The sequence below is a fragment of the Diadema antillarum genome, unplaced genomic scaffold (assembly GCF_040938485.1).
Source record: "Diadema antillarum isolate AM-2024a unplaced genomic scaffold, OU_Dant_1.0 seq00000382_RagTag, whole genome shotgun sequence".
In the NCBI taxonomy this organism is placed as follows: Eukaryota; Metazoa; Echinodermata; class Echinoidea; order Diadematoida; family Diadematidae; genus Diadema; species Diadema antillarum.
Window position 1 is genome coordinate 3,123,699 of NW_027271380.1, and position 72,089 is coordinate 3,195,787.

Sequence of the window (72,089 nt, forward strand, 5' to 3'; positions counted from 1 at the left end):
CACATGCACAAGCATACACACCCTCAAAATTACTTTTCCACAAGGTGCCCCCCCCCCCAATGTCTCGACCCACGGTACGCCACTGTACATATATAAATGTACAGTGGCGTACCGTGTGTGTGTGTGTGTGTGTGTGTGTGTGTATGTGTATATTGAGTAATATAATTATGTATGGTCTATCGTGAGCCCCCTCCAATGTTTGCCCCCCCCCCCCCCCCCATCCAAAACTGCTTCCGGCGCGCCTGCTGCGAAGGACTATGATCATAACTTATAAAAACTGTTCATTTTACTATATGTATACATACGGGCAGAGCGAGCGAACCACTTTCACTTTGCCATTCATCTGAAATGTATTCATTTAAAGCTTAAAGGCATAATTTACCATTTGCAGATGAAACAAAAACCCAGCATTAGTGCTTTAAAATAGTTCTTAAATGTGACTTAGGGATAGAAAGAACCACTGTAAAAATTTGAATCCCTATATTCGATGTTAAGTATAGTTAAATACACAAAATGTGAACAATATCTATCATAGGGATGCTTCCAGACTAAACCGTATACAGTGATGGTTTATTGAGAAAAACGCTGATATCTCCTTATATTTTAGGCTTTATTGTGAAAATTTTATTCGGTAGGATGTTTTGTGATACAACGGATCTACAAATATGCATTAAATGTTATATCTTGAACATTTTTAAAATCACTGCTCCCAAAGGTAAACTGGACCTTTAAACGTGATCGCAATGTTCGAGCAATAAAAATTATTCTTATATTGCTAAAAAGCATAGAAGAAAGGGAAAATGTAAGGTTTACTAAAGTTATATTTCAGGGGGGCACACTCAAGGACGCGAGGCTACCATCTATACACTAAATCTACTCATAAGTAAATATTAGTGTTTAAATATCATAATGTATATTAATAATGTATTATGATTTTCAGGTATGAAATTGACAACTTTTGGACGAGAGAAGTGCCTTAATCGTTCATTTTGGTCTTGAAACAATTGATTAATTATTTGTTGCAGGGGGCACTTGTGGGGGGGGCAAGGCAAAAACTCGTTTTGCCCCCATCCCCCCCCCCCCCCCCCCCCCCCCCGCTTCGGCACCCTTGTCTTGGCGTTTCCTTGACAGTTGCCTGTTTTCAGTAACTTAGGCGTGCGGTACATACACTCCGACTACACAGCGATAGCACTGCACTACTACACAGCAACTGTGCACCTGAGTGTGTCTTCACCATCTCTAGCTAGCTACTTATTGACCGATTCTGTGACGCGCTATGTGTATTTTTGGCATGGGTGCAGCCATAGTGGGTGTATCAGCCGACCCCCCCTCCGCACTCCCCCACCCCTCTCCCTACATTAGCACGCGCGCAGAATGAAAAACTGCTTTAGCCAATAGGCATCTCGTACTGAGTGCGCGAATGCTTGCTAGTGCGCGAACCTTTGTTTCAAGTGCGTGATAAACATGTTGCCCGCGGGTGGGGGAGAGCAGGGGGGGGGGGGGTCGGCTGATACACCCACTATGGCTGCGCCCTGTGCCGTAAAATGTCTGCTGCCCTCAACGAACCCGAATCGGTCAATACTAGTACTCCGTGGGCAAGTCAAGCGGGAGGAGCGATCGCGATCGCGATGAGATGCTCCTGAAACGTACTAGTAGTTGTGTGTGGGTACGGTGTACGTGTGATTAGAGAGAGCGCTCGCTGCGCTTTATCAGGCAAAAGCATATTCGCACGAGTATATCGCGCAATTCGCAAATCGCGGAGTTGAATGCAGCTGTTTTGGATACGATCTGGAGGAGAGCCAGAGCATCTCCGCAGTTTTCGTTTCGGACTCGAAGTCGGACGCAAATTTCGTGAAATATGCTGATTGTCAACATCCCCTGAATTTATGACGAAATGTAACATTACAAGGATAAAATGACAGAGAAAGCAATAACCCTCTCGTAAATACGCCAGTGGCAAGAAGATCAAGAAATCACTGCATCGGATCAGAGACGTCCGTGGACCGTGAATGAGTTGATCCCCGGCAAGTGTTGAAGTTCGCACAAGCGGAACGTTGTCGTTGAAACGTCGGACAGTGCAGTTGTAAGTTTACCGTGTCAGTAGTTCTTGAACATGTGAATGGAAGCCTTGGAAGGTTGCAATTGTCCTTGAAATTACGCTTCATTGCCCTTTAATATCACGAGGTACAGTAGTTGCTCTCTTCGTATGTGAAGTTATTCTCGATATCCTGAGGCAGTGATCAGTATGTATGCAGTACATTGTACTAATACTACTAATCTGCTGACGTCTACCGTGGTCTACCGTAGAAAACATTTAATAATATTACTATTATTAGTAAATATTAATAAATGACTGTGGGGTTGTCTATTGTTCATTCAATTCAATTCAATGATCATCAATTCGTGTAAAAACAGTAACAATTCAGTAATGATAAACAGGAGGTGACAACTCAGTAAGCACAGCTTGAAGTGAGGGCACCTTTACATTTTGAAAACGTAGTTGAATCTGATTGAAACATCTAATGTTAAAAATACATTAATATACATTTACAAGACGAAGTACAGATACACAAGAGACTATTCATCACAAAGCTAAGGATGCAGGAGGAAAACAGATAGGAAGAAGGAAAAAGAGAAAAGAAAAGAGAAGAAAAAATAAAAAAGAATAACATGGGAGAGGTAAAGAGAACCCCAAAATATACAATAGTTAATACTAAAACAAACCAAGGCAACATTGTAGTTTGTACATACATGTACTTACATATATGCATTTTAGTGAATCAAGAGAAATTTAGCAGACAACCCCACAGTGAAAAACTGCTAACACACATTAACACGTGTTAACAGGAACACAATCAGTCTAACATATTAACAGTGTTCAAGTAGACATATCGTCTACTGCAGTGAAAATGTTAACTTATCTCGAATACCTAACCTGTACTGTAAAAGTGGATATTTTCGCGCGACTAATTTTTCGCGCTCGGCTGGATAAGGAGAGTATCGCATGTTTTTTAATTCCGCGGTATCAAGACATCAACTACCAAGTACAGGAACATATGGCAAGCAGAAATATTCACGTGCTTTTATTTTCGCGCTAGTTTCTGATTGCGCGAAATGCGCGAAAATTTCAACACCACAAAAATTTCCACTTTTACAGTAACTTTACAGAATTACCAAAGCCTAAAAAGGAACTGTAGGTAATATAGGCCTAATCATGTTGTAATGCAAGTATGCATATTGAGTTTAACAGTTAGATCTACTTCTCTGTTGATTCATGTCGGGATTCAACATCACTTTTATTTGACCAAATATGTGCCAGGATAGTCTAAAGACCATTATGATTTTTCAGCTACATTATTAAATGTGTCTTTCTTCAGAATAGACTCGTCTACCTGGATATCGATATGTTCACACACACACACACACAAAAAAATGAAGAATAAACCCAAGATTCTGCCAGTGACATCATCTGTTCATATCAGTCATTGTAAAAAGATTTAATTACCCCCGCCAAGGGAGGAGGTCCGATGTTTTCATTACTGCTGGTTTGTTTGTTTATCCATGTGCAAAATAACTAAAATAGTTGTGAATGGATTTGGGTGCAAAACTCACAGGAAAAGTTGAGAATGACACAAAGAACAGATGATTAAATTTAGGTAGTGATCCGTGAATTTTTATGGATTTTATGAAGGATTTAAATGATATTTTGGCAGGTAGGCTGGGTCAATGAACTTGGGAGATCAAGCAGTGCATTTTTGAGGTTTGCATTATGTAATTATACGTGCACTACAGTGCATGCTCTAGTTTCTGCTGGGGCGAGGCGCGCCGCACAGCTGAAAGTTGATGACATAACAAAAGGCTTCTAATTGGGAAACGGGCGACTTTCAGCATGCATATGTATGGGTGGAAATCACTGTTCTCATTTTGGGAACAAGATCAGTGGTGGGAAGGAGCTGCTTGGCAGTGGTCTTCGCTCTCAGAGTACTTCTCTACTACTTGTAACATGTTTAGCAGAAGACATTGAGTTTCATGCTGCGAAAAAGAGTGTTGGCTCCAATTCGCAAAAGTTTCATATCGCGAATGTTTCTTGTTTACGGTAGTCAGATTGTCTTCGGAGACTCAATAAGAATAGATGCCTGGTCTAGTACAAGTAGAAGGTGCTTTCCAATATCACTTGTTCATCATATGGATAGTATTTTATGTTGGCAATGATTTGCAAATGATGCCATTGGAGAATCGTGGGTTGGATTTGTGTGTGTGTGTGTGTGTGTATCAAAGTAATTTGAAGAAAAAATATGATTAGGCGCACCTGGTAAACTAGGGACGGCGAGCGACGCGGTGCGACGCTTCTGCAAATTTCTTTCAATTTCCGACGTCAAAGGACACCCAGCGACGGTTAGCGACGGCGTACAATCACTAGTTTAGACTGCGTGTCGGCGGGCGCCGCCGAGCGTCGGCAAGCGTCGGCTAACTCCCAAGTGTACTTGTAAAAGACGAGCCCTCACAAATGGACCGTTGCATGTACGAAAAGGAGCTTACCTGGTGGCCGTCTCGCTGCGTCCGCAAAATAAGCTCCTTCCCTCTACCCTCCCGATGCGTCCCGATGCGTCTCGAGGCGTCCCTCGTTGAATGGCGACTATTGTTTCGTAATGAATAGAAAGCTAAAGTGCTATAGTACTAGTGCTAGGCGGAGAAGCCATCGCCGCATCGGCAATCCAGGATTTGGGGCCACGCACTGTTTTGACATGAAAATTACACTTACTGATACATGTGCAAATGTATTTTAGGTTACAGAAATGAATTGTGACATGATTCAACACCTATGTTGCAATATGTATTGCACATGATGGCCACATGTATGATTGGGGTATTATGAAACAGCACAAGTCAACATGCATTACACTGTGTACATAGTTCCTTGAATTATGACAGTCCAGTGATTTCACTATCAATGTTGATTGCAACTGTCATCTAATTGTAGATATTAGGCATCTTCTAATAAACATAAAGACAGGAGCCTGAAACTTTTCTGTTAAATCCATAAAGTCAGAATGGGTAGTTTGACTCACAAGCAATCAAGAGAAGGTCCCCAATTTATTCTTCTTGATATTAATCAAATTGTTATTTGACAAAGTGTACAGTGATTATAGTGAGTTGTCTTATAAATATATATGCAAACACTGGATCTAAAACATCTGGCAAAATGCTAAGCATCTATACAGCGACAGGGCAGTTTATAGGCCTCAGTCAAATCATCAGTAAAGTCTACAATGTGAACATTGGACCTCAAAGAACTCCATCCAGTAGTTGTATCGACTAAAATTTAGGAGATTTTATTGAATTTACTCTGAAAGGCCAAATGGCAACAATAGCAACAATTTTAGTTTCTTGTCCAAATAAAAAAGAAGAAGAGAGGATTAGGGCACTGTTTTGTTTTTGTTTTTTGTTTTGTTTTGTTTTTGTTTTTTGCCTTTTCCCAACACTGTGGATTTGATAATGCCTGATCCAGTGCACAATACTATTCAGCTAGTCAATTTTCCATAACTTTTTTAGAGCAGTACAGTATGTACAACATGTAGGCTGTGCATGTGCGAGCTTCAATGAAGGCCCAGGAAAAAGCAAAAATCCATCGAAATTTGTCTTTTTGTTGTTTACAAAAAAAAATAAAGAATTTGATGCAACAACAAAGGAAGGTAATGGACAAGAAACTATTTATTTATTTTTTTTCGTCTGTTTTTATGCTTAAGTGGGTCTTCATGAAATTCCTCTCCTGGGTATAGCTTCTAACAAAACACCATTTGCCAAAAACAACCACAACCACAACAACAACAATGATAATAATAAAAAAAAACAATGATGATATATAATGATAATAATAATAATGATAATAATAATAACAATACGTGTATTGTCGTGGTACCGCGTCGAGTCAAACTAACGGCCCGTTCGAATTTTTCAGAGCCCGCTCTGCTCTGGTACGAAACCATTATTGCATGATTACTAAGACATGAGAGCACTTTGGGGCGAGTAATTCTCACAGTGTTAGTTATATGAAGGGTACTTTAACCTGAAACACAAACTAAGACAAGGAAACTCAGGGAAACTTTTGAGGTACCAAAACTTTATATTATCTTTAAGTACGGGATGTTTTACTTACTACTACAATGTAGTATACAGGCTGTAATTCACAAGGAAATTGAGGTCTACTGAACCCTGTGTCGAGTCAACTACATATAAACAGAAAGTATTGAGGGCATAATGAAGCAGGGGCAGATTCAGGAATTCCATAAAGAGGGGGCGTCTTTACAAAATCCACGCGCCCCCTTTTTTTTCTTTTGTTTTGGCAAAAAATAAAGGGGGGCGTGTGCCCGGTGTGATCCCCACTGGATCCGCCACTGTGAAGAAGGAATTATCAACAATAATCAGGTTTATAGCCAGTTACACCCATGAGGTGGTGGATATCCACATACTGTATCTATGGCAACGATTGTCTCCTGTTGAGTGCTGAGTGCTTCACACCGCTTTAATAAATATGTTAGAAACTCAGAGCCTGCAAAGTGGAAAGGAGAGTGAAGCAGCATGGTTCACACTTTCATTTTTTCATGAGCATTTTACAGAGCCACCAATGTGTGTGTGTTTTTCTTTTTCACCATGTTTGGTGTTTTTTCTTCATCATTCCTAAAAGAAAATATGTGGATTTGAAATGGAAAGAGTACTGTAAAAGTGGATATTTTCGCGCGACTGATTTTTTTTTGCTCTTGGCAGTGTAAGAAAAGTTTTGTATGTTTTTAATTTTGCGAAATCAAGACATCAACTACTGGAACATATGGCAAGCAAACATATTTGTGTGCTTTTATATTTACTTCTAATATATATGATGCATCATGCGATACCCCGGGCTACCGTGGTACCCCGGGGTACCACGTTGTGTAGCGCCACCTCACGCAGAGACTCCAACTCTCCCGCTTTCGACGGGAGATCTGCCGAAAGCCAATTTTTGCAGAATCTCCCGTTCTCCAGCTTGAGATTTAATTTCTCCTGCTTGAAATGATTTTTTACTTAATTTCATTGCATGATGAAAAATAAGCCTTAGATAGCGCGAGAGAGCATCTAGAGCCCAAGACCGCAAGGAACTGTGTGTGCGTCTACAGTCATTCCCATGCCACTGCATGTGATACTATGCATGCGTGGTATGCTGTGCTGGCAATATAGTGTGTGCTTCAGTGCAGTGCAGTGCAGTGGCTAGCGCGCGCTAGCTCCAGCACCAAAATAATTCCCACTTTTTGGCACCCAGGGTACAACCTTTGAAAAAAGAAAAATAATTCAACAAAATGGCTGATTTTTATTTGGTACTCCGGGATACCATTTATGTCATCATATAGCTTCTGGTTTTGCGAAATGCGTGAAAATTTCCACTTTTACAATATATTTCTCTCATTGATTGTACTGTAGGGCCTACTATTTTCACATTTCAAAAAATACTTTTATAAATGGTTAGTTGTACCTTCACAGTATTTTTAAAAATGCATATCAGATAGTGCGTGCGTGTGTGTGTGTGTGACAATAGTAATTATTGACAGGTGCTCCTCAGTAGGAAATTCAGCAATACTGATGTACAGACATTTGATAGAATGGGAGGGCATGCCGGCCAATGTGTACAATACTGTGCTCATTTCAGCAGATCAAACCTCTTGGTGATGTTATATTTTCATGTTGCTATATAAATGCTTTATATCACAGAATGCCATTTCACTCATTGAATGTTCACTTTGAGCAGATGATTTATGAAATTAATCTACAAAAATGACCTAACCCTATGAAATTGAATGTTTTGATCAGACCAAGGTGATACACTTTTTTTGTTCGTGGGCTGCAGTTGTGGATATCGCCAGACATCTACGTACATTATATCCCTCAGTATGTTTGATACTTTTGTATAAGTGTGTCAGTGCAAAAGTGTGTAATGCTACAAAGTGTAGTACATTCCAATTCATGGCAAGATTGTTCATATCCTTCATGTCACACGTGACTGTACTTATGTACAGTAGCTCTTCACTATCTGTTACATCGAAAACCTGTCCTTCAGGGGCTTTACACTAAATGCTCCTTTCTTCTTGAAATAATAGGCCCAATGGAAACAGTCTGTGAGTCTTTTGAGACGTCATGCCCATGTTGAATATTGAAAACCGAGTAATATGGTTCTATTGTGAAATCATGTGAAGTTCTGGAGGAACCCCAAATTCTGGCAAGGGTTACAGTTGCTGAGTAGAGGGCACTTCCCTTGGGAGTTTCCACTCCACCACTTTTCTTTCCCTCCTCCACCATCCCCCCCCCCCCCACCCACATCAAGCATAGAGGGAGTGCCTGGGATCCAGGTGTTATGATTTAATGCATTTCATTATGTACAGAATTATTGCCTACAATGTGGCGATTTTGACCTCTGGTCTGCAGCAATGAGATGTGAGCACTGAAGAGTAGATAAAGCATCCCCCTCTCCCTCCCAAAGAAAGTATTATGAAAAGGTTAGAATTTTATCTAGACAGAATATAAAGTCATGCCACTCTTCCTACTTGTGTTTGTTTGTGTGTGTGTGTGTGTGTGTGTGTGTGTGTATGTGAGTGTGTGTATGTGTGTGTATAACTGCATGTGTGTGATTAAACAAACTACGTACAATGAAGCCATATGCTGCAGTTCTATGCCTGTTGACACAATGAGGAATAGTACCTGGTGAGTGCTAGGTCTTTAAAAGAGATGGATTCTTGTCAATCTCCTTGTTTTCATTATTTACGTCTCATCAGTCCTTTACAAACCCCACTTCCATTTAATACCTATTGATCTTTGTTTGTGCCTTTTTTCTGTGTTCCATCACTACACTGAAGCCCAGGCTCAAAAATACCGTCTTGTTCAAGAAGAAATTCAAGCAGTTGCTTTGGCCTTTATGAGAAAAAAAAAATACGTAGGGCCTACAGACTGTATGAGTGCTGTAAGTTCTTGTTTACATCGTGATATAATGTCAAGGTCCAGTCTGTCAAAATATGTTGTATAGATCTGAAACATTCTATTCACATGGCCATGATCCAAGAAATTTCCAAGTTTCATTTGTCCTCAATGCCAGTGATTTATAGATTTCTTTTTTTTTTTATTGTCAGAAGCAAAGTTCTTCTTTTAGTTTGCATCAGTGTCTGTGTGTTTTGTGCTTTCTACTATTCAATACCAATATCCTGAAAATTTTGCACTTTATAATATCTTTTTTAGACTGTACAGGCAGTCATTTTCTTCTTACATTTAATAGTCAGATTCATAATAACAATTAAAGAAGTGTGTGCTATTTTTCTCTGTGACTTTGATAGGCAATACTGCACTGCCATCATTGAAGCCAAGGTCATGTGAAGGTTTTATAATAAATATAGTTCTATAAATGTACAGGTCTTGTAAGTGAAATGCAAATTATCTTATATCCTTTTTTTCTGTTGCTATAGTTCCAAAGTTGTTTTTGTTTGTTTTGTTTTGTTACCCAAAGCAGACTTTTCTTTTATGGGAAAAACTTCCTCGAAAAGGGAAGGCTCATTATTTCACTGACTGAAATGACATGGAAGAGTAATGATAAAATAATATTGGACCCAAAAATAACCTTTTGAATGTCAAGGCCTACTGTACAATGTAATGTCATACAGGGTAGCCATCTGTGTCAAAGGGTGCCTCTGGTGTTCTTTATACACAGAAGCATACTCTCTGATATATAGTATGTACATGTACATCACAGAGAGTTCAGCACGACTTGCTGACTACCCACTTATGGCTGATACCCTTGTGAAGGTCTGTGGATGTCAGATTCATCAAGGTTTGTGACGCACGAAGCCAATTAAACTTTAATTCTCTAAAACAGAATCTTTTGAATTATTTCCCAGATACGTACAAATCTGTGTGTACTTTAGCAATAATGTATGGCTATTCTAGTGTACAGGTTGCTACATTGTACATTGTACATGTATATAATGTATATTTTTACAATCAGTATTTGATTGTTACACAAACAGAGTAAGTCAGACCTCGAAGCGCTAATGAGGCTTAGGCAATATTTTATTTATTTATTCATTTTTTGTGACGGTGTGTGTGGGAGGGGGACGGATGTGGGTGTGCTCTGTGCTTAGTACGGGTCAATGTGAGGCAGTGACACAGTTACTCAGGTTGCAGCCCTCATTTTCATGTGGATGCAAATTATTATGCTATGGGGGATATGTTCCTGGCATATTGGGATTATTATCATTTTGAGAATTATGACATCACTCAGTGTGTGGTCTTAATCTCAGATATGACGTGATATGCTCTGTACCTGTACATTTTATTGAGAGGGACTGGGAGATGTACTTACTGTACAAAATCCAAGAAAACGAGAGGTATGTACATGTACGTACATGTAGTAAAAGTATGCATGTATACATAGCACCACAATTACCGGTACATCAATTTAGTTTGAGATTAGATTGATTCATTGGTACATTGAATGTCAAGAAATGTAATGAAAATGAGGTTCGTTGGGTGCAAGATTATCTACTGGAGATGTAAACATAATCCTTACATGGTTGTCATTTCTGGACTCTTCAGACTCCTGTCTTGCTGCATAGTCTTAGCACCAGGCACATACCGAACAAAGTCACATGATCTTGTCTCTCAGAAGCATTGATTCAGTTTATGAACGCTACTAGGGCAAGTAATCAGGAGATTTTCTGCCTTATACAGTTGTAATTCAAAACACACATCACAACAACAGTGCGTGAATACAAGGGCAAAGGTCATCCTTTCGGCAGATTTCACACCTCGTATGCACAGTTTGGTCAACGAATTATCACGATCAGCAGTTAGGGGGCTATTTACAGTGTATGTTTGTGTGAACAGGGGCAAAATTTCTAGGTACCGTATTTAGATTGTTCTAACTGTGTAAACAGCACTAATCTTGTCACTTCTGATGTACATGTACGTACATTGTACGGGGTATCGGTACACACAGATCTTTCATCCCAAAGTAATTGTTGTTGATATTGAGGTGCTGTGACTGCTGCAAACTAGCAGCCTTTGATTCATGTTGCTACTCTGTCATCCAAACCAGATGGACAGAGTGTAGCTGTGATGGGTTACATGTACAGCTCGAAAGTGCATTTTCAGCTTACTGGGAGCAGATGAATCACTTTGTTACTAGGAAGGGTACTGTGTGCACTTCCATGGTGCATTGTTGAGGAATTGTTGTGACTCTGGATTAAAAAGGGAATTCCATCCTTGTATTATGCTGCTTTGTAGGAAAACTGAAATATCAAAGAAGTCATTCTGTAGAGATTTGGGCTGGGTTGAGTATGACAGGACTTCTGTCGAAAGGTGTTTATGCCAGCAGTTGGTGTAAAATTCCAAACCTGAGCGATTAACAACTCATAGTGGTACTGGTACTCATGTCGTCTGTCTTTTTGTAAAGTTTTAGCTGGAGAATCTTGGGAATGAGCTACTGTTGTTGATTTATTACTTTGCACTCTAGTAAAGAGAGTTATAGGAGATGAAGTAATAATATCACCTCAGTTGTACATTATGTTTGAATGGTTAATCACTCTGACAAGGAATTGTGTGTAGTATCTTGTAGTATCTTGTAGTATCAAAAATATTAAGCAAAATTCATAATGTCTGCTGATATGCATTTCTAATTCTTGGTGTTGTCTACACTGCAGAGAATACCGGGTATTCTTTATAGAGTAAATTTTGACACTACAATACGTGTAGTAGATGATATGTTTGCACAAAGCACACTGTACTGTTAATACACCATTTCAAGAGCACTTCCAGAGCATTGATGACCGACCATTCATGCAGTTTGGATTTTCAGGAGTGCTCCTTGAGTGCTTTAAATACTCTGTGTGAATGGGGCATTGGTCCAATCAGGGCCCAGTTTGAACTATAGCTTTTATGCCATTTGATCGTGAGAGCATTCGTAGGAGGATATCACATGGCCATAGTCAGATCATACTCAAAGCATTGCTACACTTGATGTATAGCCAGTGTCTCAGTGTAAGAGCACATACAGTAGATCTATAGCAAAGATCATCATCACCGAAACATCATTTGCTTTAGACTACATTGTACAGTCAAGCAAGAACTCTCTATGTAAATCGTGTGAATTGTGGGCATGTGGCTGAGCATGATTCATTCATTCCTGCCATGTTCATGTCAGCTCACAGGTTACACCGAGTATAAACAGTCGAATGCCACAGCCTGTAACACAAAGCCACACAGATCATGAGAAGGAACTGACAGTGAGTTATAAATGGTGCATACTATAACTTCATCTTTATTCCACCCAGTTTTTAGCTCACCTGAGCCGAAGGCTCAAGTGAGCTATTGCGATCCCTCTTCGTCCGGCGTCCGTCGTCCGTTGTCCGTCGTGCGTCGTCCGTAGTGGTAAACTTTTACATTTTCATCTTCTTCTTGAGAACCCCTTGACCGATTTTCACCAAACTTGGCAGGTAGCATCCCTAGGGGGATATGATCTCACTTTGTTCAAGTGGGCACCATACTCCACCTGGGGGGCCCCCAGAGGGGCCCAAACCCCCCCAAAATTAAGGAATCTTAAAAAAATCTTCTTCTCTAGAGCCAGAAGTGATAGAGCTTAGTTAATACTATGAATTAGTACATTGATGACTGTAGTTTCAGATTTGTTCATGGCGAAATCAGGGGTGCCCCCCTTGGGACCCAGGGGAGGGGGTGGGGAGGGGTCCTAATGGGGCCCAAATTGTACATTTTCATCTTTTTCTTGAAAATGTCATTATGAATTTTCACCAAAGTTGGCAGGTAACATCCCTAGGGGGAAAGAATCTCATTCCCATCAAATGGGCACCATGCTCCACCTGGGGGCCCCAGGGGGCCTAAACTTGGACCGAAATTGTAAATTTTCATCTTTTTCTTGAAAACCCTATCACCAATTTTCACCAAACTTGGCAGGTAGCATCCCTAGGGGGATAGAATCTCAATTCCGTCAAATGGGCACCATGCCCCACCTGGGGGCCCCAGGGGTCCCACCCCCTCCTGTAAGGAATCTTTACAGATTTTCTCTAGAACTTGAAGTGATTGAACTAAGTTAATACAATGAGTCAGTATATTGATGACTGCTGTTTCAAGTTTGTTCATGGGAGAATCAGGGGTGCCCCCCCCCCCCCCCCCACATCATTTGGACCCAAGGAAGTGGGATGGGATGAGGGGGGGGGGGGGAGATGTCCAAATGCAGGCCTAAATTTTCATCTTCTTGCTGAAAACAACGTGATGGATTTTCACCAAATTTGTCAAGTAGCATTCCCATAGGGATAAGATCTCATAGTGTTTGAATGGACACCATGCTTTCCTTGGGGGCCCCAGGGGTCCAAACCTCCTAAATTAATGAATATTGAATAATATTTTTCTCTAGTTCTAATAAAAAATGATATGGCCTTAAGTCTTTTTTCCCAAGCTGCATAATCCAATATTCTATACAAGTTTCCAATGTTCTCGGGTAAGAGTCTACAAGAATGCATGGAAGGTGAACTTGCGATACTCAGGTGAGCCCGTGACCCCCGGGTCTCTTGTTAGTGTTGAGGTGAGCATCGTGCAGATCACAGTCATATCAAATTGTAGCTTTTCAGTGCCATTTTCATTGCTGTATTGAGACACTTTGGTTTGACCAGGGAGGTGATCCCTGGTTTGACGGGGGTTTATACAGATGGGGATATTGCTGAAGGTTTAGATGATTTTGAAATACAAATTTAAAGTCCTAGCTGATCATGTCAATTGAAGTCACTTCAGCAATTTTCTTTGTGATATCTGGTGTTACATTGTATATTAATGAAATTTTTCAACAACTTTTCTTATAGCATTTCTTGTAAAACATTTCAGTCAAATTTGAGATTTCACTGATCCTGTATGTTTACATAATATTATGATAGGAAGTAAAACCTATAGCTTTAAATGCTCCATTACTCTCATTCAAAACAATCCTTATTTGATCTGCAGTTAAAGATTGCATTTTGGTCAAAAGTGCTATTTTCTTTTGTTCATTTTAATTCCTCTCTCCTTTTTATTTCAATCAACGGGAGTCAGTTTTTGGTGCCTTTAGTTGAGACTTGAAAACAACATAGTTGTTAGTGACTATTCAGAAGGCCTTGGTAAAGTTATGCAAGGGTCAGAGTAGTGCAGGTGTTAATGAGGTCATTAGTGGGCTGTTTTGGTGAATGATTAATGAAGGTGACTGCCTGTCGCCATGACGATTTCCAGAGTCATTCTGTCTGCAGCTGAACCAATGTTGTAAAATATAATGCCTTCTTGGAATTGTTTGAGGTTGAATTGAGTACCTGCCAATGGTTGCAATATTTCCTTCAAAATACTTTGCATTGTGTAGAAGCTTGTAAGTGTCGTCCCCTGCCTTGTTGCTCTTTTCGGATCCAAAAAGGTGAGGGGACGAGATTCGAGATTTGTCTTTGTGATCTCTTGGATACAGGAAGGTACTTGATGAGATCTCATCTTCCCACCTACATTTGTATTTGGGGGCCAAGAAGTTGAAAAAGCGAGCTGGGAGGTCTTGTCTTCTTGCCTTCTCGTACCCGAGAAGTTTTGATGACAAGGTCTCAAATCTCACCCTTGGGCCCAAAAAGTGGATTAGACAAGATCTGGGGACAAGATGTGAGATATGTCATCTTCTCGCCTCTTCGCCTTCTTGGAACCAAGACGTCTAGAAGATGAGACTTCACAACTTGCCTTCTGATCATCTCAAATCCAAGAAGTTGAAAAGACAAGATCTTGGTTCTCACCTGATCGCCTTCTGAGGTTGAGATGACAAAATCTCATCAAAAATGCTCGCCATCTTTCCTTCTCGTACCTGAGAAAACATTCCTGGATCTGCCCCGTTACAATCCCTGTACATAGAATGTATCAATTTTGTGTAAACACGTCATAAGTATTTATTCTGGTCAGTTGGTCTGCATTCAGAATTTCAAAATTTCACGCTTTGTGATGGGCAGCCAGTGTAATTGCTTCAGTAAAGGATTATTACAGCTGTAGGTAACCTACTCTTTACTCTAAGCACCAGACGAGCCACTCGACTTGGACTTTTTGGAGTCTTTTCACGTTGTTGACATTGGTATTTGCCAGCAGAGAATTTCCATGGTGATCGAGCCTACTAAGAACAAGAGAGCACACTGGATGGTTTTATGCATCCTCAGTTAGATACTTTCTAATATTTCTCTGGTGGAGGTTGCTACATACAGTGTATGTGGCACACTCTACTGACAAGATCTGACATTGACATTGAGTATCTGATCAAAATGATCACCTAGGTTTGCTACAATATGTGATATATTTACAGTGGGTTCCCAATCTGAAAGCTCATACATATATCTCCAGTCGGGCACACGATGTAGTCTTCTCCTAGACGACAGAACAATGCTTTCAGTTTTGTCCTCATTTAATAGCTTCAACATGTCACTCTTCAGCTAGTGCCTTTATAACTCATGGATAAATGTCCCTAGTTTAATTTGGGCTTTCATGATTTCAGTTTTTCTTCAAAACTATGATTTTGTAGTACTTCAGCACTAATCATACATAAATCCAAAAGGCTTTCCAAGCCCACAATGTGGTAAGAGATTTTCCCTTTTTGATAATAGTGGATTTTATAATAACAGTTTCTTTGTAATTGCTTTACATTGATATAGCTGATTCAGGGTGCATGCACTGGTCGGGGAGGAAGGCCTCGGGCCTTGGAGATTAAGTGTGCCTTTTCCTCCCCTGGCAACCAGCAGCATGCACACCTAGAATGACCACATTCTTTATTTCATGGAATGTATTACCGTTATGACTTCCTGTTTGTATTGTATGTTGAAATGCTAAATGAATAATAATAATGAAATGATAATTACATTCCCAGGACCCTGCCAGTGTAATGACAGAAACCACTTTCTTCCATTGATCTCTAATTTCACAAATTGCATGGTGTCGAACAATGGCGCCATAGTCATTTGATATCACCATGGAAACTAAGCAGGAAGCTCAACAGTGTTATCGAAAGGAAGGAGATCGGTTGGTGGGGATGGGGATGAAAATTATATGACAGTCTCTTGAAAAGCGCTGTTTAGAGAGTGCAAGTCACTGGTTCTTCATGTGCATCCTGCGTACCTGATTATTGCATCTCTGATTAGACTTTGTGTTTAACTGTTTTGTTTTGGTTTATGCCCGCAAAGTTCAATGGAGCTCTGTGCCTTTTTGTCGGTTTGTCTGTCTGTCTGTCTGTCTATCTCTGTGTGAGTGAGTGGTTTTTGCCAATGCATGAATATTATGCACCATGCTGTACCCTTGGGTACCGTCATACCCTGGGTTATGGTGTTGTGTAGCACCATCTTGTGTTGGTAAAATGTGTTTACACACTGCCATCATTGTGGCCGAATAATGTAGCAGTCAGCGATAATGATCTCAATGCCAATTCAGCCCTGTTATGACTTTTAAAAAACCGCAATTACAATAAAATAAATAATACTGTTAAAAATTTCTTCAAGTTTTGCTAAACAATTTTAAACAATAATTCAGAATGAAATTATTTCAATCTACAAACTTGTCTTGTGATTACATATTTTATTCCTCCCGTGGACTGGTAAAGTAGAGTGTGGTCCTCCCTGCTGTATTATCTGTGACACTTGGATCATCCTTTATAGTGTGTGATGAGCGCTCAAGTTGTGATGCTGCTGCACTGCTAAGCTCATTGTTGCAACAAAATTTTCTTCCATAAAGCACCTAAAGATATTACTGTCACCCATATTTTGGTAACCCAGGTTAGATAGCGTAACCCTCCCCCCCCCCCCCCCCAAACTCAAATACTTCAACAAAATGGTGGAATTTCTGGTACCTCAAGGTACCAAAACAGCATCATATTTGGATGTCTTGTGGAAGTATGAGGTGACAAAGAGCATCTGTTTTCTTGTATCTTTCTGTGCTTGCTTAGTCATGGCGGATGACTAGAATAGAGAGAGAGAGTTATTATCACAGAGGAGGGAGAGAGTTCCTGCCTTAAAATGTCTTGCAGCTGCTGTTCCGTTAATTACCTCCACCAAGGAAAGTGATCACTGGCGTTTGTTTGTCTGTGTGCAAAATTACTGAAAAAGTTTTGAACAGATTTGAATGAAACTTGCAGGAAAAGTCGATAATGACACAAAGAAGAGATGATTAAATTTTGGTAGTGATTTGGGAATTTTTATGGATTTTTGAAGAATTAAAAAAAAAAAAATCTGTTCGCATATATGGTCAGTGAACTTGGGAGTGACAAAAGATGCTATGACTTACTACTCAACAGTGTTTATGTTGTATCCCACTGGTGTGCTACATTCACTGCAGCCTTAAAAATCAATACCTCATGATGTCAATGGTAGTTAATGAGTAGACCATCAGAAATCTCCCCCTCCCCCCAGAAAAAAAAGTAAGCCACTAATCGCAAATCCAAACACTAACAAAATTCAGATATCTCGTGATGCAAACAGAACAAATTGTATATTTTTTTAAAGGGATGGTATGGTATTGGTGGAAATGAGGATTGGGCTTTTGACTTTTTGTGAGATACCAAGAAACCTTGTATGAAATAGTACAGAGCATGGCATTCTAAGAGGAATTCAAAGTTTATTTTAATGAATATCGGTTTTGGAATGGCTGAGACACCCCCAAAACAAAGTAGAACATTATTAAAGGTTGGTGCCACCTTTTCAATATAATTGCTCTGTTCTGGACATCTCAGCCATTTCAAAACTAATTTTCATCAAACAAACATTGAATTCCTCTTGGAATTACATCCTCTTATCTCAACAAAATATGTTAGAAACATGAAGATTAGTCTCAACCAAAACTATACAATCCCTTTAAGTGTTGTGTATCAAATTCATTTGTGCCAACCTCCAAGGAAATCGTCAAATTGTTGGCTGCTTTTGCAAACTTTTCATATTTTAGCCATAGTGGTCATGATTATATTTGCAAACCTGCATGCAGCTCTGATTACCCAAAGAGGCAAGTCAGTAGTCAGATTCACACTGACGTGAATAAGCCGTATACATATCTTGAGATTTACATCTCGATCCAAATCTCTAGATTTTTACCTGTGCAGACATAAAAAATCCCACTCAATAGCACAATCAGCATTGCTATCCAAATCCCAAGAAATCGTGCGATTATTTTGGATTTATTGTGTAAATGATGATTGAAAAATAGAGCAGTGATGTGCATAGTGGTGGGTGTATAAATGCTGGAGCAAAAGTTTCAAAGATCTTTTATCCAATCATTCAAAACATACATTATTAAACAGCTCACAGACACAAAGGCAAGGGTCACTATTTTGGTAGATTTTGGGCATACGTAGTTTTGTCAACAAATTTTGCGATTGGTAATTTATAGCAGGCACAAACAAAGATCTTGGTATTTGGATCACAATCGTTATCCTGCTACATATTTGTATTTTGTCAATGTGACTGTTACTAGTTCTAGGTTGGACCCATTCTGCATCCCTGAATCAGAAGTTTAACTGACCTGAGCAGACAGTGTGGTCCTAAAATTATGCAAATCTGTGTGCTGCTGCAATAGGGTCCCCAAGAGTTTTGTTTGTATCTTTTCTCTTGGTCTGATTCAAAATCACTAGTGTGAGCATTTATAATTTTGATTTGCCCACAGACTTTAGTGGTCTATTAACATCTGCACGTTGTCATGCTCAGGTAGCTTACATTTCTTCTGGCCTTTTGCTCATGTATTTAGTAGTTTAATACAAAGCTCGTTGGTCAGCAACCAAGTGAAGTGCAGTTGCATTGATGAGTGGCCACTATTTTAGCCATCTACAGCCAAGTCTGTTGAAAGACTGTGTATAGAGCACTGCGTAGCTCCTGTATGTGTGACCAGAAGCCAACTTGTTTGTTCCAAGACTAAACTGTGTAGCAAGGCCATTGGCTTGTCTTTTGACTGGATGTCACCAACATGATCACAAACATGAGAACCAGTATTCCAAGGACTGATACAAATCTTTTTTTTTTTTAAATAAAAAAAGATGAACTGATGAAGGAGGAAATATTGTCTTTTCCCATAGACAACACACTTTAATGTGGTGTAAAGGAATGTGGTCATTGACATAGTGAGTAGGCCCTACCTACTATCCATGCATTGCAAATACTGGGCATTATGTTACTGTGACATAATATGAATAAAACTGTGCTGTACATGAATAGTTAGTTTTCTATTATAAGAAATAATGTGAAAGTTAAACAATAATGTGCCAAACTGCCTCTTGTAACAACTTTCCAATAGTCCCACATTTCTTCCTTTTAATTTGAATGCATGCCACTTATTTGCAGACCTGTACAAATTCAGTTTTATTAAATTAATGCTTCCTTAACTTCTCTGTTGTGTACATTGTTTAGGAAACCAGCTATTTTTAACATCCAAGTGTTGTTGAAAGCTCAAGGTATTTATAGCACATAAATATGGTTATTACAAACTGAATGCCAGCAGCAATAATGAAATATCACTGTGATAATGCTCCCATGCCCACATGTTGCACGTCCTGCCAATATTTTGCTCGTTTTTTTTTTGTTTTTTTTAGTATCTTTTGTACCATCATCCTTCAAAATGTAAAAAAGAAAATCAACATTTTTCTCCATTTTATCATTTGAATAGGTTGCAGACAAAAGAATTTGCTGTGAAATAATGTTTTCGTACAGAGTACATTAAAACGCAGCTGTACACCAGCAGACCCTGTATCTCCATCATTCATGATATAATCTGTTGTCAGTGTTGTTCAAACTCTGTGTATCTGTGCATTTTAATCTTGGGTATCACGACCATCACCATCGGTACTGGTTACCACAGTAACCAGATGTACAACAAGCGGTGTCACTAAGCTGCGTGTGTGGCTGTATAGCTTGCAGAAGGAGCTATTGAGACTGCACAATTTACGACCGTGCTTAGCTAATCGATAACCTGCATGTCACTGTTGAGCCAGAAACAAATCCCTCTAGCTGCATGATTTAATAAATGAGCCAAAGAAATTGTATAATACTTTGCAGTGCCTCTGGTATATGTTACAGCTCTTGAAATGGATATCAACAGATCAAATGACCCATAAAAAAGCAAGTATCATCTTCTGTGAGTGTGAAATGAGGAGCATTTTCATCATCTTTAATACTTTCTGCATTTTGTATAATATTTTCTAGAGGATTCATCAAAATTAACATGCATGATACATGATTAATCACATTTTGGGGTAATAAATTCTTGCTTGTTGAGACATTTGTGATTTTCTTTTTTTGTCAGTCATATGTTCTCCCTGTTTCATCTTTTTATGGGCTCCTCTCTGTAAGGGAATCAATGTTTTCTTTTTCTTTTTTTTTTTCTATGATGTCAGAATGAAAATGACTGGTTATTTTGCTAGTTTAGGACCCCTGCAATTTGTGTGTTGGCAATGTAGGTAATGTGACCATAAATTTACAATTTGCTGTATAATAAAATTGTATACCATTTTCTTTAATAGACATGTCTCTCAACTGCTAAGAGATTTCATTTGTTTTGGGGTTTTTTTTAAGTCGGCTGCATACGTGGTATCTTTTGCTGTCTTTTATTTCTGCAAGTTTCATGAGTTGACTGATATAGGGGCCTAGATTATGAAAATAACTACATACAAAAATATTTTCGCCTGTGACACAAATGCATTGCATACAGTATGCTGATGGAAGATTGCTAACTGTACTTCGTTCTTAGCCATACTCTTGATCACAAAATTGTCAAAATTACAAGCTCCGGTGAATAAAATACTATACTCGTGAAATATTATATATGGCAGAGATACCATACAAGGTACATTAATGCATGTGTAATCTGGAATTCTGTTCCTTTTTACCATAGAATAATATACATTGTACATTGTGAAACCGATCTCATTACATTGCAACTGATGACTGATTAATTACCTATTCCAGTATTGTTGATCTGTGCATACCAATTATTCAATGTTTCTGTAGAAGCGATGAGTGAAAAATCTTGGGCATATACAAGTACAAGTGTATACACATACTCAGATTGGACCAACCTGAGTATACATAATTTGGTGTATGCTCATGATTTTTCATCATGTCTTCAGGCTTCTACAAAAACAATAATCAGTGCTTTTAGTGTGTAATTATGTTGATGAAGGGCAATTTTGTCAATCAGTCGCAATAAAAACAACTTGATGCAAGAATATATTCATTTCAAGGGCGGAATGGGGGGGGGGGGGGAGGGAAGAAGGGGTCCAAAATAGGATCTCAATTTGTTCAACTGGGTACTTTGTTCCCCCCCCCCCCCCCCCCCCCCCCGGCCCAAACCCCTCAAATTAGGGATTATTTACAAATCTTCAATAGAACAAGAAGAGATTACAGGGAAAGTTTGTTCACTGCAGATCCACAGGGCACCTCCTCCTCCCCCACCCCCCTCCCTTGAAGCGGGGGGCCTTGATGTGGGCCTAAATTGCACATTTTCATCTTCTTGAAAACAACCGGAAGGATTTTCACTAATTCCAAAATACTTGCTCTTGAACATTTTAGCCATTCATCCAAATGAACCTAGTTCAATGAAAGTAAACACTCAACACATTCCTGACAGATGTCATTTCAGTGTTTTTTTTTTGTTTGTTTGTTTTTTTGCCAATTATGTGTATTAAACTGGCATCTCATATTGTCAAGATGTATACTAGACATATTGGGAGAAACATGCCATATAGCGGAGGCATACCAGTTGCCATGGTGACATTTCTAGTCCTGATTGCATCGCTTGCTACTGGCTGATGAATCCTGCCAGTGTCAAGTGCTTATGGGCAGCTTAGAAGCACATTAAAAGAGATAACAATCTCTTTGACAGAGCAGTAGTGACTGTAGCTTTATTCTAATCTTGATGTGAAAATTGGTGCATAGTAATGACAGATTTTTTTTTTTTTTCAAATTGATATTAGAATACTTAAATCATGTACACTATAAAAATTACCTGCTTGTTTCAAAATTGTCACATCTTGATGTCATACACAAACCACTCAGGTTGTTACTACATGAAATATAACCTTTAAAGTACCATTAGCAGGGAGATTAAACAAATGTGCAGTAAACACCAAAAGCTTGCCGCGCAGGGGCAGTAGATGCTACTGGAGCTGGGTAAAACTTGACTGTGTATGCACTGCGATTGTCTGTGCAGCATTGTGCCCATTGCGTATTGTATCTCGCATGCAGTTGAAGGCTGAAACGATGACATTGAGGGTTTGAAGGAAAATCTTCTTCATTGTCATGAACCCCTAAAATCAAATTTAGTCATCATTGCAAGAGGTAACCTCTAAATCCTGATTACAAGGTATCTCTGTACTTGTAAAGGCATTTTCCTTTTGCGACCCACACATCAACATGTAACAGAATCAGTCTTGGTAAGACTGTTGCACAGAGTCACAAATTATTGCATCAAATGTATTAGGTGTACGTCCATATTTTACCTGTTCTTGTGACAACACATGTTATTTCAAATTGTCTCCATTAACCCAAATTGTGTCTCATATGTGTGGTGCGATATCATGATACCCATATCAAGTCGGAGATAATAATAGGATGAAAAATGCATGTAAAGCTGATTTGGGCAGTATAAGCTGTATAATTTTCTTCTTTAAAATATTCTGTGTGTACTGAAGTAGGGCAAATAATATCAAGTTAAATCATTGTACCTGTATCTTATGAATTCAGATCTGCCAAAAAAAGCCAAAACACTAGACTGTTTTTCCGACATGGTTTAATGCATCACATATTCTGTGAGAGAAAATCAGAGGTACTTTTAGATGTACACCTCTCTTCATTTTTACTTCTTTTTATTTCTGATTTTCATAAATTTTATGTGAAAATCAGGTTTGACTTGCAAAGAATCGAAAGTTAGGATAATGTGTGTAGTGGTCTATGATAATGATAGTATCTTGAAATGCATCATTTGAAATTCTTGATCATGCTGTTGCTATGTTCACTTTCATAAGAATCTGGAGGCTCCAGGGTTTTGTGTGCTCAGCAAACTCCATTAAGTCTACCATTCTCTAGGGCTGCAGGATAGCAGTTGGAGTGTACACAGTATTGTAAAAGTGATCATCTGTGTGTGAATGGACACAGTCGTTTGAATCTTAGTACTCCTTGCCTCATGAATCATTACGTGTACCTTTTGTGAGTGAAGAGTAAAGTTGTCTTGAGCATGTCAAGGAAACAAAACAAAATTAATTGAATTAGACTGAACAAACTACATCTCTGCCACCCTTCCAGGTGGTGGGGAGATGTAAAAAAAGAAACTAATCATAAAAAATGATAATTATTCACTGTGCAGAAAATGTAAGCAATAGCTACTAAAATGACTGGCCCAGTGCTGCATACTATTTTCTGCCATCGATGTGATCAAAATTTGAGAAGCTCTGAAAGAGTCCACCTGAATCTAATCCTATATACAAAAATATGTAGAAACATACAGTGTACAAGTGTAGGTCTGATTCTTGATCTGTCTGTATTGCACAGCTCTTCTGTTGTGTGTTTACCATTCCTTCAAGTACATGTACATGTACTTCATCATGGCACAAAAAAGTAAAAAGGGCTTTTTCAAAAATAATATCATTGTGTGTTTGTTTATTTCTCTTTTTCCCCTATCGCACTCCTGGAAATGGGCATCAGTGATTACCTCATCCACAGCCCATGACCCTTTAACAGCTGAGATGGCATTTCCAGGTCTAATGACGAGGAGAGAAGGTTGTGGGAGAAATGTGCTAATTGATTCTAGCTGGATTTGTGGGCTTTCTAGGCATAGGGACAGCTCATTCCCTTGAGCCTTGTTAGTGGGCACCACTATCACAAACAGGACGGGTCGGGGAAGCAAATATTCTTCCTTCTTGCCTGACGTGACAAGCCAGCAGATGTCCCAGTATGCACTTGTAGCGCTGCCCTGACAAAAGAGATGTGAATACAGTAGAGAGTTTTTTAGAACTTGGGTTTTTTTAGAACCATTCTACAAACATGTTCAGAAATGGATGTCATGCTGTCAATTGAGTTATTTTAGCTAGGGGGGGGGGGGGGATTTCATGAAGCATTTTGTCAAACAAAGTTGTTGGACGAATTTGCTCTCAGTCAGTAAGATTCAAGGATTTCAGTAGCTTATAACAGTTTGTCAGAAAAATATCCGACCGAACTGCTTCATGAAATGCCCCCCCCCCCCCCGATGCACGACTGTACTCCAGTTGGAAGAAGAAAAAGAAGAAGGAGCAATGTATTTCTTAAAGAAAATCCTGTTCGTTTCCTTGCTTTCCCACTTGTGCAGGATGTTTACTTCTTGTACATGTCCACAAGATGTTTACCAGTTCTTCCTGTTGTGTGGGAAAGATGTTTACTTCCTGTTTTTCATCAGTGACAAACAAACATACAGAACATACAGTGCGTGTATACAGAATACACACGTACATGTACAATGTACATTGTATGTGGAGGCAACATTTTTGCTGTTACAGAGGTCAAGAGTCAATGGTCAAGTTACTGTAAGTTGTAAATTTCACTTTGTGTACAATAAGCAAGACATTAGCTGCAGTCATAATATGTGAAATTGCGCGTTAACTTTTTTGAAGTCCTTGGGATAACTTGCCTTATGCAGTACCGGGTATGTACGAATGGCACACACACAAAAAGAAAATACTCTCTCATATGATAATTTCATATTTTTAGAAATAAGGTTTGGAAGTGTTATTGCATCAGACCTTCATAGGTGTGAAGCCCCACAGTTAGTTTTCTTTGTGCTGTTCAAGGTCCCTCGCATCATGTAACATCCTGAAGACTGTTATTATGAAGTGAAATTCTGAAGCATTTTGTCAAGATCCTTGTCCTTTGTTTCGGTGCTTTCCCAGTGCAAGATGTTTACTTCCTGTCTTCCCACAAGATGTTTACAGGTTTTTCCTGTTGTATGAGAAAGATGTTTACTTCTTGTTTTTCATCGGTGACATGAAAAGATGCAGATTTGTGCGAGAATGTAGTGCATGCATATGGAAGCAAAATTTTTACTGACATTACAAAGGTCAAAATTTGACTTTTTGAGGTTTTCATATGCGTACTAAAGTGCGTGCTCTAGCTTCTGCTAGGGCGAGGCACGCCATTCAGCTGGAAGTTGATAATGTAACAAAAGGCTTCTACGTGTTGGGAAATCAGGTGACTTTCAGCATGCATATGAGTAGAAATTACTGATCTCTATGGAAAAACAAGATCAGTGGCGGAAATGAACTGCTTGGCTCTCAGAGTGCTTCTCTAATTAATCAATTAGTCTCTTTTCACGGTACCTCATACAGTGTCAGGATCTTTGATGGTTTGCACAATAAAAGTGAGCACATTCAAAACATGCTCATGACAGAGCTACTTGTACAATTGAGGCTGTGTACCCTTCACTCATAATGTCAAAAGTCAGAAGATGGCTAAACTTCTAAGTACAGTTAGCTGCACATGTGATGAAGCTCACTTATGAAACAGAAAGTCATGTTGTTTTGTAGCCTTCGAACAGTTTTGTAGTTTTGTTTCATTTTGTAGCCTTTGTGGTTCTTAATCTAGGTCAACATTTCATTGCTAACATGGTCTTCAATCTGTCAATTCCTCTTTCAGAACAGAGTGAGGTGAAACAAGACTAAAGTAGACTTGGTTGCCATGGGGACTGGAGCAAGCAGTGCTTCCTCCCGGTCCCCGTCTCCCGACTTTGCACAGAGCCAGCGCAACTCGCTGCGCCACCCGGAAAACGACGACAACCGCAAGAATTCGCTCGGCACAGGCGGAGAGAAGTGGCGCGGCCAGAATGTGATCTGCAACGATGTGGCACCAATCATCATCACAAAGGACTGCTTCGAGGAGTACCAATGCCCGTTCCTGGCCGAGAAGCAGATGCTGGTAGTTGGGTCAATCAAAAATGGGATGCCAGAGCACAACTTGATTCAAGTGAGGATGATGAACCTCCCTCTGATATCATTTTTTGATACAAATTCAGTTTTGTCGTGCTGCCTATGCTCACACCATATCACAAGATACGTGTACAAAAGATACATTAAGCATTCTCACATAAAACTTTATGTCTCTGTCTAGCTAAGCCATCATTGTTTTACATCCTCATGGGAAGATGTGTTATTCAAAGTAGCACTGTTGGTATGATCTGATCAAAGAGTAATTTTTCAAGTTTTCTTTGAAATTAACTCTGATTGATCTACTTTTTTTATTCTTCCATTTGAAGGAGAAATACTTCATGGTTGCTGATCAGTTCAAAGACATTGATGAGCTGAACACAACGGCAAAGTATGGAGCCCCTAACTTCCGCAAATCCCATGGAGGATACCCAGTGTACGGTATGGGACAGCCCACTGCAAACGGACTGAGACAAGTCATGCAGTTTTTTATACAAGAAAAATATTCGGTAAGTGGATTCTAATTTCTTTCTCTTTTTTTTTTTTTTTTCATTAATACCTGACTGTATAATACTTTATTTCATCAAGTATTGAGTAATCGGGGAAAGAATTGAGTGAAAATGCTCCTGAGGTGTTTCATAAAGCTGTTCGTAAAGTTACGAATGACTTACGAGCGACTGGTGATCACTTCTTATGCTGAATTATGGAAATTCTGATAAGTATAGCACATCAGAACTGATCGCCAGTCGCTTGTAAGTTGTTCGTAACTTTACGAACAGCTTTATGAAACGGGGCCCAGGTCTGTGTGATATCAATATTGAAAAATTGAATTCACCATGACAGTATTGATGTCAAGATTCCCACAACTTCAATTATGTACTGGCAGATTTAGATCAGCATCAAACTTCAGACTTCTTTGTATGCAAGGGAAGTTCTTGAGTGAGGACTACCCTATCTATGGAAAAAAGTGAAAAAAAGGTGATGGGATGTGATCTGGAATTAGATTAAAAAAACACAAAAAACTGCTCTACTCATGTAGTTTGAAATGAAGAAAAAATGTCAAATCTTGGGTTACAATATGACTGGTGCTATGTCCATGTCAAATTTTTAATTTGATTTTATTTGATACTGCTGGCCATACTCTTGATATATAACAAACAAACAACCAAAAATCAAACAAAAGAATGCACATAATATTGTGTTGCAGACAAGTAAAATTTAACAATTGCTTTCGAATTAGAGCAGATCTATGCCAGGAGCTAAAAAGAAATTGAGGAGTATAACTCATGAAATTGCAACTGTATGCATATGCATGTACTCTGTCATCATCCTTTGCAGTGTCCAAACTTATAAAGTTCCAAAATGGTAGTATTTACTAGTTTCATAATTGAATTAGACCTGTTTGGGTAGAAGTCCATGCTTGCGAAGTCGGGGTGCAGATGTTGTTGACCCGATTGTCCCAGACTCCCAGACACATAACGACACAATCATGTCCCTTTCTTGGCGACGTACCCCACCTGTTTTGACGACAGCAACGAGCTGTCCCTCACTGGTTGCCCCCAGCAACGCAACCTCACTTGAGTAGGACCCCCTTCTGTCTGTTCCATGGATACCCTGACATGATGCATCCATGGAGATATGATGTGTGAAGACAGCAATCTTTTGTTTTCTCATGGAAACCAAAGGATATTTTGTGATACACACAAAGCTCTATGAACTATATAGCACAGTGCAGCTGTGCTCTTTTTGGCAAGTCCATAAAGAGAGCAGTTTTCCTTAATCATTCAACATTGAGAACCATATTAGGTCTCTGGCTTCCCTAGTGGTAAAAATAGTACTGGTGAACCTCTAGGAGCCCAGGAGTGGGGTCTCAAGGTCCCAGACTGTTTAGATTTCTTATATCTTCTCCACATCCAGATGCAGTACAGCCAAACATTTGAAGTCACATAGTTTCAGGGGGTGAAGAATCTCTAAGTGATTAATGACAGTGTCAGTGTTAGTCTGATGGGGAATCAAAAGGGGTTATAAAGTTGAGATGGGGCCCATTTCAATGAAGCATTCATCTTCTCCTTTGAAATGCATATTCCAATTTTTTAACAGCTTGGAATGATCATTCTTATTCAAATAGTACAGGTGGCCCCCAATGTTGTAATCATAATTTATCAGTGGTAATGACAATTTATAATACTTTTGTTTTTCAAGTAAGAGCCATAGCAAGTGATTGGATTGTGCAAAAGGGTGTTTACTTTGAGAGTGTCGACTTTGTAATTTTTCAGGAAATTCTAGTGATCAACATCAGGGCAGAGCCGGTCCTGTTCATGAAGCAGGATGGGGACTACGTCTCGTACTCTCCACGAGAAAAGGACGCCCTCACCACGAACGTTAGCTTATCATCCAATGTGGAAGAGATCACTGCCGAAGAACAAGCCATGAGAAAGGAGGTAAGTTTTCAGAGAATCTGTGGATGGATACCTCTTGTTTTCTGTGTGGATTGTGGAACTAGGCACTCTGCATTCATTCCAAAATCGCAGCTGCACATGGAATCAATACTAGTGGGCTGGCAATCTGAATTGGTTGTTGTTGTTTTTTTCATGTTACAACTAGCCAGATGGACTTTGCCTGAGTTTTCTTATTCAATAAGATATAAAATTTGTTATTAAGGTCATGAATCTGGAGGACAGTGACCTATTTGAAGGTGCACTGCTCAGCCAACAATGCGGTGACTGTGTATTTTTTGTTTGATGATCGTTGATTGCTGTATAGTTGTGAAATATTTTTCATGTGAAAGTAGTCATTCTTGAATTTGACCTTTAATTGTTCCTGGCAAATACATGCATATTGTCCACCATTGCTCTCTTTTAAGGAAGAAACAAGTAGTTAAATTTTATGATGTAGGTCCCTTGATCTTTCTGTTTGATTTATGATCAATGATAAACGTTCTCTTTTCAACATTTTCGTTAGCTCAGACACTTATTTCTTCCGATGTTTCCTTCCATCCGATCCCCCAGGTTCTGCAGTATTCACTGTGCAGCCAGAACAACAGCTTCTACTTCTATGACAACGTGGAGGACCTGACGGACGAGCCCCACCAGCGCCACGTGGAGTTTGAGGAGCACATCAAGACCGCCATGGAGGTGTACAGTCTCCACACCGTCTCCATGCCCAACGCCTACTACGCCAGGATCCCCCTCTCGTTGGACCACACCCACCTGGAGCAGGCCCTGGACATGCTGCTGAATGCTGTCAAGGTTAGTCTCCCAAGCATCTGGGGAGAGGAGGAAGGGGGGGGGGGGGGAGGGAAGCCCCCAATTCACAGAAATGATAATGATGATGATGATGATGATGATTATAGTGATGATGGTGATGATGGTGATGATGATGATGGTGATGATGATGATGATGATAATGATGATGGTGATGATGTTGATGATGATAGTGATGATGGTGATGATAATGATGATGGCGATGATGATGGTGATGATAATGATGATGATGGTGATGATGATAATGATGATGATGGTGATGATTATGATGGTGATGATAATGATGATGGCGATGATGATGGCGATGATGATGATGGTGATGATTATGATGGTGATAATGATGATGGTGATGATGATGGTGATGATTATGATGGTGATGATAATGATGGTGATGATGATGATGACGATGGTGATGATGATGATGACGATGAAGATGATGATGATGATGATGATGATGATGAAGATGATGATGATGATGATGATGACGATGAAGATGATGACGATGATGATGATGAAGATGATGATGATGATGATATGATGATGATGAACAGCACTGTCATAATGCATCATTTATCCACAGAACATTCAAAGGCGCCTGGCTCCCACAATGCATCTCATATTATTCACCTATTTGCTGTGTAAAAAAATAGGTAGTTTAGTGAAGATTTGGAGCTGTTACGGTTGTTGCAATTCCCAAGTGGGATTAATAGAGAGTTCCACAGACGTGGAGCTGGCGAAGAGAAGGCTCTATCCCTGTAAGGTTTTATCCAGAGCACTTCTACTTTTACAGAATGTGCTAATTTACAATCAGTGCAGTTACCATGGCAACAGCCATCAGCCTTGAGTATGTGACCAGACATTACAAGATATGTTTTTCCCGTATGGCTGAATGGGAAATTTTAGCAAGGGCCCAATGTGCAGAACAGGCAGACATCCATTGTATTTCTTGCCCCACAGTGAATTGTAGCTGCCCTTGGCAAGTCAGCCTTGAATTTCAGATTTGTTTCAGAGCATGTAGCTTTAAAGCTGTGTCTACATTTAGCCACATTAAGATATTTCCTGCTTTTTACCTGTTTTGTTTTCTGTGTCGTTGCTTAGAGATAGCTGATTTTTTTTTTTTTTTTCATCAAGTATGCCACATGCTCAAAAGACAGATACTTTGGTCCTTACCCAACATTAGCTTAATGTTAAAATATCCTGCTACACTCTGCGAGTATGTTGCCATTTACGTTTCATTCTCACCAGACAGAAAATTTAGTTTGGGTAGGCTCCTCATCACAAAACTGTCAAGCTACAGTCTTTGAGGAGGCTCTCAGGGGTTAAATCTCATGTCTTTGTCACGGTATTTGCCATGGCATGCTACGGGCTAACCTCTCTATGGCATCAGAACATATTTTGCCAATGTTGAGTGATGGAAAACCCACCTGTAGGTTTGTGTGCTCAGCTGCCAGGGGTTTACATGAAATGTGTTAGCTCAGTCGCTGTGAAATAAATAAGTAACTGAAACAACAAGTTCAAAGAATTTTTTTGAAGGTCAATTACTGTCTTCGAAATATTTTTAGACCCAAGTCCAATCTTTGGCTTGTGATTGAATGTCAATGCTTCAATGCTTTTTGAAAGTCGTATTCATCGATTCAGTGGAGATTAGACAACTTTTTGCTAAAGATACTAAGGAAAATGCATAATTAACTGTTGTAACGTTCATGGTTCCGTTCTGTGAAGAAGTTGTGGTTTTCAAAGACATGACACTTACAAGGAGGTGAGTGAGGAAATGGCTTAATGCAGTGTGTGACCTCCCCCCCCCCCCCAAAAAAAAAAAATAAATAAAATAGAACCTCCCACCAAACCACCCTAAATTCTGAGTGATTTTACCTCATGGTAATCCCAATTTTAGCAAATTGTGAAGCTGCCTTGATACAAGCAAACACAAGCTTGATACAAGCAAACACAGGCTGCCATAATTTGTTCTTTTTAATTTATTTTGTTTTGTGTTTGTGAGCCTGAGTGTTGTCAGAGTTTTCAATAGTTTTGTGTACGGGATAGTTGTTTACCAGTGTCCAAACATCAAACATTAGATGACACTCTGACTTGCATTCGTCTGTATCAAGCAGCTGGAATCTCACAACAGCAACAAACAAATAAACAAACAAACAAGCAAACAAACAAACAAACAAACAAACAGACAATTAACAACAAACAGCAACAACAAAACTGACTATAAACAAAATCCGACCTACCAAACCTCTTTGAAGGCCTTATTGTTAGGATAGTGGAAACAAGCAACTGAGAGACTGAGAGAGAGAAAAAAAAATTAAACCTGTCATGTTTAACCCCAACTAGGCTGGGCTATTTAGGTAGATGATAGAGCCAGGGGGGGGGGGGGGGAGGGAAATGAAGCTCCAAATGGGCACAAACTTGTCTTTATACAATTTCTTACACATGTGAACAATATGTCTTCACTGCAAAGTATGAGACTATAGAGGGGCACAACTTTCCCTCTGAACCTTCCTCATTTTAAGGCTGAAGATCTCGAAAGAAGGACTTTTCTGTTCAAGATTGGGCTTATGAAAGAATGAAATTTAATGTCACAGATCAATGATACAAAACAAAATCACATTAGTGTGAGTGAGGTGTGAAAAAACAGACAGCATGTCAAATGGTCATTTAATATAGTGCTGTGAGCTCTAGGTAAACACTGAAGTTGTCCATATATGAATACACGAGAAAATACCAGTGTCTTTTTCCATGCATCGTAGACATTAGCATGTTTTTGTTTTTTATCATTATTATGTCAAGGAATGAACTTCTGTTGTTTTTTTTTTTTCCTGTGAGGATAATATATTTAACATTGTGTGATTGTTAATGAGTGCTGTAAAGCTATTAGGAAATCACCTGAAGCAAAATGGAAATCTTTGATATTTCTACAAGCATTACCCTTGATTGCACTAGCTGTGACATATTTGTATGTCTTTTACACTGAATGCAATGTAAACTCTTGACACAAAAGAGGCAACTTTTGGGTGTTTTCTCTTCATAGAATTCATGAACAGTTGTTACTAATTCAACTGCATAAAGGTCTGTCTTATGTTATCAGCAAAATTGAATCTAAATCACCAAGTCATAATGAGAGCGTGAATAGGTTTATGAATGTGTAAGATATTTTTGAATATACTTTGATAAAACAAACGTGTTCCATTTTGAGACAATTTCCTCACCTCACAAGAGAAGTTTACTTTTATAATGAGAAATTGAATGATGTATACTCCCTTTACAGAATGGTGTGCGAGAGAAGAATGAGGGTTGGGAAATTGGAGAGTTTTGATAAACTCTAGTTTTTGGGCAGCTGTACAGCTTGCACTGTTTATAGCAACATCATGGCTTGGGGCATGTTACAAATACAGTACCCACTGTCTATTTTTAACATTGTGGTTGCATGCCCAGCGTCAGGATCATAATGCACTAATGTGCAAAAATGAACTTAGTCAATGTGTAGGCTCTGAAGCCCACGACATGTGGTGAGGCCCGTTAACTAATTGAAGAGCATCAGGTTACCCTCTTTAATAAACTAATTTTAGCTGCTGTCTTATCAAGTTCACTGGTTTATAGCAAGCTGCTTTCCACAATGATGGCTCACTGCCCGTTGATGCATTGGCTGTTATGTATTGAGTTGCTTGCAGTGAATTATTGCTCAGTCTCATTCTAGGAATTAATTGTCAGAAGTGTAGTTTAAAAAAAAAAAGAATAGTAGATATGACCAGAAACTTTGAGTAATATTTTGATTGAGAAATATTTGAACAAATTCACGAAAGATTGCACACCATCTTCTTTTTTATCCATTTGTTTGAAGTGAGCCTAACGAGTACTTTGAAATAAGAAAGGATAATGCACTGATAATCTCGGTGTTACCGTAGAGTCTGTTTGTTTGTTTTCATTGCATAATAATATGTAACACAAATCTACTTTAGCGCCGAGTTTAAGCATCACATTGTCATATCTGTTTGAAGGTAGTACCGTGTCTAAGCATCAGTGATTCGAATGTTGCCATTCTACTGATGCTTTTTTTTTTTCCCCCAGAAATTGTTCAAGACTGCACTGAGTGTCTATAGAATAATTAGTGCCTTTTTTCCCAGCATTTTGCTAGTGTCCACTCTGGCAATATGTTTGTTCACATTGACATTTCATGTATTTACGTTTGTGTGTGTGTTTGTTTGTTTGTTCTAACTGTCAGGAAGTACCGACCCTGTTTGATAATGAGGAAAAACGCCTGCCGACCATTGCTTTCACCGGCCACATGGGGGCAGGCAGAACCACTTTCGCCATGGCAGCCGGCCTCCTAATTATGGCGCACCAGAGGGGGTTTGGAGCAGAAGCGTAGTAAGTAATCACATCCCAAAGATGTTTGTTTGCTGTATTCCCAAGCAACATGATAAATGCAGCAATGTTGTCCCTTAGATAATTTGGATGTTGAGCCTTTCTTTGTTCTCTTGTGACATTTTTTTTAAAATTTGATTATTTCTCATGTTTATATATTTACTGTGATGAGTTATGTACTTTCTTTTATAAGTTTTTGTCCCGGGGTGACAAAACCTTGTATCTACAAAATGTCAAATGTTCAGGCGAGCAAAAACAAACAAACAAACATGACAACCAAAGCACTACAAGGGATAGCATTTCCTTTGACATGTTGTGATGGCTTCTTTTTTGGGGGAAGATGGCTAGGATCTGGATAGGATGTCACTTAACTGATTATCTGACCATTGATTAAAAAAAAGAGTCATTTTCACCTAGATTTGAAATACAAGGTCTGGTCACCTCTCACTGTGATGTTATGTGTTGAGTCTTTCTTTGTGTGGAATTGTGGTAAAGGAAATGTTATCTTATTATGTTTATTTCTTTGGTCTTTGCATTTGCTACAGATTGTTTTCACATACAGAATTTTGCATTGAATAGCACTTATAAATGCAGTCATTTTTTTATGGTAACTCTGGATATGAGATGATATGACATATGAAAACTTGTGGTACAAAGGAATAAACATCATCAAGACAGTAGCCCTTTGTTATAATTCCTCTTTATTTTCATAATGTTTTAATGTTAAATGGCAAAACAAACAAACTTGTGTGTGCTGAAGTTAATTTTAAACTGTAAATATGACAGTCAGATTTGTAGAAATTGCAGCGTCCATCTTAGCCCTTAGTTATTTGCTTATTTATTTCTTGGTGTTGCCGAAGACGGAAATAGCAAATTTCAAAACCTGATTTTGTATTTATGTGTGAATTGAAGGGCATGACATGTTGACCTAGTTATCAGTAGAAGCAACGATTAGCCAACTTCTGTTGGGGTTGATATTAGGTTATCAGGGGAAATGATCAGAAACACGGCAAACCTAATCACGTCAGCAAACATCAAACATTTTGTAAGTAAACATTCATGGAAGGAAATATTGCACGTGAAAGGAGACATATTCCAAAACAATAATTAGGGAGAAATTTGAGAAAATCCAAACAAATCAACAGTATGTGGGTAATAGCAGTGTTACGACTATCAGACTAAGTTGTTTAGAAAATAGCTACATTTAAATGTTTTTGACCTAGTGTTTACCTCATTTAGATATTAAGTAGTGGTATGGAAGTGCAGTTCGTGACAAGGAGGGGTTGTATCATGTGCAAAAATGTGTTTTCATACCATCCTAAAGTGTACCGTACATCAAATGAAAATGTTCAACCATTTGATGGCAAATACTATGCAAATATCGGCTGCTTTGAGGGACACTGTTATTAAAACTATTTGCCCAAATGTAGTGACACCTCGCATGTAACATGACAAGAAATATTCTTGAAGTTATGATTACAAGCATTCTTTATTTTCTTATTATTTTCTTTGTTTTTTTAGCAGCTTTAATCACAAATATGTCAGCTTTTCAAGAATGTAATTAGCTTGTGTTGCGATAAAGCTCTTCATATGAGTGAAATGTGTGTGTGTGTGTGTGTATATATACAGTAGATATATATATATATATATATATATATATATATATATATACACACACACACACACACACACACACACACACACACACATTTACACTCGTATATACTTCTTTCTTCAACAGGAATTACTGAAAACAGATAAAAAGGAGAATACTTAAGAGCTCTATTTTGGGGGGTGAGTCTGCTTTCAGAATTTGTCACATGATTCTCTGTATGTGACAAACCAAAACATTAGTGCCTGTCATAACGAGACCACTAGAATTCATAGTACAAGTGTAGGCTTGTGTGGCTGTGCTTGCCTTATAATGAAGGCATTAAACTTGGATGCACAGTTATGTGTGCTGCCTATTATGCAAATAGGAATTTTGACGTATGCCATGAGCAGCAGCTAATAAATGAGTAGACAATCATGGGTGATGATGGTTGTGCCAACATTTTGTCCCAGTTCGTCGTAATTTGTGTGTGTGTGTGTATATGTGTGTTTGTGTGTCAATCCACGAGATTGCTCTGTTCGTCAGTCTTGCCATCCCGTAATTATTTGCCCCCCGCTCCGCTTATGGTAATTTTTGTCTACCAGTGATAGTAACTACTCCTGCAGTGACCAGACGGCCGATCTGGAACAGGGGGAGTTCTGGGCAGTCATGAAAATTTGTAGCCTCCTTCCCGACGGCTACAGAAGGAAGCAAGAGGTGAGATTCCATGCAGAGCAACTAGACAAATTACCTTACATTATTATATTTTGGGGTTGTCTGTCTGTCTGTCTGTCTGTCTCACATCTCATCACAGCCAGTACTAATTTATGCAGTAGGTATATTTGCCTAGGATACATACATGTTTTGATTGAAAAAATACATGCCATTAAATCGTCTGTGCTTGTACAGTTTTGTCATAAAACATGAATTAGAAAAATGGCAAAGCAAAAATGAGAGGAAAGAATGACAAACCGGGATATTAAAGGGATTGTATAGTTCTGGTTGAGACCTAATTTCAGGTTTCTACCATTTTTGGTGAGATAATGTGAAACCTTTTATGAAATATGAAAAAGCATGTAATTCCATGAGGAATTCAATGTTTATTTGATGAAAATTGGTTTTGAAATGGCTGAGATATCCAAAACAGAGCAATTCTAATAAAGTGTGGGACCCACCTTTTATTACGATCACTTTGTTTTACTTTGTTTTTGGATGTTTCAGTCCTTCCAAACCCGATTTTCATCAAGTAAACTTTGAATTCTCTTAAAATGGTATGCTCTGTACTATTTCATATGTGTTTTCTTGGTATCTTGCAAGAAGTTAAAAGCCCAATTCTCATCTCCACCAATACTGTATCATCCACTTTGAATTGGGTGGAGAATATTATGCTTGATTTGATAGAGAGAATCCATTTATGAGATTTATGAGTTACGTGTTGATGATGAAAGAGTAATGCTAACATGTGGTGCTTCTGGATTACTGAAATAAGATATTGAAATGAGAAAAAAAAAGTTAAAAATAAACAAAACAAAGCACCCCAAAAAAAACAAAACAAAACAACAGATTTCTTGAGATGACTTTAATAGCAGTCTTCTGTTATGATTAATTCAGTGGACAGCAGTGCTATGAAGAAAGTAGCCTGTAATGAAAGGCATTTGATGAATGGGGTAGTTAAACCAACAGAAAGTGGATTCTTATGCACTAAGAGAATAAATGGAAGTGATTAGTAAAAATGAACTTATAAAATCACATTTATTAAACTCAGCCATGGAATGAGGCATTTCAAATCATGTTCATGTGTTTTGTGAATGATGCTGCTTATGTGGCTCCTTCAAAGTATGACATGTATTTGCCAAAAGACCAAAAATTGTTACCCAGTATGTTCTGTGCAAAACAGGGACTATGCTGAGATGTCACTTAATCTTTGTTGTTGTGGTCAGGGTACCTTCCCCCCCCCCCCCCCCCCCCCCCCACCCAGGTGTGCTCAAACGTCATTTATGATAGAATGGCACAGGACAGGGTGCAGTGGCCTTTCTGAATAATATACACTGAAGAAGAGTACCGGTTAAGAAATAATGTTTGCATGCATTTTCCTTAAAACATGTGTCTGTATTTGCCATCCAAGCAAATCTTGATATATAATTTAAACAGTGAAAAGACTGTCAGAAAAGCCAGCTTTTGAATGAATAAAGTTGCTCTATTAGAAGTTGCAGGAGGCTTTATAAATATTGCTGTAATTTTTCCGTATTCATTCAGGTGGACTTCATCCTTAACCTTTGTGCGGACATGGGCAACATCTTACAGAAGATCATTGAATGCCAACAGAAGCTGGAGGAAATGCAGGAAGACTACCAGATTGCAGTATGGACCTCCTCTTCTTACTTCTCTTTCTTTACTTCTTCTTCTTCTGATTATTCTGATCTTGATGATGATGATGATGATGATGATGATGATGATTATCACCATCATCATTATTATCGTTGTTATTGTTATTATCATCATCATTATTACCTCCACAAGGGAGGAGGTTATGTTTTCGTTACCATTTGTTTGTTAGTTTGTTTGTTAGTTTGTCCGTGTGCAAAATAACTCTAAAAGTAGTGAATGGATTTTGATGAAACTTACAGGAAAGGTTGAGAATGACACAAGTAACAAATGATTTAATTTTGGTAGTGATCCGAGAATTTTTTGGGATTTTTATGAAGGATTTTTGATATTTTGACAGGCAGGGTCAATGAACTTAGGAGTTCAAGCTGCGCATTTTTGAGGTTTTCAAACGGGCACTAAAGTGCGTGCTGTAGTTTCTGCTAGGGCGAGGCGCGTGCCACGCAGCTGAAGGGTTATGACGTAACAAAGGCTTCTATATTGGGAAATCGGGTGATTTTTCAGCATGCATACCTGTGGGTGGAAATTGCTGATCTCTATGGAAGAGCCCAAAGAGCTTTTCCCCAGTGGTGGAGAGGAGAAAAATCTCTTTGGGAAGAGCAAGATCATTGGTTGAAAGTAACTGCTTTCTAGTTGTTGTTGTTATTATCATTATTATTATTATTATTATTATTATTATTATTATTATTATTATTATTATTATCATTATTATTATTATTATTATTATTATTATTGTTATTATTATTATTATTATTATTATTATTATTATTATTATTATTATTATTATTATCATTATTATTATTATTATTATTATTATTATTGTTATTATTATTATTATTATTATTATTATTATTATTATTATCATCATCATCATCATCATCATCATCATCATTATTATTATTATTATTATTATTATTATCATTATCATTATTATTATTATTATTATTACTACTACTACTACTACTACTACTACTATTATTATTGTTATAATTATTATCATTATTACTACTACTACTATTATTAATGTTATTATTATCATTAGTATTATTATTATTATTATTATTGTTATTATTATCAATGTTGTTGCTGTTGTTATCATTATCATTATTATTGTTGTTGTTGTTGTTGTCGTTGTTATGATCATCATCATCATCATCAACAACAACAGAAGTATTGCAAAATAGTGAAAAGGCCATCCTGATTTCAAACTACATTGAATCCATTTCCTCTCAGAGATCCCAGGAATGCTTTGCATAGTACCTCTGAGAGTTGGAATTGGAGAACAACATTCTAGGCAGGCAAGGATGTTTCACTGGCCCGCATTAGCGCCAGATATCATTAGCAGATGACATTTTCTGGAAAAAAGGGAGGATGTGCAAATTAGGGGAGCAATTTTTAGAGTGGCATCCCTCCAGAAGGGGGATATGGATGGATTAGACACGATTTTCGGTAGAATTGAAGTTAATCATGTCATGCTGTTCAGCAAACAACATCAACACCAACAAATGACAAATTTTTGAAATAACAAGCTTGTGGTATTTCACCATCTTAGAACACATTGTTGACATACTCAATGCCTGTCAGATGTCCGTATACCACACCATTTTCCTCCAGAGCTTTCATTACCTAAAATAAATGAATGAAGGTAAACAATTTAATTTGTATGTTTGTATATTTCTCTTTGTTTGTTTGTGTGTATGTCTGTTCTTAAGGGCAAGAGTGCGAGGGAGTACTACATGCAGAAGGCATTGACCTACCTTGAAAGATATTGCTATCTAATCATCTTTAACGGCTACTTGCATGAACAGGTGAGACTGAAAGTTTTAAAAGATGCTCAATTTGATATTAAATAGAAAAAAAAAAAGTGATTTGCAGTTTGCAGTTCTCCATTGTATACGTACAAGGAAAGATGAGTATTTCCTCTGATATCTAATCAGTGCTTGTCAGTGTATATATTAAAAGTGCTAGAGTAATAGACCTTGATTTTTTTTTTTCAGGAGATCATTGGAAATTCTTGTTTTAGAATTTGATGGTAATGTTTGAGACTATGTTTATCTGTTCAGAGAAATAAATTTACCCCCTGTGCTTGTGCAGTTTTTTTTCTTTTGCACCTATTTTTGACTGTTGTTATAATTAGCAATTATGAAAGGACACATGATTTGCCAGAAAGTCATGCCAGAGAATCTCTGAGAATGTGCTGAGAAGCAAGAGGGCTCAGTGGTTAAAAACAAACAAAAATAAAAATAGAAAGATTGGTAATGAAAGATGATGAATATTGTCCGAGGGGTGACAAGACCTTGCATCTCAAAAATTATGAATTTTCAGAAGAGCAAAGGAACGTTTTTTCAGTTTGCAAAATAACATCGATGCTGACATCAGATAATGTACAAACACTGTTTTGGATTACATTAATAATTGTAACGATTTGAATGTCAAATCGGTATTTTTGATAATCAGAATATTGAGTTCAAAGGTGTTTGAGAATATGCCAATTAAGATATGAGGTTTTGTCACCCAAGGGACAACATTTCTGTACCGGAATGCTTAGACCATCTTATGAACTATCCAGCTTTTCTTGTTCGTTTTTAAAACCACGTCAGTTCAAGAGATGTTTCTGCAAGACATTCACCTCCTGGATGCGGCAGCACTCAGAACTCTTCTCGGCCCTCGCACGACTCAACACCTCAGAGAGGACTGTGTCACCTGATCTGGTTACAAGAGGGATTCGATTTCTGGTACTTACACGTAGTAGATTCTATGCATCATCACTCAGGGCTCTTTCTGCCATATTTCATGAAATCTCTGTGTTTTTGTTTTGTTTTGTGTGGTGTTTTTTTTCCACCGAAAGATTGTGTTTGCCACCAAAATGGCATGTTTGTTTGTTTGTCTGTTTGTTTGTCTGTTTGTTTGTTTGTTTGTTTGTTTTTGTTTGTATGTTTGTTTCATTTCCATCTGAGGAGATGGCTGGATAGCCCATATTCTGCTGCAATACACTGTAGCTGTTCTTCTGTGGGGTCCAATTGGATGTAAGGTCGGACCACTTCACCGGGTTAAACACCCTGTATGATATTTGAAGCTGAAATAGTATTGTGTTCTAACAATTAGGAGTTAAGCATGTTCCTTTAAATTCCTTTTACTTTCAGTAAAAATTGGAGCCTGATATGTAGGGTCTTCTATATATTTCTTATACGTTATATGCTGATGTTAAATTATTAAGTAGATTTAGAGTGTATGTGTACAGAGCAGTTGCGCCATTGACAATGATGTGATATAAAGTGCTGTGAAACAACTAAATAGTTTGTAAGGGTGCTATACCAATGTTATTATTGTATTGTATTGTATTGTATTGTACCATATTGTATTGTATTGTATTGTATTGTATTGTATTGTATTGTATTGTATTGTATTGTATTGTATTGTATTGTATTGTATTGTATTGTATTGTATTGTATTGTATTGTATTGTATTGTATTGTATTGTATTGTATTGTATTGTATTGTATTGTATTGTATTGTATTGTATTGTATTGTATTGAATTGATCATTGTGATATGTCTATCTTATGATTTTCTGTCAGTGGTTGTAAACAAGAAGCAGCCAGTCTTGTAAGAGACATGTTTAGATGTTGTGCCAGTAAAGGCTTTCATCTTGTTAGTGCTTGTAGTATACCATTACCTGGTTTCATTCTACTGGATGGAATTATTGCATTACCTTTGCTGCATAATGTATTTTTCACAATTCTTGAAACATTGCAGTACACTGTGTGTTTCAGAATATATAGATTATTTTTGAATCTGTGCCAAAATTGTTATGATATTTTGGATGCTCAGAGATTCACATATTACTGTTTGCACTCACTTATTCCTTGTCATATTCTTATTCTTTTCGTCTTTCTTTCCTTCAAGGTGGCTGATGACTACGTTGGTCTCGATGTCCTCAGCTCCCAACGTGACGTGGGTGTGTCCAACTTCAGGAAAGTGCCCGGCTTGCCTGTCTATGGCATGGCCCAACCCAATAGCAAGGTAGCAAACTAACCTCTATATCTCTCTTTAAGATGCGGAGATGGCATAATTTGACTGTTGAGAATGAACTCGGTTGGTCCCGAGGGAGTGGAGAGTGAGCGCTGTCAGTGCTAGTTGGAAATAATGTACGCCTATCCAGTGTCCAGGGTAGTAATGGAATGAATGCACCTTGAGCACTCTACAGAGTGGATTTGGTGCAATATACAACTGCAAGTCATATGTATTTTATTATTGTTGTTATTGTTGTTATGGTTATCATTGTTATTATTATTGTAATTATCCCTACCCTCTGCTGGCAAGAATGTAATTTCTAGCATATCCTCTACTTTTTCAATGCATGCAGCTGAATTTAGAGGCTGATCCTGGTCATGTGTTTTGAACTAAATAGGGAAATTGTTTGAATTAGTGTTTACTCCCTGTCTATACAATCAGTGAGACATGTGGCATATTATCCAGACAGTATAATGGTCATGTCTGTAGAAGTGGAAGGTAACTGGGCATTACTTTATTTTGGAGAAGTAAATGAATAATGAGCCTGTAAATGATGCTCAACAGCGTACCCCGGGGTACGGTGATTCCTTGGGTTACGGCATTGTGTTGCGCCATCTCATGTTTGTGAGATTCATAGTTAGATAACCTTAATTGCAATTATGATGATAACACTTTGAATATTTCTTTTGAATCATGTCATTACAAATTTGAACATTTATTCAGAATGAGGTCATTTCATTTCACAAACTCATCCCATGATTACTTAGTATTTTGTGTATTCCATGGACAGGTAAGAAATGCATATGGTGGTGCATTTCTTACCTGTGTGCCAAACTAATATCACTTATGTAGTGTGTGTGATGAGCTGATGTTAAAATGCTGCTGCACTGTTGAGCTCAAGAAAAGTTTCTTCCACAAAGCACTAAAATTACTTTCAACCATTAACTGATAACCCAGTGCATGGTGCTTAAAGAAAGAAAGAAAATAGCAACAAATAATTAAACTCATTGGCAGATTTCAATTTGGCACCCTGGGGTACCAAAAACTGCATCAAATTGTAGGCAAGGGTCTTACCTTTTACCCCTGCATGGCTTCTCGTGGGTGTGTCTCTGTGTAGGGTTTGGGACGCGTGTGCCAGTACTTGCTGTCCAAGAAACATGGTCACTCCTCCATTCACTCCTTCTGCCTGCGAGGGGAGATGGTCATCCAGTGTGATGAGGCCACCTACACACCCAGGGAGCTGGCCACGCTGGACCGCAACATCTCACTGGCGGGCATCAGTCCTAGAGATTTGGAGGTGCGTTGTTTTACTCCCCTCTGACTGATATAGTCTGATTGTCTGGTTATTGTATGCCTTCAAATGGAAATTAAAATCATATTTACTGAATGACTACTTTGATGTACTTGTTCAGATATCAAATGATAGCAATAACCACTCAGATTCCATGTGCTATTTATTGTGTATTCTGCTTGTACTATGTACAATTACAGTGTATAATAATGTGTTAACTCACTACACTGTCCTGCTTCTACATTGTGGTTGTGCCTCAATACAGAAATTACCCATCTTTTTTTTTTTTTCGTAGGAATATTCGTTTTGGTCAGATTCAAATAATTTTTGACCCCCGTAATGCTAAGAACTCATACCTCCTTGGAACCTGATAAATATGAATATAAACTAAACTGACTCTGAAAAACTGAAATGTGGTGGTAGTGTGTCATTCTCCTAATTATAGTTGTTCTTGATCTCCATTTCTAGATGTTTCATCACCTCTTCTACCTGTCCTTCTCCCTTTTGTATATTTTTATGTGTAAAATCATCAATTCATGTTTTTGCAATAAGTGTTTTTATTTCTCTTTATTGAATAGCTCTTGACAACCTTTGTGCTATGACAGGATGGATTGTTGATTGACTTTTGTGATAAAATGCTTCTCCATTTGGGACCTAAGTGTACCATTGGAAGTATATACAAACTTTATTGATACTTGGTGTGACGATGATTGAAAAGAAAACACCATAGAGACTGCAGTGAAAATTAAGACCATCTTCAAAAATCTTGTCCCACCTACTAGCTACAAATAGTATTGTCAGAATATGTTGATATATAACCATCTGTTTCAGCACGTGAGTTTATAACGTTTAGTTTATTCTGATGCACAATACTCTTGTACCATTCTCCTTAAGTTCTAAGAAACATGATGCAATATGGGTGCTTGATATTTTCTCACAGTTTCTGTTTGTTTCTGTTATATGCTTGTAGAAGAAAGAAATGCAGCTGAAAAATGAACTGTTGAGACCAAGGAGCCCCCTTCAGGTAAGTTGTAAGACTGACACAGACAGAATGTGTAAATTAAAGTCTACTGCCGGTGAGCATGAATTCATATTCTCTCTCTGACCAGCGTGTTCAGTTTCACAGCATTATATTTTGTATGCCTGTTCTTAATATGCAGTGTCATAGCTAGCTAGATAGATAGATGACTAGATAAATACTGTAAAACTAGGATTTTCACATGCGTGGAAACTTTTGCAAGTTAAGCAAGGAGTCAAGATTCGCAAAAGTAAAATGCACTCAAAAGTTCTTGTGCATTGAATGCTAGTGGCAATTTGTGAAAGTTTCATGCTGCGATAAAGGCTGTCAGCTCTAATTCGCAAAACTTTCATGTCATGAATTGGTTTTGTGCATGGAACACAAGATCATGACTTTTGAATCGGAGGGTTTTGTTTTTGTCATATTGTTGTCTTTCTTTTCTTGGTGATGTTGACCTTTGACCTCACGCATATCTCAAGCTGCATATTTTATCTGTTTGTCTACACTTTCTGTCACTGACAGGTCTACACAGATGTGGCCGATCCAAAGGAAAGCAAGAAGTTCAGTACAGTGACCACCGTTCGAGAGATGTACGACACCCAAATTCAGTCAACCCCTCAGCTCCATTACTATCGCGTGGTTGGGGGCTTCCACAAGAGTGGTCCCATGGAAAAGGTAAGGAAGTATTTTTGTAGTTAGTGATTTCACAGGACAGTTCTCCTGAGGGTGGTAAAGAATGTGCCTACTGAAACATCAAGATTGAGTACCACGTAGATCCTTTCAGGACCACACTCACTATAAGAAAGGATATATTGTGTACCATGAAATCAACCATCACTCAACCTTCTACCACCATAGAAGCCTTCAAAGAATATAAGGAAATATTTTTCACTTGAGAAATCCTAGAGATGTGAAGTGTGATTATCCTGCACTGGTTCAACCTTTTTTTCCTGCATGGAACAGAAAAAGAGATTTTAAATCTGCCTCCCCCCCCCCACCCCCCCCCCCAAAAAAAAAGAGGTTATTGCATGAAATTTGCTTTGTACACTCTTTAACAACTTTTTATGATTATGTAACAAAACTGGTGTTTACTTTGTTTTACTCTTTGACCAGGATTTTCAGACAAGCTGTCAAGTACATCATGGTTGGAAAATGGATATTGAGAAAAAGTGGTTAATGAAAGTTACTGAAACACTACCTTAACTCATTTTCATGCTTCCAAACATTGAATTCAGATAGGAAGAGTGTAAAGTTGTCAGCACTGTTTACTGTTTGTCCAGGGTTGTAAGACAAACATTCATGTACTTATTGATGGGAAAATTCAGAGAGATGAAAAAAAAAATAGGGTATAAGAATTCTTTACTCATTTCCTGAACTTATTTTTAATGCTTCCAAAGCGTGAATTCAGAGTAAGAGATAAAAAAATAAAGTTGTCAGAAATTGCCTTAGCCCCAGATCAGCTAAATTGGGCTAGAATGTAGATTTTCAGGTCTACTTGAAAATTGCTATGTGTCACTTTTTGTGAATTTTGATATGCAGGGTCACATATACATTGGAAAATGCGTTGCGGTGATGTCATGTGAAAGGCATAATTTACCATTTGCAGATGAAACAAAAACCCAGCATTAGTGCTTCAAAATAGTTCTAAAATGTGAGTAAGGGATAGAAACAACTAAAGTAAAAATTTGAACCAGTATAATCGATGTTAAGTATTGTTAATATACAAATGTGAACAATAGTTATGATAAAAATGTTTCCAGACTAAACCGTCTACAGTTATGGGTTAATGAGAAATATAGTGATATCTCCTTACATTTTAGGCTTTATTGCAAAAATTTTATATGGTACATGTAGGACGTTTTGTGATACAACAGACCTACACATGTATGCTTCAGAAGTGATATCTTGAAAAATTTTTAAATCACTGCCCCCAAAGGTAAACAGGACCTTTAACTGACAGCAAGGTGGTGTTGGTGTTGTTGTTGTTGTTGTGTTGCACTGTCCTTTTGATTTATGACTGAAGTTGGTATCTGATAAATCCATTAGGATTCCGCATTCTAAAGACAGCATGCCTGGTTTCAGGAGAGATATAGAACTTGAATTTTGTGTGCATGGTTATTTCCATGTAGTCCTATGATCCTGACATCGCTCCAGTGCCTTGAGTTATCCTACCTTTTCTCCCTTCTCTGCAAACATGCGCCTCACACCAGACAATAGATGAGATCATGAGTGTGGTGAGAACTCTGGATGACATCTACACGGACGAAGATGGACCCGCACTAGTATTCAGCTGTCACTCGGGCAAGGAGCAGACGACCGTTGGCATGGCGATCAGTGGTCTCATCAGCTGGCACAAGAAAGTGAGTTTGGACGCTTCCAAATCTGTCATGTCCTGTGCGTGCTTGCCTGAATTTGTTGATATGCCAGGCATATATGTGACCGTGCACCTCAAAACGAACATAAAGTCGCATACACTGATTTTGCGTGAGGACTGAAAATAAGTGAAATGGGTCAACCTAGCCGAACTTGACTTTTTCATATTTTCTGAAAGAGCGGGTCTTCTTTTATATTATGCTAAAATTTGGTATCATAAAATGGGCAGGAAATGTGTTTTTTTAGCAGTTTATCTCGAACCTTTTTGGTAGAATAGTGTGATTAGGTGTGTCTTTAGAATCCCTTTTTCATTTCTGAAAAACCTTGTCCACACTCTTCACTTTCAACTCTAATAACTTTTGAAAGGAGAGTGCTACTGCTTTGAAAGTTAGCCTTAATTATGGACAGAATGTGTTAATGAGGCATGCTTAATTTCAGTTTAATCTGATAATCCCTTCATTGTTGTTACTCTGGTGGTTTACTTCCTGTTGTTTGTCCCATTCATCACACAGCCAGCACGGTTTGGTGAAGATTAAGCGCTTGAATAGACACTGTACTTCAGAGCCTCTTTTCTCAGTTCACACTTTTCCTGAGTTTGTGCTTTCTTTCCAATATTTAGATAGGTTAGGAGAGTCCATTTGATTTGAGTTATAAATCATTTTAAAGCTTAAAGTCTGCTCTTTCAGAATATGGTCTTAACTAAAAATTCATGTCTGGCGAATTTTTGTTTGTTTTGAGGTGCAGGGTCACATATGTATATTTCTTTGTCTGCATTTTTTTTTTTTTACAAACCACTGAATGATTGCTTAATAATATGTCCTGTCAACATGCTAAATTTGCAGCATTTAAAGGCTTTATTTACCCTTTTACCAATTACCATTTACTATGAAGCAAAAACCCAGCTTAAGTGCCTCAAAATAGTTCTAAAATGTGAGTTAGGGATGAAAACAACCAATATAAGCATTTGAATAGGTATAAGCAATGTTAAGTATCATTTAATGTACAAAATTTGAACAATAGTTATAAAAGAATAATGTTTCTAGACTAAACTGTCTACAGTTATAGTTTATTGAGAAAAATAGTGCTATCTCCTTATATTTTAGGCTTGAAATCACTGCTCCCAATAGTAAACAGTCTCATGATGTGTCATTTTGCAAACTGAATCAGTAGAGGCCAGTTAGATGTATAAGCAGGAAGCACAGTGCTGTTCTCTATTAAGTCAAATTTGTGGTGTATATTAAACACAGTTGCAAAGTATTGTAGACAGATCCAGTGAAATCCTGTGCGATACTCAGTATATGATTTCTATTCATGTATGCATAAAATTTAATGTAAAATGTGCAACGCAGTTGCTCACTGTTTAGAACATGGTGAAGAGTGTGAGGGCAGAGTGTGAAGACTGTGTGAAGACAGCATACATTAGTGAGATTTCTATAATGATGAAGCACAATAAATAGAGTAAAGAATTAAAAGTAAAAGTTGAGAGTGAAGAATAGCAAATGCAAAGTCATTAATGAGCTTCAGACACAAGTAACAAAAATTCATTCTTATTCTCACTGTAGCATTCTCTTTTTTAGGGGGGGGGGGGGGAGGGGATTTTTGCCATGTGACTGTTTTGTTGCTGTCAGACAAGCTTCCTATTCCAATTTTCTTTCTTCAGGCATTCCATTTCTACAGTGGTTTGTAACTATACCTCCACCCACACACAGTGTGTAAGGGGTATGTTTATCACTCAGATCAGGTGGCCGGGCGGTTAGTTGGTTGGGCAGTCAGTCGTTCTGTTTCAAACCTAGTGGATCGAATTGCTCCCTTATTTTTGGAGCAATTGTCCTAAAATTTGGCATGTATGACCACATTATGCATTATGGCCCCAAAATCAGGAAAGGGCATTGCCGATTGAAATTTTTTATGCAGTTTGCAAGTGATTCAGAAGAAATCTGACATGTTTGGTGATTGTGATTTTAAGTTATATAAGACATACTGGGTAGCTGTAAATATGTTGAACAGGCATATAATCACCTATAGATATATAAGTCTGCCTAGACAGTATGCACCAGTTTGCAGATGAAATGTCAAAGTGTCATACAGATGTGTGCAGTCTTGTGTATTATTGTAGTTACTGTAGCAGCATCATGCCTGGTTCGTTGTTTTATTGCTGATTTAATAATTAATGCAACTGCCGCTCGTAATGGAAATAGCGTGTGCTCTGTATGAAACAAGTCCCTGGTGACTTTTAATGTTTTCTGGGAAATCCTTTGTGTTTGTGCTATAAATAAATACTGCTGCATTGTCATCATTCTTTATTTTATGTATTCATTTCTCTCTTTTTTGTGTGTGTCTGTGCAGGGTTTTCCTGTGGGTACCAAACTGGGTGAACAGGAGAGGATTAGTGTACCCCAAGCTGAGTACACAAAAGGAGAATTCTCAGTAAGTTCCTGTTACTTTACCGACTTTGTATTTTAACATTTTCCCTCACAGGCTTTGTCTTACTTTATGACAGTCACGCAATGTAAAGATTCACATAAGATTTTTTTTTTTTTTTTTTTTTTGCATGATATCCACAAAGATATATCGTCGCTTGGACGACAAGACCTTGTATCTACAAAACGTCAAATGTTCAGGGGAGCCAAAAAACATGGCAGCCAAAGCACTGTGGTGAATGGGATAGCCTTTCCTTTGACATGCTGTGGTGGCTTTATTTTGGGGTTAAAGGGGAAGGCTAGTAACTGATCAGTGGGAATCAGTGGAAATGCTGGGAGATGATTGTTCCAATCCTTATGGGATTCATTCAAGAGTTCATTGTATATCTATTGTTGTGTGAAAATGATTTGCTTCAGAATGGTCTCATATTCAAGTAATGTGCAGTTTAATGCTTCCAGGTGAGCGTCCCTGGTCAGTGACGGAGCATTAATCTGCACATTACTTGAATATGAGACCATTCTGAAGCAAATCATTTTCACACAACAATAGATATACAATGAACTCTTGAATGAATCCCATAAGGATTGGAACAATCATCTCCCAGCATTTCCACTGATTCCCACTGATCAGTTACTAGCCTTCCCCTTTAAGACACTTAGGATTAGGACAGGACATCACTTTACCCATTATTGACCATTAATCCAAAAAAGTCATTTTCACCAAATTTGCAGATACAAGGTCTTGTCACCCCAGCGACGATATATTTTTGTGTGCATATGCAAGGCTCAATATTACTGCCGGCTTGGGGCCAGTAAAAAATGTTGTCAGGTCACTAAATTTCAAATAAGGTTATCTTTTGATATCCATCCGATCGGGAAACTAAGGTGCAAAATTTATTGTTATGTTTTCTTCATTTCAGGCCATCAAAATTTGAAATTTAAAGGACAAGTTCACCTTCAAAGACATGTGGGTTGAGTGAATGCAGCAATATTAGTAGAACACATCAGTGAGAGTTTGAGCAAAATCGGACAATCCGTTCAAAAGTTATGAATTTTTGAAGTTTCTGCTCAGTCACGGCTGGATGAAAAGACTACTATAGCTTGTGGTGACACATGAGTACAACGATATAAAGAAAGAATAAAGAAAATTCAACATACAGTTGAACCTCTATTATCCGGCCTCCCTTTATCCGGATCTCTCTATTATCCGGACGCAATCTCGCCGTGATTTTTTTTTGTTGATAATTACGGGAAGAAAGGGGGATTCCCAACTCCTTGAGAACTCCTACCCAAACACACATGAATTACATATTACTTCCAATATGATTAACATACATTGCATCAAATTTCCTTCCAAATTGCTTACCTTCAGACATTTCAACATCCTGAAACATCCCCAAATGTAACAATGAAAAGGTTGCAGTATACACATTACTACATGTGGCACTACAATGGGCTACATCAGTACATGTGTATGTATATGTACATGTATAAAGCATTGAGTCTCCCGTATCCGGCCAAATCCCTTATCCGGATGAGCCCCGGTCCCGACTTGTCCGGATACGAGAGTTTCAACTGTATTTCCATTTTTCTCACATAACAAAAGAACACTTGACTTCTCTCTTTCAGAAGGCAGGGGAAATAATATTACCCTTGACATACATCAGTAGCAAGTCGAAGAAATGTGCACTTTATTCAAAAAGTCAAATTTTGTGAAATTCTCTTTTTCATTATATAGTTGAACGCATGTGACATCATACACTGTAGTAGTCTTCTCTTCCAGCAGTGACTGCGCAGATACTTTACAGTCGGATTTTCACGCTGATAACTACCAATATGATTAAACTGTCTAAATGTTACTTCGAGCTCATAAATTATAACATCTTAGCTATATTTTGTAGAAAACCCCATTCAATTTGGTGAAGTGGTCACAGAGAAATGTGGATCATTATAAATTATGTCATGGGTCTGATTCTTCCAAGTGTAATAGTACTTGGATGCTCTTGGAACTGAATAATGTGTGAACACAATGGACAGAACTTGGAGGGAAGGGATTCCTGACATGCTCTACAAAACTCCTCATTTCTCTTTGACCACTGAAGCAAATCGGATGGGGTTCTCTGTAAGATGTCAGTAATAAGTTATAGTTTCATACCCTGAAATTGTATTTGGGTTGATTCACTATTTTTAAAGTTATCATTGCAGAGGGTTCCGTTGTAATTTTGTGGGGGACATATGGTATGTTGTTCCCTTGATACGTTTGTGTCTCTCTGTGAACCTTTTCCTTTTCCTGTCCTTGTCTGTCTGACTATCTCCCTCTATGACTCTCCTCAGGCTGTGAGGAAGCTTGTATTGAGGCTGCCTCACGGGGTACAGGTCAAGCGGGAGGTGGACCTCATTTTGGACAAGTGTTCGGAGACCATGACACCGATGCACTTTCACCTGCGAGAGGTCATCTTCTCCACGTTCAACAAGGTCAGTGCTATTCAAGTTCGCATGTCCCTCTTTGCAATCCCTGAAAATTAGATTTCTGTCATAAGGTGGTATATGATATACAGTAGGTGGGTAATTCAGACCTCTCCTCAGAATGATAAACCTGGAAACTTCTTTATGATGGAGGGGAAACTATACCAAAGATTTCCAGTGAATTTATATGGACCCCAAAAAAGTTCCATATTTATTCTCAGTTCAAAATGGGAGCTTATTCTTGAGTGACATGGCTTTAGTTCTTCACTTTCTTCTTTAAAAACTCTTGGGTGTGTTACTGTCAGTTTTTCATACTCGATTTCCGGAGACATTATTCTTCAACCTTTTTGTCAACATTTTGTGAAGTTTGCTTAAAGGCATGACCATTATTACTTGTACAACCAGACTACTCTTTCCAGTACAAATAGACTATATGGTATTAGATGTTTATTGGAAAACATCACATTTAGTAGTCTGCTTTAAGCATTCATGAAACCTTCACCAATTGCCCCCCCCCCCCCCCCATGAAAAAGTTAGGATAAACTACATGTACATGTACTCGTAATACAGAGATTTGTAGAACATTTTTGTGCATTTTACTTCAAGAATCTTGGCTCCTCACAAGATTTGTGAAGGTTTCATGCATGCAAAAATTTCTGTTTTCACAGTATGTGACTGTCAGTATTTTGTGTATACATGTGACACTTCAAAAATTCCAAAAAACTTTTCAATTTTATGTCCAATTTGAAATGAAAAAAAAGTCTGTGTTTTGTCTGTTCTGTCATACTGGTGTCAAATGTCAACTTGGACAGGGAACAGTTTTAAAGAGATAACTATAAACCAATGTAACAAAATCAAATTGTTGCAAATGCGCTCACCTCAGAAAAGAATCTGAAGAGTTTGATTACCAAAAGGGCTTTTAGTGCCTTTTTTTTAAAGCAAATTTTATCCATTTTATAGCAAATCCATCATCAGTTAATAGCAAAATGAAACCTTTTCTGTGATACCTTACTTGTAACATTTAACAAAAAATATTCTTCGAGTTATGATTAAAACTATCTCATATTTTTTTAATTTTCTTTTGCTTTTTAGCAGTTTTAATTGCAAGTATCTCAATTTCAAAAGAATGGAGTTAACTCATTTTGCAATAAAACTCTTCATCTGTAGCTCCTGTGAAGTGCTGTACTGGACACTGAATCTTACTCAGACAATGATACTGTAGTGACTCTGTGCCCTTTTTACTTTTTCGTTGCATCCCAGATCAAGACGGCGAAGGAAGAACTGGTGGAGAGTCTTTACGAGCAGAGCTTGGCTAACCTGGAGCGCTACATCTACCTCATCCTCTTCAATGCCTACCTTCACATGCAGAGATCACGCAACTGGGAGATGTCCTTCCAGGAATGGATGAAAACGGTGAGACGTTGTGAATCTTTCGTTCTTCACAATAAAGGGGATACATTGTATCCCATAATACAGTGCACTTCTGCTATAATGAACATGGTTTTAACAAAATTCTGATTACAACAAAGTAAAATTTCAGGCTGCAACACCATTGGCTCTATGTTTGAATTACTTATTTGTTCGGTCGTAACGAAATTTCGATATAACGAAAGAAAACTCCCGGTCCTGAGGACTTTGTCATAATTGGAGTCCACTGTATTTGTTTGTCTGCTTGTCCGTCAGTGTGTTCATTATGTTCACTCTCTTTTCATCATCACAGAGAGGATCTGATGATTTGTTTTTATGTCTTTACCATGAAGTGTCGCTGGAGACAATATGTTTTCCTTTTGTCCGCTTGTAATCCATTTTGTGGAGGGCTAATAACTTGAGAACCGTTTGAGGTACCCAGATGAAACTTAGCATACATCAATGCATGCTTGAGTTGGACGAAGCTGCGCCTATCAACTTGTTGGTGCACACACTGAAATTCTGATGTTCCAGTATTTGCCCCATAAAATATATGCAATTCAGAGACCGAGCAAGAACAGATATTAATAGCAGAAACTTCGTCTTTCTATAAACGTCATTTCTCTGCTCAGTATGATACGAAAACAAGCTTGGATTTGGGCCTTGAATGCAGACACTCTTGTGTACATTTTGGGAACCTCATATACTCGTTTCCCCGTCTGTGAGTTGACACTACAAGAACCTAGTATACCCAATTCCCAAAAGGAACTTGTTAACAGTACCTCTGACATGTCCCCTAATGACTGTGTATGCCATGGGTGATGCCGCAACACAGATTTCCAAATTAGCATGATAATACAGCTGGAGGCAGTGGCTGAATTGTAGGAAAAAAAAACAAACAAAACAAGCAACTGGCAGATTTTATGATGTACTCATAATTCAGTCTATGTAATACCTACATAAAAAAGAGCCACTTAGAGAACTAATAATGCCGCACTATAAAACATATTGAGGTACTTTTTACAAGATTTATCATGTTTTCATAATTTAGTATGATTGATACATGAATGAGAACAACTGAAAGAACCATTAAAAGTGCAAATATGAAGCTCATTGAGGTACTGGCAGGAGGCAATTATTCATCTTTAGAAGCTTGATGGCATATGCTATAAATATTTTGCACATGCGTGCACATCGATCTTGTTCAAAACAAACTTTGCTGTCAAAACTGATGTAATTAAAACATTTCCATATTAGCATGATAATGCAGCTGGAGCTCGGAGGCAGTGTCTGAATTGTAGGAAAAAAGATTACCAAACAACTGGCTGGTTTTATGATGTATTCATAATTAGATATTTTTAGTACATACATAAAAAGAGCTACTGAGAGAACTCACAATGCAAGCACTATAAAACATATTAAGGTACTTTTTTAGATTTATCACGTTTTCATGATTTAGTATGTTTGGTACATGAACGAGAACAATGAGAGAACCATTAAAAGTGCAAATATGAAGCTCATTGAGGTACTGGCAGGAGGCAGTTATTCATCTTGAGAAGCTTGATGGCATATGCTATAAATATTTTGCACATGTGTGCACATCGATCATGTTCAAAACAAACTTTGCTGTCAAAATGGATGTAACCAAAAAAAAAAAAATGTTTGCTTAATGGCAGGTACTTACTAACTGATCAAATATTGAGAGGAACTGCTCAAAGTAATATCACCGCTTTTGTTACGCTAGACATGCTTTTGTTATGCTAGACATGCTATGCGCCTGTGATACTGTTGATCACAAGATCATGATGATAGATGTGTCTGAAATCTATGAGCATAGATGAAAATGCCTTCAGCTGGTTTATATCATATCTGTTGGACCAAACTCAGTGTGTGAAGATTGGTGACTTTACCTCAGACCAAACTTGTATCTGACCTCTTTCAATCGGCACAGTCATTTAATTGGGACAAAGGCTTTACCCCTGAGTTATCCTGATAAAGCAGTGGTGACTGTATCAGCTTACTCAAATGAAATTATCATGTTAATGTGGGCAGTGAGGTTTTGCTCAAGTTCTCAGCAATCTATTGCTTGTGATTTGCTCATTTTATTCTATTTTATTTTATTTATTTATTTTTATTTATTCATCTATTTTTTGCTCAAGTACTGTATTGTCTGTATGGGGTATTGAAGATTGATATATGAAAAATCGGATCTTAGTTCAGGTATATTGGTTTCTTGCTGCACCTTTGATATGTTCTCATACTTTTTGCACAAAGAACACAAAGCAGCAACATATATGTTTATAGTGTAATCCTTTACAAGAGATACATTCTGTATATATACATGTATATTTTGTATATTTGAATATTTGTACATTTGTTCATCTGAACATTCAAGTGGAATGCTCAAGTGTACTCTCTTTCAGGAGATGTATTTCATATATATATATTTGTGCATTAGAACGTATACCCCCTTGGTACTAGTAAAATGTATAGCAATGAAAGAAGTCAAAGTGAAGGAAAATGACATGAATGGGGGAAATGATATACCTGTTGACAATTCAAGCATCAGTGGAATTGTCATTGTCTTTCCCATCAATCACAGTTTCTGTTTGTGTATTGTACCCTAGGTTGGCCACAAGATTGGTGCGTATGATGTGCTGGACACGCTGTCGTTTGGCGAGCTAGATGTCAAGTCCCAGTTTGCGGCCAGCAGCCTGCATGGTCGTTGGTGTCGAGAGCCGTCCCCAAAGAATCCCATCCGTGGCCACCTCATCTGAGTACCTTGCTCTGCCCATCCTATCCCTCCCTCTCCCCTCTCTGTTCATGGAGGATATGTTACTCCTTCGACTTTGATGTGTTTCGATCTTTGCTGCAAAATAAATTAGAAAGAAGTTAGTGTATTCAAGAATCTCTCTCTATGAACTCTCTTAGTAGGTTTGTTTGATACTGCTCCTATTTTTAACATTCATAAGTGTCTGCATCGTCCTCAACCTTTCAAAAGACATCGGTTTCACCACAATCATTGTTTAAGAGTGGATCCATGCAATTGATAGAGTCTGTAGTAGTTAGGATCTTCTAGTGATGGACGTACATAATAAACTGATTTTGTAACATATACTTTTATATGATTTTTGCCAAGTTATTTTTGCTTGAGACAGAAAAATCCTGCTCTCGCCTCACCTCCCCATGAACATCTATTTGGAGCTTAGTGATGGATCAACAAAATTTGTCCGTCATATCTTGTGATTTGTGGTGGAAGAAGAACCTATCAGGATTCTCTGCTGGGATTACTGAGATTTGTGCAGTTTGAGTTTTCCAGCATTGTTCCAGTTAGTATCTATTGGAGAGAAATGAGAGCATGTATCGTGCTGTATTCAGTGTTAAATTATTCTGTGTTGTCCGAGTATCATATTCAGCAATTTCACATCTTTAAAGAGAGGAGCCGTCCTTCACCATCCCTCCAGTTTGTGTGAATCGGTCTGAAAATGACATTAAGAATCCAGATTATTTGTGTAAGTAACAACATACCAAATATTCCATTTAAATATTCTGTGATTTTCTCTTTAATGCCTCATCACTTTTAAATGGAAATAGTTGAAGTAGTGGGTTCAAGTCATACCTGACACTACAAACATATGGAACCCAATGGCAGGTGTGCTATATTTGCTGTAGTTTTGATCTTCAAGGAGTATGTTTCCCATTGTGATCACCCACAATGTATTGTGAATGGGACTCTATCTTCGAGGGACAACTTTTCTTTAGAACAACTGATGTGTGCATGTGCCCACATGTTTCCTTCTGTGTATGGTTCCCATATTCCAATGCTGATGTTTGCACCAGGAGTTTTCCAAACAAACTGTAAAATCTGAGTTCGAATCATCACATTTAATTGCCTCTGTGGAGGTTAGAGTGCAATAATTCCACCGAGAAACCTTTTTTAGATACTTGATGGGACCACCAGTATATTATCATTATAGATGATACCTCCTTGTGAACAAGTATGGAAATATTCCAGCCATTTGAATATGTGAGTATGGTATATGATTCTGGAGAATGCTTTACAAAGCATGCAGTGATGTAGATATGTAATGTACATTTGAGATGCTGTCTGTTTCTATAGTGTTGACAACTCAAGCGGTTAAAACTCAAGAATGAATGCTTGCCTACACTTGTGCAACTATAGTTTCAAGTACTAACATTTATAACAATAAAAACAAAAACACACAAATCATCTTGGGAGTAGGCATCATAAATGTGATTTTAATTTTTTTCACAGTTCAATGCCTGGGCAAAAAAGAAGAGAACATGCAAGTGTTTTGTTAATATTTTTTGTCCTTGTAAATTTATACAATCACTAGCCAAAAGTTTACTGGTGTTGAAATGAAATGCTCACATATTGCTACATCAGATAGAGCATGAAAATTTGATGGCGCTTTGATGTCCGTAATATTAATGGAAATAACTCTGCATCAACTCATGGAGGATCTGCACCTTGCGTGCTGTTACAGTATAACTTGTCGCATCAAGATAGGCTTGGGGTAGCGGCCTGTGATTACCCATGTAAAGCAGCTATATGCTTCCCACTCACCCTTTTCCACACACAAATAACACACAAAATCCTGCTTTTTTGCTTTAGTGACTTGTAAAAGGAGGTGTCAAAACTCTTACGTTTGTTCGTAAAAACAGAGGTGTGTACATATTGTGCAGAAGTATAATGTACAGGGTACTGTAAACAGGTGTCTTGACAACACAAGCAAGACTCGGCTAGAAAGAGCATAATGTGGACTCCTGTTAATCTCTTGAAGGTACAAGTGGATGCATGTTTGATTCAGAAGTGCAGAAGTAGTGACATTATTGCAGTAAGCCTGGTTTGCTTTAAGCCTGGTTTGCTTTATGCCTGGTTTGCTTTGCTGTAAGCATGTGATGCCACTTGTTTTCTTTCACCTGTAGCTGATTGATAAGGCTTTTTTCACAACCCAAGTCTGAATGAAAATGAGCCTGTTGATTACTTGGTAGAAAAGCATGTGTGACAGAACTGTGGAGTGAGCTCAAAAATCTGCTGTATGCAACATATCTTGCACACTGTAAAACCAGAAATCTTCATGTGCATGAAATCTGCAAGAGTTTCACCAGGAGACAAGATTCGGGAAATTCAAATGCACATGAAAGGTTTTTGTCTACACAATGCATTGAGTCCCAGTTGCAATTCATAAAAGTTTTCTACTTAATTGATTTCATAGTGAAAATAATTTACAAGAGTGAAAGGACGGGATCAATTAATATGAAATTTGAAATTTCATCAGATATTACTGTACAAGTGTATATCTACCGCTGACAAGCAATGTTATGCTGTGTCTGATAAAACAATGGGTGAAACCCTGATGAAATTCTGGGTTGAAGCCACTGTTGAGCAAATACATGCAAGACAAGGGCAAAGGGAACATTGAAAAAAACAATCTTTGGATGATATCGTAATGTAAACTGGTAATGGTTACAATTGTGCAAATGGGATAAATTTTGATTATATCTAACCAGTTGCAAGAGAACCTCCAGCCTAAATTTTCTTGCCACTTGTTTCAACAAACTTGAATAGGCAAAATAAAATGTCACAAGTTTTGAACTGAGAGCACTTGCCACAAAACTTGAATGGGCAATATAAAATGTCACAAGTTTTGAACTGAGAGCACTTGCCACAAAACCTAAAAACTCTTTGTGTTTCGTTTTGTTTTGAAAGGGAACTTGCAGATAGTCTTTGATCAAGAATGAGGAACTTGTCCTTCTAACTAGAAAGTTGACTCTGAGAATTTGACTGTCATAGAACCTTGATCCCTCTGACGATTTCTTTCCAATTTCTTGTGGGAGACAAAATAGATATGAAAGAAGGTTATAGGTCTTTTCTTTTAATGCTGATATTGGTGCTGTCAGATTCAAGATTTTGAATTGCCATTTATGGAATGTAAACGAGCTTGATTTTGATTTTTTTTTTTGGTTGTTGTAAAGTGGTATGTGTGCATTGGGTGCTACTTCATTTTCATGAATTTACTGCCAAGAAATCACTGTATTTTTTTATATTGTGGAGAGGAAAGGAAGAGGTGACAAAAATCATCATTCCAAACATTTGTTACGACCAGTAAAAATATCTTGAAATCCAGTGGCTTTAGGTCAGGTAATCACTCGATAATTGATGAAATAATCCCTTTGGTGGGTCACACAAGAAGCTATACTGGGATGAAAGTTGAAGTTAGCCATCAGAAAGAGTATCATGACATGTAAAAATGGTAGTGGTGTTGTGCACCCAGAAATTTCATAATTTGGATGGAATTGATTGTGTGTTGATCAGAAGTCATGTGAAGAATTGTTACATTTAAGTCTGCTTTATCCACACATTGCCCATTATGATATATTGATGTGGATATTAAATGCAGGTAGATATGTGCACGGTGCCGACAGATGTATGTAAGTTTTCATTTGTTTGCAGGAATGATATCTTGTATGTATTCATGGGCACAGTATTCATACTAATGCTGTTTTATTCAGTACACGCTCATTGTTGCAATATTTTGGCCTTCTAATCTCTGATTGATGTATTCTGATTAAAACTCTTCTGCCCAGAACATTTACGCGACATTCTTTCTCTACAAAGATGAAAAGATATGATCACTAAAGAAAGCAGATTACATGATATTTTTCCTTTGAAAATGATGTCTGGTGCAATTTGTTCAATGAATTGACAATTAAAATGGTTGCTTGTTGGGCATTAACCAGATGAATCAAATAATATGCAGTATTTTGACCCAGTGTTTACCCAGCATTGAACCACAATACTTTCCAGAGTGCATAGCAGTGTTTTCATCCTTTTCATTCAGGTACCGTACGTCTGGTCACAAGGGTGCTGGGGGTGAAAATACAAGTGCATACCACCAATGTATAGTAGCATTTGAATATGCATGAATTGCAGAGGAATTATGAATGGCTTAGCCTATTGGTTGTAATGAATGCTAGCATTTGTTGCCTGTTTCCACTAAATTTCCTTGTTACTGCCTTTTTCTATGAGGGATGGAAGATTTTTTTTTACCTTCCAATCTTTGCATGTACTTATATTGCCTTGGTAAGGGATAAGGGATCATCGTCATACTTGTGACAAAAAAAAAGAAAGAAGACAAAACAAACATGAACTCTGCTCTGCAGAATACTACTGACAAAACAAAATTGTGGAAAATCAAGTTTCACGTCTATGCCAATAAATACAACATTTTGTTGGTGTTCGATATTACATGCAGTTTACCAGTGTGACCAATTTTTAGGTCACATAGCATTTGAAAGTTATCTTTCAAGTTGCCTAGCTTGTGAAACTCATGAATTTTAATTTATTACATTCTTGTACCAAGAGCTAATTATGTAGCAACATAAAACCTCCAGAGTCTGTGCGGATCCTATGCCTCAATAAAAAAGAAAAGAAAAAAAGGAAGAGGCTAACAACCATAAATTCCTCTCAAGTGCAAACTCTTGGCTGAAATATTATCAACGTTTCCACAGAACAGGAACCTCAACTGTACCCTATACAGGTCATTGTGCTTTATCAATCTTCCAGATATTTTTCATTCATTCCTTTTCATAAGACGCACACCATTGACCAGTGTAATAATACTTATTGGCAGTCACTCTTGATGGGTCATATTTTCGCCCAAAGGAAGTACAATGAGTATGATTTACGTATGTGAGACACAGATCATGTACTAATGCTTTATTACACTTTATAAAAGGTACCATGCATGCATAGTATTTATGTAGTCTGTCATTGCCATCATTCCGTCTGCATCCAGCTTCCAAGGGTCAGGTCAAATGTCAAAGGTCATGGACAAGGTCGTGGTCTGGAATTGTATCATGCCTGAATGGATGGGGACATGTAGTCCAATGTGAAAACAGGATATACATTGCCGGGTCACTGATGAATGACATTTTGTATACATGAGGTCTTGATGGCTGGGATTGGAATAAAGGGTCCAAGTGAGTGATCATTTGATAAGCGTTGTGTATTTCTACTGAAGATGTCCTATCGGGAAGTTCATTATTCTACTTGTGTTTCAAGATGCTGTAAAAAAAACAACAACAACAATTTTGCAATGTGGTGATGATATCGTAGTAATCATCTATTTATCTTACCATGCTTTTTGAACAAATTCATGAGTGTTTTAAGTGGTGGATCTTCATAGCAGACTGTTTTGATTTTATCCTGAGTGCAGTAGGTCTGAGTTTTTGATATGTCTTGAATGTGCATCTCTATCGGGTACAGTGTTTCATGTGAAAATATCGAGTCAGTGTCATTTCTGTCAGTCAGTGTTTAAATCTTTGTTCAAGTTATTTATGAAACAAACAGTGCATGGTCGTTTCCTGGGAGCGTTTCATCAACATTTGTGGTGTCACACCCTCACTTTAGATCGTCCAGCCTCGTTTTGGACCCGGCTGTGCTGGTTGAAAAGAATGCTGGCATTAAATGTATGTGTTTGCTAGAAACGTGTAGCAATGTTGATATATTGTGAGTCTGATATTTATGAATGATAAAGCCACCTGACTAAGATCTTAGGTGTTTTGTTCTTCTTCGAGTACTGTGTGCGGTCATCGTGGAATTCTTGTTGTTTGAAAGCTTTGATTGATTTTCTTACTGAGTTTGTAGGATTTTTTTGAGTATGTATTTCAGTATTGTGATCTTGCAAAAATTATCGGAGGATGTTACTGAAAGATGTATTTTGCTAGAGTATGTTAATGAAAGTGTACAGACTAGAAAATACCAAAATATAGATGAAAATTTAGTGCCTTGTGATTGAAATTGTATTTTTCAACTGAGAAGTAGTATTTTTGTCCACAAATCAAAAAGCAGAACTAGTCTGCATGGATTATTTTCCTTCCATTGTGAAGTAGGTTTTTTTTTTTTTTTGATAGTTTGGTAAAGACAATGTACAGTGTATGTTTGTAAAATCTTTTCCCACTTGTGTAGATCGAGTATGGTACATTGGATAGCTAGGCTTTGAGTGTGCAGCCACTGTGTCTGAACAGAAGACTACTTCTTTAAGTCAGAGAGGACACTGTAGACAACATACTGTATACGTCAATGCTAATTTTGTGCACACCAGGCGAGCATAGCGTTTCTTTGACTTACTTTGTACTGTCTTCGTTAACTTAAGGCATTCATGCTGAAAGTTACAAAGATGGGCATTGTACAACAACTCAGTCAGTCATGTACAGTCCCATGCTATTTATAGCATTATTGAAGTACAAACTGTAGAGCCTTAGTACCCATAGACTTCTTACTCAGAGATGTGAATGCTAGCTACAACATACATGTTTGCATTTTTAGTGCATGGCAGATGGTCTATAACATTCCGATGAGTGTACTGTTCATCTAACATTACATTATCAGACTTTGATAAGTTTTCATTTTGTCCACCACTTCAGAATGAGATTAAGCTTCTACATCTTAACTTAAAATTCCAAGTGCATAATTTGTGGAGCATCTGAAAACAATCTATAGCCAAAGTTGAGTAGTTCCATGTGGATATGAAGTAACGGTGGAGGTGTAGTATCTGTGTGTTTTTATTTTATTTCATTTATCTATTTTTTTTTTCATCCAATTAAATCTTCACAAATTTGTTATCATGATATTTGATAATGTAACAAATTTTAAAGGTGCGTAGACCCGATAGTTGCGGGGGGCACTGATTAGCATTGATACGAAAATTGCCGAAGTTAAGCTTTCATCAAGAGTAGAGCCTGTAGGTGTCGCCAGATAACGTTGCCTTTGTTGTCTTCTCTGCGCATCACGCAGTCTGTAGTGATGCCAGGGTGCATGCTTCTTTATGATGCCACTGAAGAAGTTTGCTAAAGCTGTCATTATTGGCCGAATCATGAGCCGAATTGTGATCGGACCACTGATGACAGTGGATCGGACTTCTTCGGACTCATGGAAATGGGTCAGAGTATAAGCGCTAAAGAGGAGTCGATAGCATAGGTATCTGTAGGAAACATGCGCCGTCCTCCCGCGTACGCATTCGACCAAACCACTGGGTCTATGTGACGGTACAATTTATTTCAATTTGGTAGTCCATTTTTTTTTTTTTTTTTGTAAAGATTTAGGCTAACGTGTCCCACTATGTTTTTAAAAGTAAAATATGATATTTTACTTTTTCATTTGGTCAGATTCCACAGGAAAGAAATGTTGTAATTCAGTTATAATTGTTGTCAGGTACAAACCACCACATGTATCTCCCAATGTTAATTATTCTGTCATTTGAAATAATGCTCCAGAAGTCAAAGTTTGTTTGTAAGTGATATTACACCTTGTATCCCTTAAAGAGTGATATGTAATCTGTAAATTTCTACAAGGATTGATAATCTGAAATTCTAGCCTGCTGGCGGGATAAGAAGCTCACCATTTCATCAGACAATCATGTACAGTAGATCTTATAAGCAGTTATTGGAGTGAGTGGGAGTACTTTTTGCTATTTTTCTAGTTAGTGCACCATGTTTTCTATCTAGTCATCACATGTTGCTTACATAGTGGATGTCATCAGATCACCAGTTGTGTGAATTTCACTTAAGTAAAAGCGGTATGGACAACTTAAGAACGTGTATTACTACACTAGTAATATTTTGTCAGCTTTGTATAATTAGTTGAATTGGCTTGAGGCTGCTTCATCACAAATTAAAGGGCGAGGACTTAAGATTTGTCAATTTCTTTTAGTTTGTGGGCAAAAGTGTTTACCATTTGAAAGTCAAGCACCGGTTTGTCCACAGTTGCTTGATTGGAGTAGCATTCACATTGTAACTGCACCTTCCCCAGTCATACGTGCATCATTGTTCATGTATTCATGCCCTGACACAGGTGTTTGTGGTCCCCCCAAAATGTTACTTTTTGTTTGATTTATACCTTGTACAATATTAAACTTAAAACAACTGGTAGATTTTACCTCTCAACAAAATGTCGTCATGTGTTGTTTGTATCTTTTTCCATTAAAGGAAACCGAAACCCAGATATACATGTGGATTGAGTAAAAGTAACAACCTTAGTACAGTTGTAGAACAGATGAGTGAAAGTTTGAGGAGAAATTGGTCGATTGATTCAAAAGTTATGAATTTTTAGAGTTTCGTTGCCCTCATCGCAGGATTAGAAGACTACATGGGTTCATGTTGTCATTCTTCACAACCACATCAAAAAAATATCAGAAGTACTCAAAATCTAATGTTTCGTGAAAGGTTTGTTTTCTTCTCTGTAAATTGTTGTCCAGAATGACTTCATGAACTGTAGTTGTAGTAGTCTCCCTATCAAGCGATGACAGCACAAAAAGCATAAAAATTCATAACTTTTTAAATCGATAGTATGTCTGATTTTCCTCAGACTGTCATTGATGTGTTCTACATCTGTACTAATGCTGCTGCTTTCACTGTATTGTGTCGCATTTATTTTCCACATAAAATCAACATTAAAAAACAAACAAACAAACAATGATCAACAGTACTGTATTATCTACAATACAGCTAGATTGCCCTGCTTAGCTGTGCCTACAAAACACTGTTCTGCTGAATGGTCCAATCCTCCATTAATATTTTGGGCTTCTTGTATCTGTCGTGTGTGTATAGAGGCTCACCCATAAATGGAGCAATACACTGAATAGTAGCCGTACAACAGGAGAAATGCCTCTTGAAAAGTGTTTGGTAGAGGCATTTTACGCCCAAAACTTGATAAAGATGTGCATGTATTCAGAGGTTCTTTAAAGGGATACACGTATTAGTTTTAGTTGAGATGGGGATTCAGGTTTAGACTTTTTGTGAGATACAGTAATTAGAAACCACTTTTATAGAATATTAAAGAACATACAATTCTAAGAGGAATGAAGTTTGATTGATGAAAATCAGTTTTTTAATGGCCAAGATAACTAAAAACATTGCAAAACAAGGAGGTCAGAATAAGTGAGGGGACCAACCTTTTATTATGACCTCTTTGTTTTTGGATATCTCATTCATTTCAAAACCGATTTTCATCAAAAAAACTTTTCATTCCTCCCAGAATTGTATGCTCTTTAATACATGTACATGTATTTCATGTAAGCGGAATCTAATTACCTCGCAAAAAGTTTAAACCTGAATCCCCTTCTCAACTCACACAAAAGATGAGATGAGAATTCAGCTTTTAGCTTTTGGCGAGATACTTAGAAACCACTTTTTGAAATGTTAAAAAGCATACAATTCTAGAGGAATTCAAAGTATATTTGCTGGAAATTCAGTTTGAAATGGCTGAGATCTCCAAAACAAAGCAAAACAAAGCAATCCTAATAAGAGCGGGTCCCACCTTTTATATATATATATATATATTAGGATTGCTTTGTTTTGGCTACATTTTAAAACCAATTTTCATCAAATAAACTTTGAATTCTTAGTAGAATTATATGCTCTTGGGTTCATACATGTATTTCAAAAGAGGTTTCTCATTGTCTAAAAAAGAAAAGAAAAAGAAAAATAAGTAAAAAAGAGTTGGAAACCTCAAGCCCCATCTCAAGTGAAGCTGTACCATTCCTTTAACCAGGAAATTTGGGTCCAAAGAACAGGTATTCAGGAGCCACAAGTGAAAATAGACAATTTGTTCTGGTAGGACCAATATGCTGTACCAGGTATTTTGCAAGAACGTGTACAATGTACATGTGTATCAAGTTTTCTCGGTGATATGAAAGGGAAAATGGAAACATTACACTGTAACATATACCAAGGCATTCACATAACACAGAATTTCTTTGAAATTTTAACAACCTCCATTTAATTCTTTTCTCTTTTTCAAATACTGTACAGGAATGATTAAAAGTACAAACAGACAGCGCTGTATCACTTTATGTACTACAGAATATTACAACTGAATACAGACAGCTGCTTGTACCGCTTCACTGAATCAAAATTTGACTCAAGCGAAGGAGCTTGGCTTACCATATACACATTTTATGTACACACTAGGTCTAGAATATGTGCAAGGTTTGATATTTCAAACATGTTCACATGGACTGTACAAAATACATGTATGCACCATTGGTAAAATTTACATTATTCCACCCCATCCTCCAACCCCATGAATAGAGATTCAGAAGTGTGTAGCTTGATACCTGTATTGCAACACACATGCAGTATCTTGTGTCATTTGGTTTGAGGCAAGTGTACTTACTACCACCACAAAAAAAAAAAAAAAGGTACATTGAAATTACTGAAGTGAACTGATTACTCAATGTGTGTGATATAGTCTTTCTCAACAGTACTGTACGTGACAAGTCACAGATCTAAGCCAAGGAGTTACATCTTCCTCATCCAACTCAAGTGTCACATTTAGACAGTGGAACCCTATTAAGAAAAGACTAGATATACGTACATAGAATTGTAATCCCTACCCTGGTCCCAACTTTGTAGAAGAATTTCACACAGTTATATATTATTCCTATGTTATATTTTTGTGAGGATTTACTACAAAACAAACAGATTTTCAAGAAAGAAAAGATTCCAGACTAATCATCATGATTCTACTGCCTCTTTTGACTGCTAGTGATCTTGTTATTTGCATTATCATTTGGAAAAACAAAATGATTTTTTAAAAGTTTATGTTTGAAATTTATACAGTAAGACCAAGGAACTTCACAAAAAATTCATTCAATTACGAAGTGACACTTTGATCAGTTCTGGAATTAATAGTTCATACACGCGGCATGATTTACTTCATAAAAATTGCTTCCTTCACCAAAACTTGTCTCAATTGTCCACATTGCTGAACAATTTATGCTTTGCTTCTGTGGTGAAAACTAAGTTATTTTATCTACACATTACTTGTAAACTAGTGAGAAGACATTAAGCAGTACAGATAGAGGTGTAAACATGGACATCTTTTGACATAGCAGTTTCTAACATGTATGAGCTGTATGGGTGTGTAATAGCAAAGATTTAAAAGTGCTTCAAACCTACTGTCCAGTGAGAACAAGTAACAAAAAGGGGGGGGGGGGGGGGGGGGGGGGGGGGGGGGGGGAAAGAAAGAAAACGAACCAACCGATGCCTACTCCAACTAAAATGACGAAATAGTCAACCTTACAAATGTCAAAAAATTGGCTTTGTCAAGGAAATATCATATCCCAAAGGGATAAAAACATGTTATTTCTACTGTATTGGTAAGTTGAAATTCATGTACAGTGTCCTTTGTACCCTTTCGATTTGACTTAAGCAAGGTTGACTGTACATGTACTGGAGCAGGGAAACAAGACCTAATATTTAGTGAAAGCACACACAGAATTAAATGGTACAAAGAACCTTAAGATGAAAACTCCATTACGGTCTTGTGACAGCCGTACCCCAACCTGAGAACTCCCCATATGTCTACAAAGAGGGTTGTGAAATTCCCTTTTTCCTGAAGTCGTTACCTTCCTTTCAGAGAAATGGAAGACGTGTTTCTACAACTCCCAAAGAACCAGTGTGTAAATATTTTGGATTTCCTGAAAATGGAAACAAATTGAAACATAAACTCAGATTGTTGTAAATTTCACAAACGAGTATGACACCTGTGACCAAGGGTCATTCAAAATTGGCAATATCTTTTCTCCTACCATAACCTACAATTCATGATGTTGTCTAATTTGTACAAAGACTATACATACATGTAATTCAAAGTGCAATGTGGAACTGCTATTTCTATGGTGACTGAAAAGATTTTCTTAAAAGAGATAATCTAGAATTTCAGTTGTCTGTGTTTGTCTGGACTTGGATTTTAGAATTTGAGATGGTTACTGGTGTGCTGCATCAGTTTGACTGCTCTTATTCAAAATCAGTTCGCATCTGGGTGGCTTATTATGAGATGTACTGCATGCGCCAAATATTTCGCGAGGTTTTATTTCCACGAACTTTGCAAGTCTGGTGCCATTCGCGAAATTAAAGACACATGAAAATGACTCTGATCCCAATGTGAATATGTGTACTACGACCAAACGTACACTGTATGCGTGTACATTTCTCCATTCAATATGGGACTTCACGATCGCGAATTTAACCACTCGCAAATTGTCAAGAATTCCTGATTAGCGAAAATTAAGACTTGCGAAATATATGGCGTATACAGTACCTCATTGGAAACGTACAAAGAAAGAGAGCAACTAAACACAGCAATGGACAATCTGAACCACCAAATTCGTCTCGTTAAAAGCAGCACCTCGGTGTAAGCAAGCTCATCAAAATTGGGTTTTCCTGTCTTCCATCTCCAGTGCGAGAACAGTGCCTCATGTTTTGATTTCTCTTCTGAATGAAATACCCATCCTGGCTTGACTCATTCACATTTTTCTCACAAACTATCTGGAGCACTTTGACCAAACGCTTCACTCAGCATCAATCAAACACAGCTACACCAACATGAATTTCACCTATAACGCTAAATCTCTACCATCACACAAATGAATTTCCCAATTGGGAAAAACCCATGTACAGAGCATAATTCTCCGCAGCATTGATGTCGATGCGACTCCATGTGCAACATCTTCAGTCCTCTCCTCACAGGTAATACGAATTCAGAAACAACATCAATGAAAAATACCAGTAGATCAATATCAGTCTTGGAATAAATATAGATGTTAAGCAACAGCGAAAGCGAGAGGTGGAGAGGCGAGTCCACTAGCTGATGGGCATAATTCGCTCTTGGAGATCGTTAAAGTACGAATGCTTCATTATTGCTTTGGCCGTGATGCGCTGGGAAGGGTTGTACGCCAACATTTTCTGCAGAGAACGATGGAGGAAGAGGCAAAACAATACATGTTTATCAAACCATTATCAAGGGCAAAAATGATACAGTTTTGAGTAGCAGTACCAGTGTACATTGTACTATGCAAGCAAGGTTTGTTTTTGTTTTTGTGTTCATGTGTGTGTCCAGAGTCTGTTAATTTTAGGGGCAAAATGTGTTATGAGCTTTTTGAAAATATAATTGCCAGAATGAAAAATCTTTTTCTTTTTACACCGAAACAGCTAGCTCTGTGGTTCAAAAGAGGGAAAACAAATACAAAAATTTAGAATGACTGAAAATTTATACAGTATTATCCAAATATCGAACACAGAAATGCTCTCAAAGACAGTTGAAATGCAGTTTAATTATGCTCACTAATTAATTAATTTCTACTAATCCATAAAATGACATCAAATTGAAAAACGTGTGTCAATCACATCAAATTATTTCACTCTATTCATCACAGTCCAGTTGAACATGGAGTGACCAGGGGACTGTCTTATAAAGACTTGTGATAGAAATCAACCACAAGTTTCTTGTGAGCTGCGATGCAAGTTGCGATTGATTTGGGGACTTGTGATTGATTTGAAGGCTTTATAAGATGGGGCCCTGGCACTATAAACAGAAACTGGGATGAAACCAACGAAGGCAGTATCTCACCCTGAGGAGGTCTAGGCCTGTAGATTCCATCCCCTTGACTGCCCCTTTCAGGTTCTCATTCGTCCACTTGGGAAACGTTGGCTTGTAGTCTGGTAGCTGAGTCACTCCAGGCCAGACTTCTTCAGTAGGTGTTCCAAGAGTCCTGTGTATATAGATGGAGATAGCAGAAACTTTAGAAAAAAATAAGAAATCATAGACATAAAACCATTTCTGGAGTTTACTATTTTTGACAAGTCAAAGCGAAAGTCCTTAAAATGTAAAGACATTTATTTGTATCATCAGACATACCATCTTATCTTTTCATTATATTATACCACTCAACCAAGTCAGGTACCAGTAATGATGACAAACAATATCACCAATATTATGGATTCACTGAAAAAGAATAATCCAGAGGTAGACCAAAACTACTAGCAAGTCAAGATTTGATTTGCAAATGAGATAAGAGAAATAGTACATACCAATGACTTGCCTTATTTCAAACATGTGTATTCTATTTCCCTCATGGCTTCACTTTCATATAGAAAAAGTCATTCAACTAGATAAGAAATGAGTCTATTTTTAGCCACCTCTGGACATCAAAAATAATCTACATTGAATAAAAACGAAATTGGTGTGAGGTTTTCCGGCTCAGTCTGACCTAAAAATTCTGAAGAGCTGGTCGATCTCTGAGTCGCCGTGGAAGAGGGGCCTCTTTGTCACCATCTCGGCAAAGATGCAGCCCACGCTCCAAATGTCAATGGGACAGGCATACCGCGTGGATCCAAGCAGGACTTCGGGTGCACGGTACCAGAGAGTTACCACCTGTTGTGCAGGGATCATGTCACAGGGAAACATTGTGCAATAATGATAAACATTGATGATTCTGTTGCAGCAACTATAACTGTCCTGATTTTTATGGTAATCATGTTATGTTAATAAGCCAATTAATGAATCATTTGGAGTTGCGTGAGTCTTAAAGATTAAATACATATATAGTTTTGTGACCATTTATAGATCATAATGCAACCATTATCTAAACTATGGTGTAGCAAATGAAGCATAATTTTTTGTTTGTCTACTGATAATGTTCCTAAATACTGCATAAAAGATGTGAGGGTCTACACTGTCATTAAATCAGGAAACAACAAAAAAACATATGGTAGCTGCATTGAAGGAGCAGTTGTTTGGTTATTGCTTCGTGCACAATTTTGAATTTATTATGAAAATTTGACAAATCAAAGTTGTATTTTCTGGTGGAATGTGCTCAAAATCAGCAAAATAAATCTGTCCCAGATTTGATTCTGCTGTGCATGAATTTAAATATTTTGAGTTAGGAATTACATTCTATGACAGTGCAATTACACCCCATCTTACCCCAGAACCAAAAATGAGAGAGTAGTTCAAGCCACAAGTTTTGCAACCGACCGACCACTTGACCTTAGAGTGATTCCTACTGGAATATACTCCCATACACACTGTCACTATGTATGTGTGGAGGTACAAAAATGCTTGTAATGTACAGGATGGTGCAGAGAAAAGTGTACAAGCTCTGACCTCATGTGTGTAGACTCGGACTGGGATGCCAAACGCCCTCGCTAGTCCAAAATCGGCCAGCTTGATGATGCCGTTGTTGTCGATGAGGAGATTCTGCGGCTTTAGGTCACGGTGGAGGATGCGCCGGGAATGACAGAAGAGGATGCCGTCCACAATTTGATGAGTGTAGCTCTGTAATTTATAACAAGTATTTCATATTTTAACAAACTGAGAAAGAGACAAACAGGACCATGACATGGAAGAGGATGGTAAGGGCACAATATGCAAACCGAAGAAAAAACAAACGAGATATACCTTCAGGCCATCATCACTACCTTGTGAATTTTCATATGTAGAGCTAGTCAGACACTGGATTGACTTCAGATTTAAAGGGGCATAGTCCCGGTAGTGTAGATGGCGCTGTTGATGATACTGCCGAAGATTACCGAAGTAGAGCTGTCATCAAGAGTAAAGTGCGTAGGTGTTGCTAAGTAACGTTGCCTTTGTTGTCTTCTCTGCGCATCGCGCAGTCTGTAGTAATGCCAGGGTGCGTGCATATGTGCTTGTTATTATGACATCACAAAAGAAGTTTGCTAAAGCTGTCATCCCCCTCAGCCGAATCATGAGCCGAACTGTGATCGGACCACTGACTACAGTGAATCGGACTTCTTCGGACTCGGGAAAGTGGGCCAAAGCGTAAGCGCCAAAAGAAGTCGATAGCGTAGGTCTCTATAGGAAACTTGCGTCGTGCGCCCGCGTACGCATTTGACTAAAACACGGGGACCATGCACCTTTAAAACCAGTGCTGATGTGTAGGTGCTACTTCAACATCAGCACCAGCAATAATCCTGAACTTGATTTCAGTTGGTGTTAGCAGGCCTATCAGTTAACCTAAAAATGATGTGGATCCTGTAGCTAGTGATGAGATATGTTCAATGTCGTCTGCTGAACTGAGCTCCACTATTTGTGTTTGTAATTCAAGTGCTTTGTCTCCAAAGGTTGATTAATTAATATTAAACCCTGAGTGGGATTATTCAATTTATGATGTCAGCCTTGGTGTTGGTGCTAGCTTGGTTACAAGTAAGAGACATCATATCAAGTTTGTGCATAGCTCATGTTAATGCAAGTCACAATGGGAATATACACTCAAGACATGGCCATATCAATGTGAACCTGGGAGCAAAAAAGCAAGTTATACAGTGCACTCCCGTTATAACGAAATGCTCGGGACCGGCAGTTTTCTTTCGTTATAACGAAATTCCGTTATAACCGAACAAATACAATATATAACGAAAACAAGGAAGCCACGTGCATAATATCATATTATGTTTGCTGAATACTCATCATACACTGGAAAGCTATGTGAAATGTGATGGGATAACTGTATTACAATAATAAACGCAAGTTCCCCTCAGAAACTGTGCGTGACACAAGGAGCGAACACACAGTGGTGTGAAGCGTTAACCCATGCAGAGATGCTATATGATATGCTTTGTTCCGCTACGTATTTTCGAAAGCAATTCGCATTTCGTTATAACGGAGCACATTTCTTTTGTTTTTCTTTGTCTGT

General features: G+C 38.0%; 2 protein-coding genes across 2 annotated transcripts in view; one reads left to right on the forward strand and one right to left on the reverse strand.

The window, feature by feature from the left end:
• Positions 1–1,878: 1,878 nt before the first annotated feature.
• Positions 1,879–55,532, forward strand: LOC139731617 (paladin-like). Its single transcript, XM_071642507.1, has 19 exons — positions 1,879–2,083; positions 25,683–26,009; positions 26,299–26,478; positions 28,246–28,410; positions 28,978–29,217; positions 33,461–33,606; positions 35,800–35,911; positions 37,451–37,555; positions 39,292–39,387; positions 40,180–40,314; positions 41,484–41,600; positions 42,709–42,888; positions 43,853–43,906; positions 44,423–44,575; positions 46,111–46,260; positions 48,620–48,700; positions 51,028–51,168; positions 52,420–52,572; positions 55,194–55,532. Exons 2-19 carry the CDS (start codon positions 25,725–25,727, stop codon positions 55,341–55,343), a joined length of 2,643 nt encoding a protein of 880 aa, XP_071498608.1. The 5' UTR covers positions 1,879–2,083; positions 25,683–25,724; the 3' UTR covers positions 55,344–55,532.
• An 11,776-nt stretch (positions 55,533–67,308) lies between these two features.
• LOC139731618 (cyclin-dependent kinase 1-like) overlaps positions 67,309–72,089 on the reverse strand; it is a 7,672-nt gene continuing 2,891 nt past the window's right edge. The window contains exons 4-7 of the mRNA XM_071642508.1: positions 70,541–70,711; positions 69,645–69,808; positions 69,005–69,146; positions 67,309–68,340 (exon numbers count right to left, since the gene is read on the reverse strand). Coding sequence (XP_071498609.1) covers positions 68,239–68,340; positions 69,005–69,146; positions 69,645–69,808; positions 70,541–70,711 — 579 coding nt within the window. The 3' untranslated portion in view covers positions 67,309–68,238. The remainder of the gene's footprint in view (positions 68,341–69,004; positions 69,147–69,644; positions 69,809–70,540; positions 70,712–72,089) is intronic.

Coding starts and splice junctions, on each gene's coding strand:
- LOC139731617 (XM_071642507.1), top strand. CDS start 25,725: ATGGGGACTGGAGCAAGCAGTGCTTCCTCCCGGTCCCCGTCTCCCGAC. Junction 29,218..33,460: donor TGCTGCTGAATGCTGTCAAG/GTTAGTCTCCCA, acceptor TCTAACTGTCAG/GAAGTACCGACCCTGTTTGA. Junction 33,607..35,799: donor GGGTTTGGAGCAGAAGCGTA/GTAAGTAATCAC, acceptor TTTGTCTACCAG/TGATAGTAACTACTCCTGCA.